Here is a 72,089-nt window from a genome sequence, read left to right as displayed (position 1 = left end):
CACATGCACATGGACGTGAGATTACTTTTTTTTTTTCTCAGAAGTGAAGTATTTTAGGTACTACATTTAATGAATGTAAACGAACATATAATGGGTCTGGTACAACAATAACTGATATTCTAGTGAATGTGTCCACACTTATTCTGATTGATTTATGCATGAATTTCTCATTTGACTTATTTCCACTCACAGAAATTATTCAATGTGGTTAATGTTCAAGCTAAAAATTGCTAAAGGGAAATGCAGAGTGTGATCTCTTTCTCTGTCAATGGATTTGCATTTAAGATTAGAAAATAATAAGCAGAATTTTTATGAAACGTTTAGAAAATGGACAATGCTATTAAAGGGACTGTCAACAGAAGTTCAAAATGCTAAATTAAAGTGCCTGGCTCACACTTGTTACATATTTCTAGTTCTTTGTTTGAAAATCATCTTCAAAGCAATGACTCCTTTATTATTAAATCTACACAATTATTCTCACATAATCAATATTAAATCCCCAAACTGAGAATAGACTACATAGAAATCATTAATTTATATTTTAGCTCTAATTTCTCTGGTATGTCTCCACTGTCTGAAGACTATAGCTAGAATGAACATTTTGCAACTCTTCCGTAATGCTTGGATCCAAAATAACATATGATTATAATAATAATTTAAAAGGTAGGTTGCTTGCCCTTTTCAGGTATTATGCACAACACAAGGCCCAAAATGTACACATTAATCAATAGAGGTAACAAATTTTGCATTTTAATCCATGACATCATGATAAAGACCAATAAACTTCATGATGTTCAAATTTTCCTCTATGCTTTGAAAAAGACTAGTTTACTTAGTCTTTAAACCCAATTAAAATATGTTAAAAAGTAAGTTTAGTTTTATAAAGATTATAATGCAGACTCCAATTCTTTTTGATTTTTGCTAAATCTAGATCTCCATGTATGGGCCAAATCCCATTTTTAAATCATGTTCAACCAAATATCTAAGTATATATAATTTTTCCAGTTAAAGATGATGTTTAAAATTTAAGAAAATGATCCAAAATGCAAATTGAAACATTTTACATTACATTTTATTGAAAACTCTTAAAGGTCTTTCTTCAGAGAGAGCCTACATTTTGGGAAAAAATTTTTGCCACATGCACATCAGACAGAGCACTAATCTCCAGGATTTATAGAACTCAAAAAACTTAACAACAATAGAAACGAAACAACCAAATCAATAAATGGGCTAAGAAGCTTAACTGACACTTCTCAGAAGAATAGATACAATTGATCAACAAATATATGAAAAAATGTTCAACATCACTAATAATTAGAGAAATGCAAATCAAAAAACTACTCAAGATTTCATCTCACTCCAGTCAGAATGGCAGTTATCAAGAATACAAGCAACAATAAGTGTTGGCAAGGATGTGGGGGAAAAGGTACACTTATACATTCTGATGGGACTGCAAATTGGTACAACCAATCTGGAAATCAGTATGGAGATTCCTCAGAAAACTTGGAATGGATCCACTATTTGACCCAGCTATATCACTCCTTAGTCTATACCCAAAGGACTTAAAAACAGCATACTACAGGGATACAGCCACATCGAGGTTTATAGCAGCGCAATTCACAATTGATAAACTATGGAAGCAACCTAGGTGCCCTTCAATAGAGGAATTGATAAAGAAACTGTTGTACATATACACAATGGAATATTACTCAGCATTAAAAGAGAATAAAATTATGGCATTTGCAGGTAAATGAATGGAGTTGGAGAATATCATGCTAAGCGAAGTAAGCCAATCCCAAAAACCCAAAGGCCTAGTGTTCTCTCTGATAAGTGGATGCTGACCCATAATTGGGTAGGAGGGGCATGGGGAAAATGGAGGAACTTTGTGTAAACGGGAGGGAGGAAAGGGGAGGAGGCATGGGAGTATGAAAGATAGTGGAAAGAGATGAACATAGTTACCCTAGGTACATGTATGACTGCACATGTGGTGTGACTCTACATGCTGTACAACCAGAGAAATGAAAAGTTGTGCTCCATTTGTGCACAATGAATCAATCATTCTGCTATCATTTATAACTAACTAGAACAAATTTTTAAAAATTTAGAAAAAGATCTTTCTTCAGAATACAAGATAAACTGGAAGTATTACATGGTCTGTGAGATGTTCAATAATCTCTCCTCTTCCACTTCTCCATATATCAAATCTCCACTCACCCTCCTCTCATTCCTCATACCAAAAACAACAGAATCCCAAGTCTTTGAAAGACTAGGAACTTACCTAAATTTGGCTGCTGTCAGTCCTTACTACCCTAATTCCCAAGCCTGCCTTTGAATTAATCTGCAACCATAGAGAACAGCTTTTGTCATGTTGATAGGGCTCTACTCCTCTCCTTCCAGGCCTGAGAGCTAATTCCAGTCCCATGAGAATTTACCTGCCTATGGCAGGTGCAACTGAAGTTTATGGTAGAGGTTGCTTCAAGGACAAATGTCAACATATTGTGTGAGGGGATGAGAGGAGGTTGCTGTATAAATATCACTGTTCAGCTTTCCATGGAAGAGTTCTACATGGTTTGTCATAAGGTCCCCAATAGGACTGAGTCCCAGTTGTCCAAAATAGAGACCCACTTATTAACACACACACACACACACACACACACACACACCCCATATTTGTTTTTCTTTCTTAATGTTTCCTTTGCAGCACCTTTTCCTTTGTGTTTACTGGGATCAACTCTAAAGCAAAGTACCTGTATCAAAATCTCTGTTTTCTGGTTTGCTTATCTTAAAAGGAGAAGTAAGCACTATATTGAGCTGGAGAGTCTAAAAGCATTTGATTTATCCTAGGCAAGCCAAGGATGGGGGGAGCATGCAGAGGTATCTATACCTGTGATCAACCTTTGTGACATGGAATTACTAGAAGTTCCAAACTGCACACATCATATTATTTCAGGCCTTTGTGTCTTCTTTTATGCTGTTTTGTATCAGAGATGCCCTTTTCCAGCTTCTTCACTTGAATAACTTATCTTTAAGAAACAGCTCAGATCCACTGTTCCAGGATACCTTCCCCTAACTCTAAGCAACAAAGCTTCTCCCACAGCATCCAGCTCAAATTTCACATTATGACCCTTAACACATTATATTGACATAATCTATGTGAGATCCATTCTCCCAGACTACGTTATAAATTCTTTGAGAACAGGAAGCACAAATTCTTTGCCTTTGAGACTCTAGGATAACACAGTGCCTGGTATGCACCAGCCACTTACTATAATAAATGAGTTAATACTCTTTTTTCAAAAAAGCACTTATAAGATGTCAGGCAATGTTTTAAGTGCTTTACCTATATTAACTCATTCAATCCTCATGACAGCCAATTGCGGTAAGTACTATTGTTATCACCATTTAAAAAATGAAGAAACAAGTAGAATGAGGCTAAGTGACCCCAGTCACACAGTATAGTCACACAGTGAGGAACACAGGCAGACTAAAGCTAGAATCTATGCTTTTTATATCTGTTATTGCATTTCTTGAACTAAATATTACATGACAACATCTAACCAATTTAAAACCCATTTTGTTTATTATTTCAATATCTAATCTAGACTCAACTCTGCTTTATGCTTCTACATAGTTTTCAAAGGAAGATGCTAAAATTCTCAAATCACACAATACATTTTAAAGCACTGGTAATATTTTTATTGCAAACTTAAATTTATAAACCAACGGTATAGATTTTCTGGTTTACAAAAAAAGTTACTCCAAAAATATACTTAATACACTATGAAAAAAAAAGATGCCCTGCTTATGCATGAATGGTTTTAAGAAATTAATATCTTTTTGAGAAAATATTTAGCAATAATTTATGAAAGGTGCATGATAAATGTTTAATTCTCAATACATTGCTTAGCTATGTAAATAAACCAGAATGGTAGGCTCCTAATATACATGCTGTTAATGGCAGTAAACTTGGTAAATTTCAGAGAACAAGCCTCCAGTGGCGCTGCAAGCCACGTTTCACACTGTGTGCATCCTGTTTCCTGTCGACAGTGGCTATAATAGGCACATAAACTAAAATTTACGCACTATTTAATCTGTAAATGTTCCATGTCCTTAGCCTTTAGCTATGGAAATATGCCAGTGTCTTTCTATTACATAATTCCCCTTCTCCAGACTTGAGGAAAATTTAACCATTATGGAATTACAAATTGTTAACATTATTTCTGCACTGATAGGACAATAACAATCTTATATCCATAAGGAATTATTTCAAAATGAACTCTTTCCTCAGTTATCTGATCAAAAAAGTGTACAGTACACATCTAAAATATATGCAAGTCAGAAAAAAGCAAATGCATCATCTATGCAAACTTGGAAGACTGATTATAAAATCTAAGGACTTCAGTTCAACCAACTGAGATATAAAGCTTCTAAAGGTACTCATGAATGAGAAAAGGTGGAGAGAATTATTTTATTAAACAAACCCCATAATTTGACCTTTATTTTTACTAAGTTAAATTTTCAATAATCTAATTTAACCCATTATTTTGGTTATAGGAGTACAATTCATATTCCATTATCCTATTCTAAGTAAATCTCAATATGTAAACAAGGATTTTTAAATAATAATTACTTAAAATTCTAACTTTCACTATTTTTTTTCCAACAAAGGTTCTAGTAAATAGTAATTCTTCCCAAAAGTAGAAATCAGAAGATAAAAGGAAAATCATATGAAAGGTTATGATAATCTACCAAATGCAATATTTACCCATTGACAATTGTGAGTTATGAATCTCATCAAATGCACTCTTTTTAAGAGGAGTTTTTCAATTATGTCTCCATAAATCACAGATGTTTCCCCAGCACAGAAAATTCAATGAAACACCATACTTGAGGTTTCGGGTAGAGAGTTTAATATAAATGCTTAACCAACGTTCTTTACCTGTACACAGTTGGGTTTTTTACAAGTGGACATACAGTTTCCAGAAGGCTTAAATCAGAAGCAAAATTTAATGTACATTTGGCCCAAGAGTTTTTAAAAATTTATTCTGAGAACAGTGAGCTTCATTACTTTGTAGTATTAATGAACATGCTTTTATAATTCTGGAAATTAGTTTAAAATTGTATCTTTGATCCTAGACAACTGCTAGAGATGAGGATGAAAACAATAATTTATGTGCATATTTCTTCTTTAGAATCGTCAATACCTTTTACATGTAGATTTTAGGTTCTTGCTTCTTTTATTGAAGTATTAAAATGAGGTAATGTTATATCCTGAACAAAAATCGTTGTCATTATTCGTGGGGATTAAAAAGATAGATTTAAGAGACATTTTAATTATGAAATAGTTTAATATCTGGTTTATTATGGCTTTCTAGAGTTCAGAGTTATTATAAAAATCCTATGAACCTGAACATTTATGTGAACAAAGCCACAAATATCATTATTAATATGTAGTACTGATACTGTTCATTATTAATATATATGATTAGTATGTAGTATTGTACTGTGCATCAATATACTACATTGTCTGAAATATATATGTGTGTATGTGTATATATATATATATATATATATATATATATATATATATATATATATTTGTGTGTGTGTTGTGTGTGTGTGTATGCATATATTGAGCGATACACATATTTATTTAAAAGCCTTAGTAAAATCACTGTAGTTTTTGTCATGGTCTATTTCTCAGCCAACAGATGTTGAAAGAATAACAATTGGCATGATATAAATATATATTGATATCCCCAAAATAAATTGTGTTCTGAACACTTGGAAAAAACCACTGTGGAAGGCTTTCCACTTATGGGAAAACTATTCATATCATCTGTTGCTCATTTGACTGAGACTCAGAGAATAACTTTTAGATATCACTATATTAAAAAAGTGTTTTGTACCAGGAGTGAGGGACAAAGGAAATGAATGGATTTGGAGATCAAACCAAAGCACACTAACAAAGGAACAATAAAACACACATTTTTCTCTTCTTTCCACAATTACATTAGATTTTCATTATCAATTTGATTTCTAAAGTTTAGATATCACTCAGAGAGACCATAGCAGAAATCTGTATGAACACAAAAATACATGTGAACTCAAAAATCACTCTTACCATGGACAAGATATATTGCCATAGAACCAAACTCTCAACTACCAGGATGATTTAATTCTGTTACTCTGTTTTCTAAATTTTTCTTGTTATGAATGTATGTGTGATAGGAAGAATAATGACCCTTCAGAAATTTCCAGGCCCCAATCTCTAGAATTTATGGACATGTTATATTACATAGCAAAGAAGAATTTAGGCAAAAGATGCCATTGAGATTGCTCATCAAATGACCTTAAAATAGAGAGATTAACATGGATTATCCAGGTTGGACCCGTGTAATAACAGCTTTCATAAATATGGAAGAAAGAGGTAGAGAATTATGCCAGGGAAGAAAAACCCAGACATTGAAGGTTTGGGTCAGAGCCTATGAGCCAATGGATGTGAACAGCCTCTAACAACTAAAAAAGGCATAAAAAATAATAAAACCTCTCCTAAAGCCCTCAGAAAGGAACATGGCCATGTTTCTTTGATTTTATGCTGGTAAGACACATCTTGGAGTTCCATCTCCAAAATTATAAAATAATTCATTCATATTGTTTTAAGTAAATTGGTTTGTGATAATTTGTTAGAGTAGTAATAGGAAACTAATTCAATGTGTCAATATATATGCACAGAATAGATATGCACAAGTTCACACAGAATAAATTCAAGTGTAATCACAATGCATTAGATCAGGCCCTCCTTGCATAATTGCTGTGTATAACTTTTTTATCCAGCTAAATATGATGTAATGAAGAGAGAACATTGTAGCAGAAATCTGCATCAGGAGGATGGTGGTGAGTAAAAGCACTTTAACAGGAAGTATCACTTGGGGCATTTCAGGACTACCTGCCTCTGTGTTTCTCATGACAACACTGATTCTTCACAGAAGTACATAGAACAACTGATGAGAGGACATGATACATGGGCAAGTGTGAGAAATCCTGGGGCATTTTAGGACTCCCATATAGGGGTGGGAGAGAGAAATCACGAAGGGGGAAGACTGAAGTTAGAAAGGAAATCATGAATTTTAAAATGGAAAAACTTAGAAGAGAGTGACGATGAACCAGAAATATTATTTATGTGTTTGAAACAAACAGTGTCTCTTCTGTCTTCTTTCAAGAGGATATTATCCTAAGTACCAGGACAACCAAGCAAAAAAGAAAAAGTGTTAAGAGGAAACTGCAAAGTTTCACACTCATATTCCTTAAGTAATACTCAAAAATAGTTTTGGATATTTTCTTTTTTTAAAAAGGCTACAGAATAGGTAATTAAAATAAGATATAAGATAGAATAATATTGCCAAAATTGAGAAGCAAACTAATAATAATCAAAATGCATGTGTGTGTGTGTGTGTGTGTGTGTGTGTGTGTCAATGTGAGAAGATCTTAAGAAATGCTTCAACTGAAAATATTGCTTATAAGTAGATTGCCAATGAAGAGAGGAAATCCTTTTTTTTTTTTTGCGCTGCTATAGCACAATGCCACAATTGGGCAATCTACAAATAATTTAAATTTATTTCTCACAATTCCAGAGGTTGGGCATTCCAAGGTCAAGGCACCTTCACATGCTGTGTCTGAAGGTCCATTCCTCAGAGATGCCATCAATCCAGATGTTGTCACATGGTGGAAGCGTTGGAAAGGCAAAAAGGGGTCTGAACTAGTCCCTGGCCTCTTATAAGGTGTTAATGCATTCATGAGGGTGGGGCCTTCATAACTGATCATCTTCTAAAAGGCCCAACTTTTAATACCACCACAATGAGAATTAAGCTTTAATATTGAATTCTCAGGCAGATTTAGAACTATAGAAGCCTTAAAAATTAATTTCTCCATATCATGAAAAAGCCTGATGAACTCTCCTTACTCAAATCCAAATCTGACTTCTTTCCAGTGAGCTGAATACTAATGTCACTTGAAATATTATTTCTCTCAATTTTTTGAACTGAACTGGAAAGAAAATGTCAAATTTTAGTATTTAAGTCATTTTTATGAACTTTGTATGAAACATTTAAATACAAAGTTATAAAAAAGGTTTAAAATACAAAAATGTCATGTATCTGTTATATATACATATGTATGTATATCTGTGTATGTGTGTATTTGTGTGTGTGTGTGTGCATGCATCTAATTCTTAGTGTCATTTCTATCCTGAAGACAAATTCAAGCACTTGCAATTTTAGGATTTCCTGTCTTCATTGGCAATCCACTTATAAGCAATATTTTCAGTTGAAGCATTTCTTAAGATTCTCTCACATAGACACACACACATGCATTTTGATTATTACTACTTTCCTTCTCAATTTTGGCAATATTATTCTATCTTAGACATATCTTATTTTAGTTACCTATTTTGTAGCCTTTTTAAAAAAGAAAACTTCCAAAACTGTTTTTGAATATTGCTTAAAGAATATGAGTATGGAAGTTTCCAGTTTCAAAGAACAGAGTAAAAACTATAACCAAAGAAGAGTCTCATTTAACTCTTTTCTTAAAGGTCATTTCTTTTACACATTTCCTAAGAACAATCAGATACTCATTACAGAAGGAAACTTAGAGTCGTAGGCAATTGCTGATAAATATTAGCGTGTTCCATCAAAACCACAAAGGAAATGCAAAAACATCACCAAAACAGCAGTTCCCTCTAAGTTAAAAAAAAAAAAAAAAATTGTGTGAGTGATTATGGGCATGTGGATTTTTGGAGGGAGTTTAATTATAAAACTCTCCAGGACTCTGTATAAACTGTTTGTAAAATTAAAAATTACAACAAAATTATGCAAAAATTTCCAGCAGAGATGCCTATAACTTTTAGTCATTACTGGGTTGCTCTGATTTACCCACTCATCTATAATAAATGTGAATCATGTGTATAAGAACAAATATCAATATGTGTATTTTGAACAAAATAATAAATATGCTTTTTTAAAATCAAGATTTAAAGAGTCTGGATATTCTCTCTTTCTGTCTAAATTCTCATAACATGAAAGCATGGATATGTTAATTACGCACATCCAACCTCTCCCGTGATGAGACTATGAGATTTCAAATCCAGGTTCTTCTAGCATCCTGGCTTTTGTCTCTGCACTTGACTTCAGTCCTCCTTAAGTCTTTCTGTTCATAAAGAGTCTGGATCTTCCAGCTACAATCCACTTCTATCACCATATCTTGTGAGTGTGGTGGCAAGGTGTAAGGAACAGTCTAACAGCTTCTGATTAAGTTCCATCCTCTTGTAGGCTGTCCAGGGGCTATGCCCTTCAGAGTTTCTCCAGGTGCATTGCTTTTTATAGGTTTTTACCTTGAACTTTTTACCGATTCCTTTCTCTGGCTGCAAATTTATTTCCATGAAGCTTGATGCCTGTTTCCCTATGTGCTAGATTAGAAGACTGAGGGGAGTTCTTTTCAGAATTTGGCTCTGGCAAAACACTATTCCCTGCAAAGTAGGCATTTTTAGTGGAGAAGTCTCTGGGATGTTCTCTAAGGGTTACTCTTCCCCTCTCCTGGCCAAAGCCAAGACAAAACCTTTTTTGAGTCTTTATTATAAATCTGGGGTAGGGTTCATAGAAGAAAGGCCACAAAGTTGTGGGGCCCCCAGAGACCGCAGCCTCCGGGAACACTGCTTCTCATCTTCACACCGGTCTCCACTTGACCTCCAGCAATTCATCAAAATGATAACTTACATCTTCCTACCAGTTTGTGATTCTTGCCGTTTTTATTCCAGGTAAGCAGATCTCAGTTGCTGCATCTCTTGGGTACACTTATCTCTCTAGATGTTGGGTGATAACTTGCCATGTGACCTTGATTCTCTGGGGTTCAGACATCATGGTTCAGTTTCTTCTTACAAAGATGAGAGTGCTAATGTCCAAGTTCTTTACTTGTTGGGGCAGAAACTAAAAGTCACAATGTATTTAATTCTACATATTAGCACTGTAGTACAATTTGCTAGATGCCCATTTGCAGATGATTTACAAGAAATATCTCCTAGGTTCTATTTTCCCTTCCGTGAAAATGTAACAAAATAACAAAAATATGCAAAATGCATCTGAGAGAAAATTCTAAAATACTCCTGAAATACACACAAAGATGCTGTAATTTTAATTTTAATTTTAAAATTAAAAGAAATTTCATTTTAAAAGTTTAAATGTCATTCCTAACCTAATTTTAATTTTAAAATTAGACATGATGTTAATGAAATCTCTGTAAAGATATAGTGTACCTGGCCCCCAAACACAGCTCCAGACCAATTGATTTACACAATAATATAGAAAAATAATAATGACTATAAAAACCATGTAGCAAATAGTGACCATTTAGTTCATAAAATATTTATCACATTATAATCTCCACAAGTTAAAATTATTCTTTCCTTTTTGATAGACCATTAGAACCAACACAATATTAAGAATTAGGCTTAAATATGTGGAGAAGTTTGATATCTAGAAAAGTTTTAACTCAAATCAGTGAGGACAAGATGGAATTTTAAAATCAATTGTGTTGAGACAAATGAATAAATATTTTAAAAAGTATAAAACTAGGTCCTGACCTGTCATTTGAAAAGATGGTAAGTTCAAAATATTCCAAAGATTTAAGTACTAAAACTGAAATTATAAAAGTGCTAACAGAGTCCGTGGGTATATTTCATCAAAACACTAGAAAATATAAAAGACTTTCTAAATATGCCTCAAAATGCAAAAGCAAAGAACTCAAACATTTAGTAAATTGGCTATATTAAAATAAAAACAGAATTTTAATAAAATTTAAACCAGAAAACCATAAACAAAAAACAAAAGACAAATCATGGCACAAATAAAACATAGAGCACACAAGAAGCGCTAACATCCCTAAAATTTATAAAGTAATAAATTATAAAATTTGATATGTAGTAACATATCAAAAAGAGAAAGACAAGAACCTGAACAGAAAATGAGTGAAAGCTATAAAAAAGAATTTACAGAGAAACAAATGCAGCTAGGATTTAAACTTATGAAACTACTCACCCTTAGTCATAAGGGATGAGAGATGGACAAATTAAATAAACAATTAGGACACAACTTCTAGTTGTGCCAGAAATAAAGCAAACAATGAAAAAATGATGAGTTTGGCTTTTAGTAACACAAGAAAGTCACTTGAAGTTTCTCCATCAGAACAGGTTAAGACAATTTGGAAATCAAGAAAAGAAAGCTGAAACTGATCTCTACTACATTGACTACATAAAAATGTATTAATTACGTATTTAGATATCAACTGAAATAATGTGAAATCTAAATATGTCCTACAGTTCAGTTAATAGTATTATCCAATTTTAATTTTCTTACATTAATAATTATGAATATTTAAAACATTAATTTTAGGGATACCTAGGTGAAGAATTTATATAAACTCACTTTTTATGTTTGTAAATCTTCTGTATGCCTACAATTATTCCATGATTAAAAGATAATTTAAAAATCAAGCTATGAACACCGAAACAAAACAAAATAATGAGACTCTACTTCATACTTATTGCATGGCAAAAACCCAAAAGTTTGACAACACAATTTGTTGGTAATGCTGGGAGACGACAGACACTCTTCTTCATTATTGATAAAAGCACAAAATGGTTTATAATTAGACAGGAAAATTGACAACATACTACTTATCATTAAATTCAGCAAACGTATGTCTACCCCAAAATACATTGGCACAAAAAATGCAATGTCATTAGCACAGGGATTTCATTATAGTCCTCTACACACAAGCAAGTAATTGGAAACAACTAAAATAATCATTATCTATAAAATGTTCACAGAATAGAGTGGAAAAGAAAATGATGTACATCTGTATTTTCTGGTATGCAGAGATATGCTATATATTTGCTAAGTAAAGCTATCATGAAGGACAATGTTTATAGGATATTTTCTACATAGAATATTTTGAATGGTAAGGTGGTATGTTGCATTTTATAATATAAGATGGAAACTTTATATACATATGTGCTTGTACACATAAAAATAAATACTCAGAATATAAACCAAATAGCAATAAAAATACATCTATATGGAAACAAAGGAAATGGTGGCAGGAACAGAAGCAATAATTTCCTGATTTTTTCTATATAATTTTGAATATTATTGAATCATATAAGAACATGTAGGAAAAAAATTAAGAATATTTTATATTTAATATTGTAAGGACAAAATAACAGAAAAAATTAAATGTCATTCCTAACCTTATGCTGGTGGCGATATTTTTGCTGTGACTTTGAAATTATTTTATGTATGTTGTAGGATATATCAAATGATATAATTTTAGGGAATAATTTGGGGGGGGGGGCTACTGGGGATTGAACTCAGGGGCACTTGACCACTGAGCCACATCCCCAGCCCTATTTTGTGTTATTTAGAGACAGGGTCTCACTGAATTGCTTAGCACCTCACTTTTGCTGAGGCTGGTTTTGAACTCACAATCCTCCTACCTCAAACTCCTGAGCCACTGGGATTACAGGCATGCACCACCCCACCCAGCTAGGAAATAATTTTTATTGGAACATTGGAAGGAAAAGTCAGAAAGTTAAAGTTTAGATTTATTTTCTATTTTTCCAAATTACATATTATGTTCTAGAAGCAAAAACAACTATGGCAGAAAATACCCATTGTACTATTATTTTAAATTATTAACCTATTTCCCAGTGATATGAATTAGGACCTCTTAGGAATATGACTGATTCTAGGACTGGCGCAGAAAACATATAGATGAACATGAACTTCTAGTTGTGCCAGAAAGAAAGGAAACAATGAAAAAATGATAAGTTTGGCTCTTAGTAACACAAGAGTCACAATAAGGGAAAGACAGACATTTGAGAAGTGGGCCTTCACCAGACACCAAGTCTGCTCGTGCCTTGATCTTGAATTTCAACAACTCCAGAAATATGAAAAACAAATGCTTATAGTTTATAAGCCATGCCATGAAGCTTGATGTTTTGTTATAGAAGCACAAAGAGCTAAAACAAAATACTATTTAAATTAAATAAAATGTCTGATCACACTTAAAAGTACATATTCTTTGTGTACTAGCAAAATCAGCAGTTAAGTATCTGAAAAGAAGACCCTGGTGAGAAGCTCCATCAGATGTCAGTCATGGAAGGTGGGGGAATTTCCAGAGGATTAGAGGCCAGGAGAGAGAAGCTGTTGGTATCTTCTACCAGGGAGATGTTAAAGCCCCACAGGAAGAGGAAAAGGAACCTTGTAAAGGTCTAATAAAGTCATAAGCACAAGCAAAGAGAGGAATGTAGGACATAGTACATGAGTACAACATTTCTCAGCCAAAATCTTTAACCCCACAGCAGAGTTTAGGAAAGCCAGGGAGCTATGAAAATCTTATTCTAGTTTCAGCTCTGTCAATAATATACTGACAGTGAGCAAGTCATTAATTTTTCTCATTCAGAACTCTTTCAACTGTGAGTTGAAGTTTCTCCACAGCTTTAATTTTATGAATTTTACAAAGGTAAGTTTTTATATCTCCTTATAGATGTTGAATAAAGTTTTGAATGTAACAACTACATAAAAAATTAAAATATATATTGCAATACGTAAAGAAAATGAAAATTATTTGGGCTGTTATATATGTTTTGAATACACTTTTGAACAAGTCATTGGATGTGAAAGAAAATAATTTATTATACAATTAAAATGTTTGTATATATGATCAATTACAATGAGTATAGATAGTATACCTTTAATTCCTGAAATATTTGTAATAGTTGATATACTATTATCTGCAAATATCAATCAAAATTAGTGCACCATGAAAGTGTAACCAGCAAGATCCAGACTATAGACAAAATAATAGCTCAGTTTTCAACAGTTAAATTGTAAGAGAAAGAAGGAAAATGATGGGGGACCTATTTAAAGAGACATAAAAGTTATATAAAGTTAAATAGGGGGAAGGATAAATATAATATCAAAGGCAGTATATCTGGGTTCTAAAACAAATAAAATGAATTGTGGTTATGAAATTCAGGATAATAGTTACCTATGGGGAGATTGAGGATTTCTCATTGTAGTTAGACACATGAGTGGCTGGCAAAATACAATTCCTTTGACATGAATAATAGTTACAAAGGTGTTAACTTTATAGTAATTCTTCACATCTTATGTTTGATCTGTGACTCTCAACATTTCATTTGCATTACAATGTGTAATAAAATCTTCGTGTGTTGCTGCAAAGTGCTGTGTGTTCCAGTTAGTCTGAAGTTAGAATCAAAATAAGAATAAGACAAAGCAAAGCACTACAGGTGATAAAATTACTATAGCAGAATCTAACAATTGTTATGATCAAAAACATACTTGAACAATGGAATAGAATGTGTGAGGCTGTCAGTTTTGCCTACAAATGCCAGTTAATGACTTTGCAAAGATAACTCATTGCTTTTGCTGAATATTAAAGATTAATCACTATTTAAAAATGGACACAATGATGGGATCATCTAGAAGGAAGGGGAAAATTATTTTAAGGGTATTTTTAAAAGGTAAAACCCATAACTCCCTGAAAATGTAAAATGAATATTTATAAAATTTTATTTAATTCATTACTGAAGTACACTGTGATTCGAGAGAACCTAAACACACACATACATACACATACTGGTCATCAGAAATATTGAAATGAGTTTATAAATAGATAAAAAATTGATCAATATGCACAAGACAATAATCAAATACATCCTTATTGGATTCCACATTTGGTTCCTCATTCTCATGAAGAATATACAATATTTATGTGAATTACTGTCAGTGTTTGGCAATTTATAGAGTTGTGATATACCTCAAAGATTATGAAAAGGAAAAATGACTCCAAAAGATTCACCAGGCAGAACAGTCATCTTCTCCCCAATTTCAAAGTCTGGGTACTTTTCTTAGCATTATAAAGAGCTGGTATTTTGAAAACAGCATGACCCACTGTAAGAACAGCAAGAATAATGTGTAATTGGAGTTAAGAGGATAAAAGAGACGGGTTGAGAAATAAGACTGAAAAGATAGGCACAGAAGGTAAATGAAGCCTTTGATTTTACTTAGCTTTAGGTAATGAGCAGAGACAAGTCTGAGGGCCCTCATGGTCATTTCCTCTTCTGCTTTTGGAGCTAAAGAAGCATCTTGTGTAACACTTTGAGTTAGCTCTGTAACAGCAGATAGTCAGCTCCACCCTTTCCAATAAGGGCATTTTTTCAACCAGGATATGCCACTGTTAAGCAGATGCTACCTGTTCTGCTTCTCCTTTCAAATATTTTAAATGGCTCCAGTGAGGTCTCTTGGAGTCTGAGGAATCTGAGTCTTGGAATCTGATGATGTGTCAAGTGCATCTATGCCTGTGACAAGCATGCTTTTGTATTGAATAATGCAAGTGTCAAAAATAAGATGTGCTTTGCTGATTCTCTGCCTAAGAATTTCCCCAACAAAACATATTTAACAATTTCACAGTGTAATGTTAGAAATTTGCTTGATCTTTTCACCTCTTCATTAGTCAATAAAATTGATTTGTGTTTGATTTTATTATTATTTATTATTACCAAATATTTATGCTAAAACTATCATTATTGATATTAGCAATAATTTGATTTTTAAAATCACAATTGTATTTCAGGAAGATATCTCAATTTAATTAAATTATTTGGGTTATTAGAAATTTGGGAAAACCACATGTAATCCAGTATTTGCATTGTGTTGCTGGGTTGAAAAATAGCCAAATTACTATGGCTGAGAACAGTATTGGGATAATTGTACAAAGGGAGATATGATTAGTTTTCCAGCATGTAGCTTTGTTTCAAGTTCCCTTATCTCATGCTGTTTATACAATTAACTCTCAAAATAGCTAATAAAATATAATGTTGATTTGGACTACTAAATATGTAGCAGAAGATGGGCTTACTAAAAAAAATTAAAAGTTCAGACTTTCAGGTAGAACTCAGTAGACATTAGACAAGACAAAAGTGGTTTACAGGCTTTTTTTTTTTTTTTTTTTTTTCATTAAATCTACAGAGTTCGTTCTAGTTCATTCTTATTTCAATTGCTTTCTTTTTCTTAAAATTCATCTGTTGAAGAAATGAACTATAGTTGTCCCCATAGGCTGGATCTTGGAGACTGAACATTCATGGTACAACTCAACATGTTCCTCTGTCCTCTGTTGTCCTGATAATTGGTGGCTGGGTACAGAAAGTGGATTAGAATTTAAATCGTTCTGTTTGGTAAATTATAAGTAAGGTAAACCAAAGTTATAGGAAAAACACAATGTTGTTCTCAGTGATCTTAGTAACTATTGAAGCTTAATCCCTATGTCTAATCATTTATTGGGGGTTACAAAACAGTAATATTCTAATGCTTTAATTTCATTTTTTTAGCTGTAGGTGGACAAAATACATTTATTTAATTTTTATTTATATGTGGTGCTGAGGATCAAACCTAAGGCCTCACACATGCTAAGCGAGGTCTCTACTTTTAAGCCACAACCCCAGCCCTTTATTGATTATTTGATTATTAGAATACTTTTATAAAGAAACATTTCCTCTCATCTACTGTTTTGTTATCCATGGTAAAATGAATAGGAAATGCAGAATACTAGCTCAATTTTCCCCTTTATTAACCAATTTTCATAACAATGAATTAATTTCTATAATCCTCTGGAAATGGACAGTTTTTTAATATCATAATGTACCCATGGATATAAGTTTAATCTGTTTAATCCATCATAATCATTAAAATTATTGATGCTTAAATAGACTCATTTTGGTTAATAAAAGATTCACAAATTTGGCTGTTGAATAATTTTAAATTGACTCCATTAGTCTTTGATAGCTTTCTTGCTAACTAACATGAAAGATTTCCCAGGCTCAATTTGCAAGTATATGAAACCTGGAAGCAATGATGTCTCCACTGAAACTAGGTGGCTTTGAGTGAGAAGTGACATTTCAAGATGACAATCTTGGTCTCATCACTATTGCTCTAGGTCTTTCTACTGGAAGAAGATAGGCAATATTTAAATGTAGGAAAAATTTATATCTGAGCTTCATTCACCATAAAAGACTAGAAGCAACGACCAATCCAGGTGCAACACCTCAAGTTTATCTATACTTGTAATCAAATTTCTAGACTAAAGAACTTCCAATTAAATATAACTTCACTCATCTCTATGTCCTTCCTTCCACTTTAAGAATTTGCTTTCTTACAGTTGCAAGGCGACAGAGGAGGGGAAGGAGGTACTTCTCACTTGCTCTACTGTTTGGGTTTTGAACAACAGGAATATGACTTAATGAAGATGGGGGTATCTGAAGAAAACCATTATACATCATTATCTGTCTGGCAAGAGATTTCATAGAAACTCAGATACTAGTGCAGTGAATGGAGACATAAGGAAATACACTAGAGCCCAGCAGGGATCACAGTGTCACCATGAAGCTAGGGGCAACACAAAGGGAATCAGAAATACAGTGGATAAATTTAGTCCACAACCTGTTTTCCATGTTTCTGAACTTCTGAGTGGAGAGCTGAGGTGGAGATCCAACTCAAGGAGTTTATGCCAAATCTCATTCCTATGGGAACCCAAGATTCCTTAACAAATCCTTTTACCGTGTCCCAGTGAGTGCTTACTGTGTGACCTAAAGTGCACTTGGAAAATCAGGACCCCCAAATAGTTATGAAGAATAGTGGATCCAGGAGGACAAGACAGAGGTACAGAGGAGATTATAATCTGCTCTTCCTTTGAGCCCTGCAGCACTCAAGCAACCAGTGGGAAAGGCTCAGGGAAGTTGTCCTGACAGGTGTGATTACACTGGGGACAGGAGAGTGTTCTTTTGAGCTTTGTGGTGCAAAAAACCAGATGAGAGATACCGGGGAAGATTGATCAGGTGAGCATGTAATATTCTCGGGCAGAATTGGAAATTTATCTTTGAGTGGTGGGTGGGCTATGGAAAACCTGCCATGACCATCCACCCAGAGTGGTCTGCCACCCTGTCCTAGGAATAGAATTCTGGGGGGATGCTAGTAACCCAGACACCCAGCTTAGATGAACATCTATTCAGCCATAAAGGTGTAGAGATTAAGATGCTCCAGAGTAGATACCCAAAACAAAGGCCCAAAGTTCTGTTTCAAACTTTCCCCCAGCAGTTAGAACTTCACAAATAGATCTCTGTACTATTTTCAACCAGGAAGAGCGACAATCTAAGACATTGGAACAAAATTCCAATAGCAGGTACTTCGAGTCCCATCCCCCATGTACTGTTGAGCATAGAAGCTATTCAATCTGCTATACCCTCAATATACTATAGCAAATGTCATGGCAAAAATCACAAAAGAACGTTGGGTTTAATTTCACCCAATCTGCCTGTCTCTAAGAAACTCATAGCTCAACAAGTAAAGGACAGAACAGTCTGCAATACGATGTAAATGCTCGACTTTTCACATCTGGGAAAATTTTATGCAGTTTTAACTAAGAATTTCTCCTTATTGTTATTAATTTCTTTAGTCATTTGGGTTATACTTGCAGATTAATTCATGTATAAACATCTACACATGTTTCTAGGTTGTTTTATTCCCTATTTTAGCACTTTTTCCCTCTTACTGACCTTTTAGTATTTCTGTTTTTCTAAAAGAGACATTTTTTTTTAATTTGGGCTCTCTGCTATTATTTTTTAATTTTTTTTCCAAAAAGACAACATTTTATTTTATTTTTTTCAGGTGGTCTTTTTTTTTTTAATTTTTTTAATTGGTTGTTCAAAACATTGTAAAGCTCTTGACATATCATATTTCATACATTAGATTCAAGTTGGTTATGAACTCCCAATTTTACCCCAAATACAGATTGCAGAATCACATCGGTTACACATCCACATTTTTACATAATGCCCTATTAGTAACTGTTGTATTCTGCTACCTTTCCTATCCTCTACCATCTCCCCTCCCTCCCCTCCCATCTTCTCTCTCTACCCCATCCACTGTAATTCATATCTCTCCTTGTTTATTTTCCCATTCCCCTCACAACCTCTTATATGTAATTTTGTATAACAATGAGGGTCTCCCTCCATTACCATGCAATTTCCCTTTTCTCTCCCTTTCCATCCCACCTCATGTATCTGTTTAATGTTAATCTTTTCTTCCTGCTCTTCCTCCCTGCTCTGTTCTTAGTTGCTCTCATTATATCAATGAAGACATTTGGTATTTGTTTTTTAGGGATTGGCTAGCTTCACTAGGCATAATCTGCTCTAGTGCCATCCATTTCCCTGCAAATTCTATGATTTTGTCATTTTTTAGTGCTGCGTAATACTCCATGGTGTATAAATGCCACATTTTTTTTATCCATTCATCTATTGAAGGGCATCTGGGTTGGTTCCACAGTCTAGCAATTGTGAATTGTGCTGCTATGAACATCGATGTAGCAGTATCCCTGTAGTACGCTCTTTTAAGGTCTTCAGGGAAAAGTCCAAGAAGGGCAATAGCTGGGTCAAATGGTGGTTCCATTCCCAGCTTTCCCAGGAATCTCCATACTGCTTTCCAGATTGGCCGCACCAGTTTGCAGTCCCACCAGCAATGTACAAGAGTACCCTTTTCCCCACATCCTCTCCAGCACTTGTTGTTGTTTGACTTCATAATGGCTGCCAATCTTACTGGAGTGAGATGGTATCTTAGGGTGGTTTTGATTTGCATTTCTCTGACTGCTAGAGATGGTGAGCATTTTTTCATGTACTTGTTGATTGATTGTATGTCCTCCTCTGAGAAGTGTCTAGTTTTATCATTTGCTATGGGCAGGGGTTGGTGTCATTCTACTCAACTTGTTCGCTTGTTTAATTACTCTTACCTTTCTCACCTTTCCCTCTAATAGGAAAAAAAAAAAAAGATTTCTGTCCTACTTCTTCACTTTTTCCCTCTTTTAGGCCTCCATGCATGACCCATGACCTTGTCTCTACATTCTTCTTTCTTTTTTTTTAATATTCCAACCCTCCTTTTGCCTTCATATCCCAACTTCTTTACTCTTAATTAACTATATTTTAAAAATTCTTTTAATCCATGTAGTCTGTCCCTTTGCAGAGTGGAATAAGATGTTCAAAGGAAGCCACACTATCATAGCAGTTCCCCAAGAGTAATCAGAACAACAATTCAGCACCTGAAAATTGAGTCTACAAAACCGAAAAGAACAAAGATTTTACTTAAAACAGGCAATCCAAACTCTGGGATTAGGAGCCAGTCTGACATGGGGGTTAGGGACAGAGAACAGTTAAATTCAAATGAAATCTAGTGATCCAAATCTAGAAGGGGTGGAGGATAGGCTAACACATTCCCATCTTCTCAACCCAGCACATGATCTGACATGCCTAGAAGAGGCAGGTACACCTGAGCTTTCCAGCCACGAGAGAACCCTATAGTAAAATTCTGCATACAGACTCCCCTAACAACTTTGACCACTTTGCTTCAGAGTTGAGAATTTTAAAACTGCACAATAACTGAAAACCCAGAAAAAAGAAACCCTATTTAAAAAATCTGACTAGCAAAAATAGATTAGTGGGCTGCTAAAGAACATTGTTAGTATGGTTTTTAAAAAAAGATTTATTAGTATAAGGCATTTTCTGAAGGGGCTATAATTACTGGAATTTAATATCTCCTCTCAATATGGTGTTAGAGACTGAACAAATTGAGTGAAAATATTGACACCAAGGTAATCACCCAATCCAGGACACATGGTATGGAAAGAGCAGCTCACTATAAAGTCTCTTATGTAAAAGAAAAGGAGAGAATCATCCCCAAAGTTGGGTAAGGATATTAGTGATATGAAAAATCAAGTGAATAAGCCACTCCAAATTGTTCACATCACAACTGACCCCATTGATACCACAGTGGAGAAAATGCCAGAGAAAGAAGTTAGAAAGTTGATAATTAAAATATTAAAGGAAGAGCTAAGAAATGAACTAAGAGAGACTATATATAGGAAGTAAAAGAACATTCCAAGAAAGAAAAAGAGATTCTTGAAAAGAACCAAACAGAAATCTTAGAAATAAAAGATTTAATAAATAAATAAATAAATAATCAGTTGAAAGCATCACCAGTAGACTAGACCACAGATTCTCGGGTCTCAAAGACAACAAAGAAAAGATGTTAAGAGACCATGAGCAGAATTTCAAGACCTAAATACAAACTACAAACTTTCTAACAAAGTAATATCCAAAAATTTTCCAAACCTTAAGAATGATACGGAAATCCAAATACTGGATGCTTTCAGAATCCTAAATAAACAAGATCAAAATTGATCCTCTTCAGACACATTATAATTAAAATACCTAATATATAGAAAAGGATAAAATTGTAAAACCACTAGAGAAAAACAGCAAGCTACATTTTGAGGTAAGCCAATTAGGATTTCAACTGATTTCTTAGCCCAGACACTAAAAGCCAGTTGGCCTTGGAATAATCCCAAGCCATGAAAGATAATGGGTTCCAAGTAACATTGCTGTATTAGACAAAACTATTCTTCAGAATTCAAGTCAAATAAAAATGTTTTATGATAAATTAAAAATAAATTAATTTATGACCACTAAGCTAAAACTACAAAACATACTCTATGAGATTTTCACACAAAGTAAATTAAAAATAAATTTCAGAGGCAGTATATGGGTGAATCTCACTGGAAAAGAGGCAATTAAAGGACAATCAAGTATAAATTACACTTTAGAAATAAATCAAAATGGCAGAAAATAAAAATTGACTCCATAATCACACTGAATGTAGATGGTCTAAACTCTCCAATCAAAAGATATAGATTGGTAGAATGAATCAAAAACAATACCCAAATATATATTGTTATAAAAGAGTCACCTTATAGTCAAAGACATCTATAGGATGAAGGTGAAAGGATAGAAAAAGATATACCTTGTTAATGGAGACCAAAAGAAAGGAGGAGTAGCTACTCTTATATCTGATAAAGTAGATTTCTAGTCAAAATTAACCATAAAATAAAAAGATGGTCATTTCATACTGATTAAGGGAATCATCCAAGAATATAATGATTATCAATAGTTATGATCCTAATGCCAGTGCGCTTACCGACATAAAACAAACTCTACTCAAAATACAGAATCAAATAGCCCCTAAAACAATAATACTGGGTAATTTCAATATACCCTCTCTCATCAATAGATAGGTAGATCATCCACATAAAATAAGTTAAGACTCTTCAGAACTAAAAAAGAATTAATCAAATAGAACTAACAGATATCTATAGATAATATTCCAGCCATCTACATCTCAATTCACTTTCTTCTCAGTTGCACATGGAATCTTTTTTAAAACAGACTATATTTTAGGATACAAAGCAAGTCTTAGCAAATATATAAAAAAAGAAATAATTCCTTGCATCATATCAGATCATAATGGATTGAAATTAGAAATAAATAACAAGCTAAAAAACAGAAATCTTTTTCATACCTGGAGATTAAATATTTTTGGAATGAGCAACGAATCACAGAAGAAATTAGAGCATAAATAAAAGTGCCTAAAAGCAAATGAGAACAGAGATATAACACATCAATATCTCTGGGACAGCATGAGGCACAGTACCTTTGTTGAAACAAAAAGAAAGATCCTAAGTAATCTAATGTTATAACTGAAGGCCCCAGAACAGGAAGAACAAACTAATTTCAAAATCAGTAGAAGACAGGAAGTAATTAAGATTATATCCTTAATACATATGTTAAAGAGCTTGATTTAGTCCCTCCACTTTGCACACCTACACAATTCAGAAAATCCAAAGCTGAGAAAATCTGTTGTCAGTAGAACTTAAGAACAGAAAATGATAAAGAAAGGCTTTTAGGCTGAAGGAAAGTGAAACCATATCAAAACTCGGAGAGCAGAGAGCTATAAAGGAAATATTAAGGCAAATAAAAAAAAGACTATGCTTTATCATTTTAAAAAACTATTCAAGAAATAATAATTCCTAAAAGAATAATTATTAGCTGAAGTCACCATTTGACTCCCTCTGGTGTTTGAGCTCCCTCCTTTCCACATAGAGATTAGAACCACATATCTTTCCCAATTCTGTTTTAGACCTCTACACAGGCCTTTGAATGTTTTACTGGTGCTTATATTTTCTAAATTTCTTTCTTCATAGTTCTATCATTGTGCAGATAGCACATTTTGTACAAAATTTCAACAGATCATTTTGGGTTTGTTTGTGTGGTTCTGGGGATTGAACCTGGGGCCTAAAGCACACTAAGTAAGCTCTCCACCACTGGGCTATCTCCTCAGCATGGTCAATGGATATCACAAAGAATAATTTACTAAGTTTATATATTTCACTCCTGTGGATATAGTAACTCAAAAAAAGTCCTTAGGATTAGATGATGTCCATGTTCCCATGATTTTTCTCTTGCTGTCATTCACATAGGAACCAGGGAATGCTAATCAATACACGAATATGTCAGGGTGGAAATGGAATATGCCTTTTCAACATTCAGTTCTACTAATTTGCCATAAAATGCCATCATATGTAATATTTTTAACAGCCAATTTTAAATCAAGGTGAAGAATTTTAAAATATTTTCAAAGTAAGTCAGTGAACCATGAGGCTGTATGTATGACTCTGTAATAAGTATTTTATATTTTCAAATCAGTAAATGTTTTTGAACACCTAGTTATTATAGCTGATAACAATTGTCTTGATAAATCAATAATTCAAAAAGATTAAAAATAAAATTTTGTATTTTTCATTTATGTAAGTTGATTTTTTAAACTTTTTTTAAAAGAACTTTTTATTATATTGAGCTAACTGCTAAACATTATGCAATATGTGATTTTTTTTTTGATCTAATTAAAGTTTTCACCATTAAAGATCAAAAGCTCTTGGAAAAACTGAAGCACATGCTATTGGTGATCAAAGGCTTGATAATTCCAGATCTTTCACTGACCTTTCTTTGGGACTTTGCAGGAATGAGTCACTTAAAGTCTGTGATCTTTGGTTTCTTTTTTTCTTATCATGAATTAGATCAGTATCTTTCGATCTTTAAATTTCATGCAACAATGAAAGAAGGGGAACTCAACTAATTTGCTGTTGACAACATTTATTTTTGAATAAGGGTTTAAAATATACCAACACACAAACTGTCATTTTCAGTTATGCTTTTTCATTAAAAAGAATATTTTAACTACAATGAATTTTATATTTTTAATATAAAATCCTTTATATTAAAAAGATTAATACGAGTTTTAAGGAAAAAATCCATATGTTTTCCATTCCATCAGTTAGTGGTAAAAATTCAAACACATCTGAAATTATCCTGTGGACCTGTGTTTAAAAATTATTGAAGTAAGTGCTTTCTGTTCTCCCTTTCAACCATAAAATTTGAATCCACAGTCTTATTTGGATGCACTATGTTAAGCAAATAAAATTAACACTACATAGACTATGTGAATTAAATGTAATTTAATTAACTCAATATAATAAAAATAAATAAAATTACATTTTTAAGATGAGGGGAAATATCTTCAAATGTTTCCTACACTTTCCACAATACTTTTAATATATATTAAAGAACCCTTTACAAAGTTCCTGTGGGAAATGACAGTTCCATTTGTGTCTATTAAAGCATCATTCTGGTTGCACAAACTCAAAAGAGAAGTTACTCTGTGGTAATACCGTCTTTATCTTGGAGTCCAGCGTCATTTTGCAAATGTGTGGTATCATTTCCCTCAACAGCTCAAGACAGAATTATACTTCAGTTCCTCAGTTCTACATTTTTACAGAGGTAGAAACACAGCTCTGAACTTTTTTTTTTCTTTTGTCTGTTTTCCTTTTCTTTCTTTTTTGGAAGCCCTGCTGAAAGAGTTGAGACAGTTTTGTATTCTACCATGCATAACTACAGACTAGCACTCACCAGTGAGCTACAGAAGGATGGTAAGATACTAGACATCTCTTCATTTTAGAGGGAACATGGAAACACCATTTGTTTTGTTTTCTCAATTAAATATGTGTGAAACAAAAGAAAAAGCTTTTTTCAAGTTAATACATGGTGGTCTAGGAAAAGAAGAAGCAAGCAAAGAGGCCAAAACCAGGTAAAATTATTTTCAATGCTATACTTTTAAAATCATGATTAATGAATGTGTGTTAGCATTTGTTTTTAAAATATCTGGTTGAAAATGGATTGATTGTACTGTCACAAATAAAGAAAAATATTTTCTTACTTGGATTAAACAACTGTTAAACCTAAAGAGTTTTCAATTTAAAAGATGTAGTAATATTAGCCACACAAGAAGAACTAGAATAATCTGTATTGAAATATAATTTCAAATGTGTGTCTGTCATGCAGGTAAAAGAGGAACATATTTAGTATCTGCTATCCTAATTCTCCAGAAATATAGTAATTAAATAGGATTTCTGAGAGTATGTATGGGGAGGAAGCACTGTGAGTGGGTATTTACAAATTCCAGATTTGTTGGTAGTCAGAAGAAGATTCTTGCCTGTCATCTAAATTGTCCTGAAGCTACTGCCTTTTTTACAGAGCCAAGGAAAAAAGAAATAGGCTAAGTCTTCTTGTACAGAAACTTGACTCACATGAAGAGACCCACTCCAGTAGATTTGGGGCCTTGTCCAAAGAATTGAGGTGAATAACTTTCATTATTGGGTGGAGGGGATTTTGTTTATTCCATAATTAAAGCTTTAAGAAAGGAAATTAGTGATTTCTATTTTATTGGAAATTACATGGTAGTATAAGGAAAAATAGAGAAGTTGTTTCAAGAAATTTGAAATCTCTCTAAAATTAAGCCACTTTTATAAATTAAATTAAATAATTACATTTTATAATTTATATGCCTGTCAGTTTTAAAGAACATATTTTACTTTTTATAAACTGATGACATATCATTAATATGTTTTCACAATGTAATATTATCATAGAAAAGAGCTATTTTCTTTTTCAGCAGTTTAAAAAATGTTCTTCATATAACAGCAAGCAGTATATACATAGGGATGTTTTATAATTTTATGTGTTTAATTTAAACAAAGTAGAATAGCCTTTTAACTAGTTTAATACAAATTCTTCCAAACTTGAATATGACAATCAAGATGCAAAAAAATATTCTACTATCTATATTTTCAACATCTCTAAAATATTTTTTTGTATTAAAGATGGCTTTTATTTCTTGTTCCTCTGAAAGTTCATTAGTCAAACTTCCTGTCTCTGTTAAGAAAAAGGTTTTGTAGCATATTGTGGTTAAAGCTTCAAGGAAACTGCAGTTAAAAAAAAGAGTTTGAAAGATATTCTTAGTTTAAGTTCATCTATTTATGAATTTAAAAATAAAAAAGATAGTTGACCTCATTTCTGTGTGTTGTGCGTGTGTGTGCGCATAAACTTTTCAACTTAATGCAAAATAATTTTTCCATAAAAAAATGAAACAATTCACACATCCATGAGAAAATCTGTAATGTCATTTTACCCCACTGCTCGATTGGCAAATTCCAGAAGAGAATTGACGAATGTTTTTGAAGTGTCTGATGTAAATGGAACTTTCATTATATAAAAATCAAAGGGAAACCCTGTGAAAATATAACTGAAAAGAGCAGTAATATAAGCATATGTTCAAACAGATTCGTAAACAGACTTTGTGCACACTGCATTATAAAACATTTTGTTTCTCTTGAACAGAGTCTCCCCTGAAGAAGCAGTGAAATGGGGTGAATCATTTGACAAACTGCTATCCCATAGAGGTTAGTGATATCTTCACCAAACACTTTATTCCTTAATGGACAATTAAATAGAGGATGCATGTAATTATACAAAACAAGCTGTCATAAAAAATTGATATAATTGGTAATTTACAGTAATCTAATTTTCAGATCAGCAAAAGTAACTAAATAACCGAATAGTCAGCTAATAGAAAGCTTTTTTGAATTTTTCTCATTTTATTAAGAATTGCTTATTAAAATTTTAATTATTTCTTTTTATTGTCAGCAATTTCAAATTTTTTAATTTTCTGATTTTTGGAGGAGATCTTCAGTTTCATTTAATATATGATTAACAAACTCTCTGTTATTTTCATCGTTAAATGAATCAAAAACTTAGAGAAGTTCTTTTGACAGATGTTTAGGGAACTAATGAAAATAGCTTTGAAAAACGATTCTGTATATTCTTTTCTCCGCATGTCATATTAATCATCTATTTTTAAAGCAGAATTTTGTACAAAAGTTGAGAATCAGTTCTGTATTGAAGACAGAGCTCTGTGTATTAGGTGGAGGATGAGGACAAGACTGAGTTTGCTGTCTGACTCTCCAACAACACAGTAAAGCCAGGGCTAGAGGGCAGCCTGCCTGATTGATACTCTACAATCAGTTTACATTAGGTAGCAGACAAACAAACTTGTCATTTATTCAGTCCATGATTTCTTTCAAATAGCAAAACTGAAAATATGTATTGAGTAGGCAATAGGAAGCCACAGGGTTTATTATTCTCAGTACTAAACTGGTCATCTGAACCTGCAACCCTTCATCATTACCAAATATCTACACTTCCTCAAACCCACAGGATTTGTTTGCACCTCACATTTTTCCTGTTCCTTATTTTATTCTGTATCTGAAACATGGTCACTTCCCAGCTCTTTCCCAGCCCATCCCAAGGTGCTGCTAGCCAGCTTCTCTGACTAGTACTTAGAGTAATGCCCTGTGGTTTTCATATTCTGTGTTTGCTGGAAGAATTGATTCCTGTTGCCAGGGAAGCTGGGAGTATTTGTATGTAAGTCAACCAGTTAATGAAACACCTACTTTGTTCTCATTTTCTGTATTTATCTCCTTAACTGTCCAACTCTTCATTAGCTGCTGGTGATCTGTTCATTTTCCCCTGTATTTACTAACATCAGAATTCTATTTCTGCACACTATTCCTGAAAACTTTCCCTCTTCTGATGAATCAGATACCTGCCTCTGACTTGTAATATTTGCTCAGAGAAAGAAAATATACGTGGAGAAATCAAGGCTTGAATTTTGGTGAAGATGTAGCCACTGAGAATAGAGAGCAGTAGTAAGAAAGGAAGTTTGTGCTGATAAAAATATAACATGGTACTCCTTCCTCCTTATTTCACTTTAAACTAGTATCAATTCCTGTTTTGGGGAAGAGTAACTTAAGCAGCTTTCTTCGATTACTTACTTTTACTCATAACTTATAATGGCTTAGCTATTAAAATTCTTGCCAATTATATGGCAAACCTATTCCATTTTCACTGTCTTTTCTTTTTACCATTTTAAATTGATACATAATAAGTCTACATGTTTATGTAGTACAGTGTGTTATTTTGATACATGTATACAATATTATGATCAAATTAGGGTCATTAGCATAAGCAGAATATCAAACATTAATCATTGCTTTGTGTTGGAAACCTACATATTTCTTTCTTCTAGTTATTACTAACATCTCTTTATCTTACTCTTTCCAGTCTCTTGTAACCACTATTTTATTCTCTACATCTATAACATAAATTTATGTAGCTTTTATATTATGTAGTACTTGCCTTTGTACCTGACTTATTTAATATAATGTCATCTAGTTCCATCCATATTGCTGCACATAAAAATGATTCCATTCTATTTCATGGAAGCGTAATATTCCACCTTGTCCATGAGTCAGTTTTTTTATCCATTCATCCCTTGACAGAAACCTACACCGATTCCATATCTTGGCTATTAAGAATGGCACCATCCTCTCTATCTTGCTAACTCTGTTGCTATCAGATCCAATCTATTCCTCATAGCAATCTGTGTCAAACTTTCCTTTATAATTCATGCTTCCAAAAACCTGTTTTGTTTTATTTTCATCTTCTTTTGTAGTCAAACACTGAGAGAAAGGGAAAAAAGATAAAAAAGTGAAATTATTTTTCTTTATCCTTTTTTTTCTAATTTGACTATTTATTAAAAGGCACACTTTTTTTTTTGTATCAGTGGACCCCAAATGCAGTATGTAACAGTGGACCCCAAATGCAGTATGTAACCTGGAAAATATTAAGTGCTCACATAGTAAAACTGAACTTGTTTGTAAGAAAATGCTATTTCAGAGTTCCTTTGAGATTCGAGTTTGTGGTCTCTTCTGCAACATGAATGATTATATAATCTTATTTAAGCTCCCTAATCACTCTTTCAGCTTCCTCAACTATAAATAGAGATAATGTTTTTAGTTTCAATAGAAATGGATTTCTGTCAGGATTAAATGAGATGATGAATAGGAAACCAATAAATGTTAGACACTACATAAATGTCAATGATCCCTGCTATAATGAAAAATAATAATTATCAACACATTTCAAAAGCTTGTTCTATTTCCAGTATATTCTCACCTAGATAGTCACAAGTTAGAGGGTTAAAATTTCAATTGAAAGTAGTATATAAACTGGATTTATTATTTTAACTTCTTATATAACAACTCTAGCATGTTCTAATTATCCAAAGTGAAGAAAGATTCAGCAAGGTTATTAGTCTTATTAAAAAATCCTCACCTGGAATTCTGTAATTATTCTTTATAAGAAGTCAAAATCAAATGGACAAAATTAAACCTGACACTGACATTCTCTTTCTCTTTTCTCTTCTGATAAAAATATTAAAGAGTTGTAACTATCACCAACTTAAACCAAAATGAGAAAATGTGAATAAAAACAGCACTGAAAAATTTAGACATTAATACCATCTGTTATAATCAAAGTGCTAAATAATTATATGGAATTCACAAAATATTGTTATTAGTATTATTTTACTGAATCAATATTTCTCACTGGAATGCTAATTGTCATATTAAATTATAAGTCTTAAAATAATCACCTAAATCTTGATAGCAATGGTTAAATTTAGTTCATTTCTACTGACTTCATAGAAAGAAATATATATGCATATTTTTAAAAAAGAGAGAGGTTCTATATTCATATACATGTACATACACATTTCAATACTTTGGTCTATTAAATTTTATATTCTATCCCTTCAGTTAATATGGGTACATTTCTCAAAATCTATATGTCATATCTACAGGAAAGATAACTTGTATTAAACTTAGTCAAACAGGAAAATAAGTTATACCTCAAACAAAATACAATGGAAATTTGAATATTTAGTTGCACAAAAGCAGTTGAAATTAAAATCTTATAGACTGGTTATCAGCAGCTTTAGGAACAGGACCACAGAATAGATGCCTCTTAGCCTAGGATTTAGGGGATTCACTAGCTGGACAGAGAGAAAGAGACCATCCAAGCAGAGAGCTAATACAGGCAGGAGGCATTAAACAGTGTAATTTATTTGGGGAATTAAAAACAAAGTAGTTCTTTATTGAGAAACATAATTTGAAAAAGGAAGAGTAACTTAGGGTGACAGACAGGACCCATGAGACCAAAACAGAAAAATTACTGATTTTTGTTATATTTCACAGAAATTTAGGTATTATCTATAGAGGTATTTTGATAATTCTACTATTCTCTTCAAATGTCATTCACACAGTTTATCTATTCTTAATTTAAACACACACACACACACACACACACACACAGAAAACCCAAGGAAATCTGAATGCAATATGAACTTCAGCTAATGTTAATATATCAAAATTGATTCATTAATTATAACTCATGCACCATCATTAATTGTAACTCAATGTAAGATGTTAATAATGGGGAAATTGTAGGGTATATGGCAATCCTGTATTATCTTTATAATTTTCTATAAGTCTAAATCTATACTATTTTTTTTTTTTTACTTTAAAAAATGGACTCAAAAGACAGGGTATATAATTCAGAGATAGAGCACTTTCCTGGCATGTGCTGGCCCCTGGGTTCAATTCCAGCACCACAAAAAGAAAAAAACAAACAAATAAAAAAAAAACAAAATAAAATATGAACTGAAATATGTTGTATAATAAGTTTTAACACAATGAAGTCCATGAGTAACTTCTCCTCATTCATTTCCTCATAGCTATTAGGATAAGTTCTTTCCACATCCTTACTTATTGGTAAATTTGTATGAAAATGCAAAATGAATCATAAAAATCTGTAATTTAAAACTATATGTATAAATATATAGTATTTTCTAAATTTTATTTAATGATGAAGTACTAATGTATTAAAAACTAGTGTCAGATCAAATTTTATCTGCCATTCCTAATCATTAATTTCAAAATCAGTCTTCATTGGTTTTCTTATTGATTGACTTCATAAAAGTAAAAATTATCACTGTGAACATATGAAAGAAATTAATGAAAGTAAAATACTATATAAGTATATTGTACACATACATGTGTGTTTATTTGTAGAAGCATATTTCTAGGGATCTATGTAAAACATCTTTGAAAGCACATAATACTGCTGAATAAAATACAACTTTAAGAGTAATTGGCAAAATGATTTTTAAAATTCTGTAGCAGTTTCAATTTATCTTGTAGGCTTTAGAAAACCATTAAGTGGAATTAAATCAATGTATTCAAGAATTCAACAGGCAGAAGGAAAGGTCATTCCTAAGTAGAAAAGGAAGAGTGAGAAGGGTATGAAAAATAAGAGAGTTTTATGTATTCTGGAAAAGCAAGAAGATCTTATACTAAAGCAGAGAATAGTGAACAATAACATTGGAAAATCAAGTTGGAGTCAAACTTCAGGAGACTGTGTTAGAAAATGAAATTTGATAGATAGAAAGATAGACTACTATGAACTTCCTACAAAGTTCTAACAAATATAAAAGCTATCCTCAGGTAAGGACCTTTTTGAAAGAAAAATAGATGAACTTGCTGACTTTTTTTTAACATGCATATATTGTAGGGTGAAAAGATGAAGGTACAAGAGAAAAAGAAACAAGATAAGCCCCACATCTCTGGGTTTTATCTCCATATTAGTAGGAAGATAATGCTTCCTATCGTAAATGACAAACAGAATTGTAGGAGAAGACATACGTGAAAACAACAGGTTATAGTTTGGATTTTAGTTGATTTGAAGCCCTATAAGAAGTTTTGCAGGGTTTGGTAGGTGCATGCCTAGAATATAGAAGTGTAACTGATATATAGATATAGATTTCTAGCCATCTCCCATGGTGGTGATTGAGGAGTAGAAAGAGGGTGTTGTTTCCTAAAAGAGGAATCTCTGTCAGTAAGAAATCTTTGCATTAGTATAGAACTCCTTATGCACCTGTTTTTTCCCAGTCATTGTAAATAATGGTGTTCAACGTTTTTATTAATGACTATTTATTTGGACTTTTGGCACTTTGAATTGTGGACCCACTAAGTACATTCCTGAGGACAATTCATAATATGTAAATATAGTAATAGAATATTTAAGTCTTATACTCCCTTGATTTAAAAATAAAAACTGATTATACTGCAAAAAAAAAAAAACCTTATTATTGCTTTGAGTAAGGCCTGTAAGGAAATGCATGCCTCACTTTTGAGGAAGGAAATGGGTACTTCTCTTCATAGTTTCTACTTTACGTCTTTTCAGGTTACTCTTCCCAATTTTTGGTTCACAATTTTCTTTAAGATAAGGGATTCCAGTGTTCTACAAAGTTAAATTTCTCACTCAAACTGACCCACAGCAAACAGTTTCTTCATCTACCTAAAGAATAAAAATTAATAAAATCCAGTCTAAATGGCAAATGGGTCATACAAATAAAACATCATTACAACATAAGCCACACATTCTATGGCAGATCGGAGCTATGAAGCCAAAGGTTAAAGGAGAAACAACACAACCTCATACTTAGGATATTATACTGCTCTTGGATTTTCAACTTCAGAGTTTCTTGACTTTTTGTTTCAGTTGGTTTCTTGGCATCATAAAAATATTCCAACAGATGCCAGAGTTTCAAATTAGAAGCATGCAATTACAAGCATTTCATATTTGTAGAACACATTGAGCCAGCTTCTTCCAGTGTGAATTCTAATCCCAGGTTCTATCAAGCCCTCTTGGCAGCTGCATTCCCCACTGCTGCATTCTGAAGGACTGTTTAGTAAGTTACTGCCTCTGTGTCAGAAATGGTTCCATTGTGACCTGACTTAACGCAGTAAGAGAAACAGGAAGTAACTAATGTGCTAGAATAGTTGTGTACAAGGTTGCATATTCTCTTTTAAAAAGTAATTTGCTTAACATTTTAAATACATGAACTCCTTTCTCATTCATCATTCACTCATTTCTTGAATGAGGATTTATTCCTCTCTATTATATTCATATTATGCCAACAAAATCCATTCATGTTGGTTAATGCATCAAGAGCTTTCATAGCATGCACAGCACTTTTCTTGATTTGAGCACTTTGACTTCCTTTTGAACTGTATGAAGTCTGTATGAAGCGCAAAACTAACCATGGTAACAAAGGGCTTTTGCATAATATTCCAGAGAGGAACAGCTGGTATAGAGTCAACACTCCAGCTTTGTGAACTAGTGAAGGACTATATTTAAAATAATGCTTATGTTGTTTTCTGGAAGACTTCTATTTGAATTCCACGCAAGGTGATTTTATTCTTCTGTTCCAAATAGAATAAGTCACCCTTGCAAATGCCTGTCTTCAGTCCTTAGTACATACAGATGTGCTCATCTTGCCCGTTTCTTTTCATATTCCTCAACAGTAGAGGCTTTGTTGTCTGTATGGTGCTTTAGAGGTCAAGGCCTTACCATTTTTAGCAAGATAAACTTGAGTTCAATCCTCTCTGCTATCTTTCAGTAGCTGTAATATTTAAAACACTTAAGTCTCTGAACACTTGCAAAAATGAGTATAGTAGTGCTTCTTCAGATGGTTGATGTGAAAAGTTGATAGAATTGTGCCATTAAAAGTCACACAGCAATGTACGAAGAACTCAGCAAATGATGAGTTTCTTGGCATCATAATTTTAATTAATATAATGCTATTCATTATTCACAGTCCTCAGGTTCACGTTAAGTGATTCATAAATAATTTTGTAAAATTATTCATAAATAAAAACATAAAGGAAGTTATTTTTAATAAGTAAGTCACAATTTCAGTTGTTTGGCATAAGGACAATTCCTTTTAGATATCATTACAAACCATTTTATTATAATTTAAATCTTTTAATAGAAAAAATAATGGTTGTATTCTTCTGATATTATGACCATTCTTTATTGACTCACTTTATAAATAATATTTAAAACTGTTCTATCTATGCTTATACATGACATATGGATAAATTAATTGAAATCTTAAAAGTTTATCCTATACTGAGATCAGTGCAACTTTGTTCATAAACCAAAGAAGATATTTAGTTTCCCTTTTTCCAAACTAGAGCCGACCTGAAAGAGATCTAGTTGCAGTTAGATGTTACACTATAACCCCCTAGTGACATGCTTTTTAATATCAGCAGAGGGCACATTTCCATATGAATACTTTGTGGGTTTTTTTAATTAGTGTTATCTGAAAATGTTCTCATAATCTCTTGTGGTATTGTCTCCAAGTGTTTCCTAATATTGAGTCAAGAAATTCTCTATAGGAAACTAGTTTATAGCAACTGCCAAGCAAAGCATGCCAGGATACTGACCCTGTAATAAGAGCTAAGACATTTCAGAATTCTACTGGAAAATAAAAAGAAACAGTTCTGAAATTAGTTATTAGATACAAATTGAGAAAATATGATTTTTTTTAGAATACAATCCAATAAAACATGGATATCAATTTGGGGGAAAAAGAATACTCATTTTAGAAATTTAAAAGAGGAAGGAAATACAGGGCTGAGCAGCTATTTTACATCCCGTTAAATATTCATCAAGGGAAAATTCTTCAGAAGAATTTTTTTTTTTTTTAAGTTGTAGCCAGAGACTGGAGCTAACTACCTGAAATTGGTTCAAGTCAGTTGGTGTACAGAGTGTTGTTTTTGCTTTTACAGACCTAACTGTGCCCCACATTTCAAATTCTACTTCAATTTCAGCTGAGAGGTTGAAAAGCATGTTTGGCCTTAGTTTCCTTTGTTTCCTTCCAGGATCATTATGGAAAAGACAAAGATGAAAAAGTAAAACCAGAGGTTAGACAATCAAACAACCACAACAAAACAAAAACAAAAATAAAAACTTTTTTCTTTTGTTACATAAATAGAAAAGGAAGGAATCATCAAGCTGCTGTTAATCAATAGCTGAATGAGGCTCATTCAGCCTATTGAAGACATCAGCCTAATGTGCCAATTTCACCAGAAGTCTTGAGAGGACATTGGAATTTGGTATTCAAAAATTAAAGGAGCATATTCTTGGACAATAGTAATGATAAGAATTTTTTTTTTTTTTTTTTTTTTTTAAGTTCAGGCACTGAGATGCAGGTGGTGAAAGGAATTATGGGAGGAAAATCAAAGGAGTACACACCAAACAACAACAATCCCTATAGATACTTAAGTGCTAATAAGCCAAGAAACAACCAGCACATCTCACTCCCTGTTGTTCTCTTTGGCAGCTATTTTGGCCTAAAAATGCTAAAACCAGAGACAGATCATTTACTTTACTGTGAAACATGTATTTTTTCAGTATTTGGAGAAAATCTGCTATGTATCACAATGCTTTGTTGTCCGTTGTTATTTCCCTATTTATTGTGAGAAAAGCACACTGCTCAGGGTGAGAAATAAGTCTTGAAAATAATATACCCACTGAGCTCCAAGAAATAAGCAGAGCACTCTTGCTTCTCAGTGGTCAGGGTTTGCCAACTCTCTCCGCAACCCCTTAGCGCCAAGAGCACCATAGAATGGCTGTGCTTGAGTAGAAATTATCTTACCTGCATCTAACCACTATAGATGCAGAAAATGCCTTCTCAAATTCTTGCTGAGCCTGATCTGTCCTTTATAATCTCTTCACTAACATCCAACTACTAACATCTGATAATTAGGGTCAATTTACCGAGTAAAAGAAATAGCAAAACCTCCCTTGTCCCAGTGAAAACTCCAATGGAAGAGATAGTATGGTAGCCGTAGGCCACTCTCTTGCAGTAGTGGGCAGTCATCCCATACTCTAACGCTTAGGGATGTGTGAGGTACCATAGCTCTTTCTGACTGCTGTTGTCTTGCACATTAATTCCCAGAACTTTAATTATTCAAAAAGATCATTTATAGGGTGTGGGGGTATAGCTCAGTGGTAGAGCACTTGCCTAGCATGTGCTAGGCCCTGGGTTCAAACCTTAGCACCATACACACACAAAATTAAATTAAATTAAATATCACTTATAACATTAAAAATGAAAAGAAAACCAATTATTTTATGACAAGGAGGACAAATTCTATGTATAAGAGTAATCAAAAGTAATATTTAAAACATAATTTGACAATTGCCTTCGTTTTCTGTTGCTGCTATAACAACTCACCACAACCTCAGTAATAAAGTCAAAATTTATTATCTTACATTTTCTGTAGCACAGAAGTCCAGTATGGGTAATGTCAGAATAAAATCAGGATGTCAACAGGTTTCCATCCTCTCTGGAGGGCCTAAGGGACAATCTGTTTTGTGCTTGTTTGGGTCACTGGCAGAATCAAGTTCTTTACAGTTTTAGACCAAGATCTCCATTCTCTTGCAACTGTGAATTTAGGGCCAACCCCACCTTCTAGATTTTACCACATGCTTTAGTTCGTGACCATCTTCTTGTATCTCAAAAGTCAGCAATAGCCAGCTAGCTCCTTCTCATGTGGTATCTCTCTGACCCACTCTTCTGACTTCCTCTTCTTTTAAGAACTCGTGATTAGATTGAATCTCCCTGAATAATCTCCTCATTTCAAGGTCTTTAACCACAGTCACATCTGCAAAGTACCTTAAACAGGGTAAGGTAATGTTGTTACAGATGATGGGTTTTAGGGCAATTTTTCTGTCTTCCTTAAGAAATACTCTCTTCCTAAGTAAGACATACTTCTATAATTTTTTGTTGTTTTGTTTTAGAAATGAGATCTAAAGCAACTGAAGCGCAGTCTCCTCCCCTATCTATGTGCATATAGGATATATTGCAGGGACCTGTTGAAATTAAATGAAGTGATACACATAGACAGCACTTAGCTCTGAGAATCTTTACCCCTGTTAAAAATGCAAAACCACTTAGTTACTGCTATCTTGCTACCAACAGAGATTCCTTCTTCTTACTTAATCTGTATGGACCTTTTTATGTTAAATAATCACAGATCATGAAGAACGGTTCTTGAGACCAGCAAGTGTAAAAAACAGAAGTGACAATGAGTAGTGCAGGCACAGAAAGCTAGAACTTCATTTTACAATTTTTTCAGCCATAATTCCAGAATGTTTGTTTCCTCTTTTATAAATTGTTGGATTTATTTTTAAAATATTTTTCAGAAACTTTGCATCTATCATCAGGAGAAATATTGCTATGTAATTTTCTTTCTTTTTCTTTTCTCTTAATTTTTTGTTTGGGGTGAAATAGGTATAATGCATTTGTCAGGTTTAGGTCTAAGAGTTATGCTGCCCCCATAAAATGAGATGAAAGTATCAATCTTTCTGTTTTCCATATGATATGTAAAATTAGAAATTTTTTCAGTAGTTTTATAAAATTCACTTAATCGGGGTCCAAAGTTTTTTTTCAGGGGAAGATATTTGATTATAAAATCTACTTAATAATTTAGTTAAAACTATCAGATTTTCCACGTTTTCAGTGTCATTTTGGGTAGGTTTTATCATTTTTTAGATATTTTCTTCTGTCATATAAATTATATGTATTAGCATAAAGTCATTCATGATACCACTTGCTATCTTTGTAATACCTGTAAGAACCATGATTCCTTCCTAGTATAATATGGACTATCCAAGGTTCTTATTGTTTCCAAAGAAACACTTTGGGCATCGTTCATTTTCTTTCTATGCTATAGACATTAGTTCTTGTTTTTAATATTGTTTTTTTTTTTTTATTTCTGCTCAATGTGGGATCCATTTGCTGTTTTTCAAGCTTCTTAGAGTAGAAACTTGGATCTTGATTTTGATACCCAGTTTCTTTTACTCGTACATGATTTCACTCTAATTACTGATTAAGTTGCATCTGACAAACTTTTATGTTGTACTTCCACTCTAATTCAATTGTAAATATTTTCTAATTTCCCTCAGGACTTCTTAATCTGTGAATTATTTATAAGTATATTGTTTGATTACCAAGTATTGAGGGACTCTTTTTGCTATATTGCTAGTGTCAATTTTTAATTCAAACCTCCTAATAGGAAAAAGTCTTAAAGACATCAAACTTTTGAAATTCAACATATTTAAACTCATTTTACATTCTAGAATACAGAGTATCTTAGATAATCTTCTGTGCACTTGAAAAGATGTGTTTGTTAGAGTGTTTTATAATTGTCATTTGTCAATTAATAGTTTTAAGTTTTATATGTTGTAATTCATATTCTGTAGATGTGTTCTATCAATGAATTAGGGTGCAGAACTAAAATCTACACCTGTAATTGAATTTTTTTCTATTTATTTAATAACTATCAGTTTTCTTTATATATTTTGAAGCTCTGAATTGAGTTCCTATTTAGCATTTTTCTATGCTAGTAGTGATTGACCATTTTATAATTATGAAATGGGAATAGTATCTATTTAACAGTTACCTTCTAAGACCATATAAGATTTTTTATTCAGATTTTGTATTCTTATGCTTAATCTCTGAATTGTGTATTATTTTAATCCCTTTTCTTCATCTTCCTGATTTATATTTAATGTTTCTTGTAGCCAATATATAGTCTGGTTTTAGTTTTCAACTTAGTCTTTTAATCTCTGACTTGTAATTGACATGAGTCCACTTAAATGTAATGTCATCATTGATGTAGATGGGGGTTGCATTAACATCTTACTATTTATTTTGGCCTAGTTTTATAGCTATTTATCATCAAGGGGAAAGCCTTGTTTTTGTTACCCTGTAATGGCCCTCCTATATAGTTTAATAGTAATATTTTCTTCTATTTAAGATAACACTCTATAGATTAAACATCAAAGCATTTATCAGCCTTTAAAACTGCTGTTCTCTAGTACCTAGAACAGTGCTGAAATACAGCATGCAATAATTTGGTTTTCAATAAATGAATGAGTGGTTCAGTGGAGAGATCAAGATGAAAACTTATTTATAAGCTAGTTGACCTAAGTGAAGAACATATTATAGCAGTAGAGACATGCTTGAATGACCCACAGTGATACCCAGGGGGAAGTTGTGTACCTCAACAAAACTTTGCCAGCCTGTCTAAAACCACATGGACTGACATCAAACTTTGCAGGCTCCCAAAATTGATGGTGTCATCTTGATAGTATGATTAAAAGGACCCGACTCTTAGTAGAAAGTTTACACTGGCAAAACTCATGAACTGGATTCCAACTTAGTAATATAGATTCAGAAATAAAGCTGTCACTAATAGCCATTTCTCTATATATACCCAAAGAAGAAGCCAAATCATAAGAAAAATCTTGCTTGTTAAGCATAAAATTAGAATATTAATTAAATGTTTAACAACATCAGATAAAGATAAGGGTTGATTTCTTTAATGAACTGGTATATTGTTTAATTAGATATATGTTTCCATACTTAAAATAGAACAAGATTATTTAGTTTCACATTTATTTTTGCTTTTTTACAATAAATGGATCTCATTGTCAAGTTTTTTAATAAATATTATAGTTCTAAACATTTTTATTTAAAATGTAAAATATCCTGAAACTGTTTTTTTAACTAGTTGTATTTTAAATGATATGTTATCAATTCAATTATATTTTACATCTTTTATGAAACAATTATTTGAGTGATTGATTTCTTCATGTGGGGACTAGAGATTTTGTGGAAAATAAAACTGTGGTCTTCATCTCATGAATTTCACAATGTAGCAGAGGAAACAATAGGCAATACAGTATGATATTTTAAGTGTTATCTAGCATACTAGGAAGTCATAATTAAAGGACACCCAACTTATTCTTGAGGGTTTGGAGAAATTTTTCCAAACAAGATAAACTCTGATTTAAACCTGAAAGGACAGTGTGGACTAGATTGACAAAGATAGAGTGATGAAGTTGGAGTAGGAAGTGACAAAGAGTTCATAGCAGGGGCTAAAGTCAAGAGATGCAGGAACATGGCATCCACATCAAACTGAGTCTTTCTCTGTGACTGGAGCTTTGAGTGTAGGGAAAAAAGTATAAAAAGATGAAGGGCACTACTAAAAAATTTTAACCAGTGATGAATCATCATGGAATTTGTATAATGGAAAGAGATGATTGACTAGACTCTGAATAATAAGCTGGGAGGGTCGGGGGAGTTATCAATCAGGAGGTTCTTATAATAATCAATATGAGAGATAATTCTGGTCAGCATGAAGTAGTTACAGATATCATACAAATAAAAAGACTGATAGAGGACATAAGAAAGGGAAATTAACAAAATTTGATGATGAATGGGTTTGAGATGAGAAAAAAAAAATTGTTAGCCTTGATGATGAGTGCCAGGGTTCTATCTGGTTTAAATTCTTGAGTGGATGGTGTCATTGAATGGGAAAGATATGGAGAAAAAGTTCTGAGTGAAGATGATGAATTCAGCTATTGCATGACTATTTTTGTGTGAAATTTAGTGGAGATGCTTACCACATATTAGTACATATCACTTGTAGTTCAGGAAAGAGATTGGAAGTAAGTTCTGAGAACTGTCAGTATGTTGATTATATTTGAGTGTTAAAGTGATTTCCCAGAAAAATGAATTTAAGGAAACGATGAAGAAGGATAAACTGAGAAGAATTCAGACAAATAACAGACAGAGGTGTAAGACAAAACTCAGGAGTGTAGGAGCCATAGAAGAGAATTTCAGACTAATCTCCACCACAGATGCTGTTGCAGAGAGAAGAAATAACATATGGACTGGAAAAAAATGTTTAATGAATATAATATTGAGGAAATTTGGCAAAAAATAATTTAAGTAGAGTGTTGAAGAAGAACCACATTTCAGTGTGTTGGGAAGTAAATGAGGCCGAGAAGATTAAGAGACCAAGCATAGAAAACTAATAGAAGACTTTATATTTATAAGGAGGAAAGATGTTTCAGTAGCTAGAGGAATTTTGAGATGAAGAGATTTTTCTCTTGATGATTTCTTGTAATGAGAAGTCTTTTAAAGATATCAAAATTTAACTCACAGAAACTATTTTCCAAAGTTGTTTGTGATACCTCATTTAGCCTGCAGGTTTCGGCAACGTGTTTAAAGTATAATAGTGAGTAGAGAAAAAAAATGACCAAAGACAGGAGGATGGCAAAGAGACCGGGAAGATAGAAGAGTAGAGAAAAGGAGATGCCTGCATTCAATGGGATATGTAGCAAAATTAAACATATACAGATAATTGCACAGAGAAGTGAACCATGTGAACTTGGACATATGGAGCTCTAGAATCATGTAAAGAGGAGTATTTCAAGAAGAAGTGGTCAAAGTAGAGGAGTAGAGTGTGGAGATGAGGGGCAGAGATGGAGGGAGGAAAAGGAAAGTACTGGGGAATGAAATCGATCAAATTGTGCTACATGCATTTAGGAACACATAGCAATGAATCCCAGGGTTGTGTATAATTATGATGCACCAACAGAAAATTAATTTTTAAAAAAGGGGGTCAGTACAACAAGAAGTTAGAAGTCCAAGTAGAATTCATGACCTTTTCCTGTGTAAAAACTTACCTGTGGTAGTAGGAACAGAAATAGGCCACAATTAGAGAGTCACACCGCTGAGAATAAGTCTGAAGATTGCTAAAAATGACTTAAACCCAACTCAAATATGATTTCCTCTGAGGAAGTTTAATTGGAAGTCCACAAAAACACATATTTTCCCCCCTTCAACGTTTCTACAATGTTTCCACCATATAATCAACCAACTCCACTTTCTTGGAACTTATCCAAGAGAAATGATGACTTATGTTTACACTTTAAAACCTGTACATAAATTTATGTAGCAGTTTTGTATATTAAAACAACAGCAGCAGGAGCAACAACAAACTCCAAATAACACAGATGTCCTTTATAACTGCTTGAAAATTTTTTGAGAGGATCTGCCTTTATTGAATTGGTTTCCCCATACATTCTATTGGAAAGTTCAAGATTTAGTTGAAACAAAAGTGATTATTAATATAAATAGTCTATACAGATTTTCCTGGGGTTAAAAAGGAGCTGGGGGTGGGAGAGACAGTAATATGACTTAAAAAGAGCAACATGAAATATCCTTGATTTTATCAATTAATGTCATTTTCCTAGTTGTGATTTTTATTATATTTTTGCAAGTTCTTAATGGTGGAAGCTGGACAAAAGGTACATGATTCTCTATTATTCCCTATAAGTACATGTAAATCTATTACTTTCTTAAAATGAAAAAAAAAAAAACTTTTTAAAATGCCTATAGGTCAAAAAAAATCGAATTTTAAAAATAGTTAAACGAACACTGGTTTGAAGTCAAACTCTCTTATGGCTGAATCCAAAGTCTGCCACTTTTTTATTTTAAATCTATGTAACATAATTTTATCTGACTGAGCTTTAAATAATTGATCACCAAGAATGTTATCACCATCCTCACCACCACCATTGAAATCCTTATCAAGTCCTTACTATGTACCAGTCTGTATACTAAGGCCTTGGCATATTTTACCACAATTAACCCTCTCAACAGCCCTATCAGGAAGATATTATTATTGTTTTCTTAATTGTAAATATTGATAAACTAAAGTACAAGAAAAAGTAATTCACTCAGGGCCACATGGTTAATTTCTAAATATGAACTTGAGTTCATAGCAGTCTTCCACAAGACTTGAAACCTCCCCTTAACATTTATGGGACTCAGGTAAAAAGAAAAAAAAACAAACAAACAAAGCCTCATACTAGGTCTAAATGCTTAAGAGTTAGAGATTGAGCCAAAAACTGCTTAAATATACATTTTATCCTTTTACTTAGACAAAGATACTTTGTAAATCATTTGAAGGGTTATATTTGAATTTAAAGTCTTGAGCCCTTTCACAGTTGTAAAGATTAAGCATGGTGAACTCTGTTTCCATCCAGGGTAATTTAGTTCCCCACTGTAAAGAGGCCTCCCTGCACTTTTGAGTAGATGCTTCCACCTGCAATTTTGACTCAACAATGAGTCAGTGTGTTTTTGTGGATGGTCTTGGGAATAGGGGGTCATGCAAATCCTGGAAACCTAGCAAACTGTACAGAGAATTCTAAGGTCCTGAGTACTAGAAACACAGTCTAGAGCCATGTAAGATGGGCTCCAAGTGAAAGGCTTCTTGGTCTCACACTCTGGGAGAGGCACAAATAAAAACAGACATAAATTGACTGCACAGTAGAGGTCCCCCTAACTCTTAGGTCTAAGGACTTAGATCTAAGTATGATACTAGCCTTATTTCAACAGGAATTGAAGCTTTCACTTTTGCAGTTAAATTATAGAAGATCCCTTGTAAATTGCACCAGATGTGTGCTGCTGTGTGGCATTACAGGGAAGGTGTAGTATTTCTATTAGTGTTTGTACTTCTGTTTTAATGTCAAGTAGCACATATTCCCCACATTGACATTTTGTAGTCATAATATATATATTTATATGTATTTTTGGTAGATGGACTGGACGCTTTCACCAGATTTCTTAAGACTGAATTCAGTGAAGAAAATATCGAATTTTGGATAGCCTGTGAAGATTTCAAGAAAAACAAGGAACCTCAACAAATTACACTTAAAGCAAAAGCAATATATGAGAAATTTATACAGAGTGATGCTCCCCAAGAGGTACAGTATAGTAAAAATGACTGGAAAACTTTACAGCTGCTTGAAAATTTTTTGAGAGAATCTGCCTTAATCAAATTGGTTTCCCCATACATTTTATTGGAAAGTTCAAAATTTTTGTTGAAGCAAAAGTAGTTATTAATATAAATAGTCTATAAAGATTCCTGTATGTAAATAGAACACATTGTTAAGATATTATCATGGAATAGAGGGTAAAGTGAAGTCCCTCCTCAGTTATTTTCATGTAGACTAAGAATGAATACAATTAACTGCAACTTGGTGATTTCTTCACGCATTCAGGTTAATCACTTTAACACAAGCAGCCCCTCATAGAAACTAAAGATTTCTAACAGTGACAAAACAAGAAAATCAGAGAAGTGTTTATAACATGTACCATTTTTTTTTTAAATTTTTTATTGTTGGCTGTTCAAAACATTACATAGTTCTTGATATATCATATTTCACAATTTGATTCAAGTGGGTTATGAGCTCCCATTTTTACCCCATATACAGATTGCAGAATCACATCAGTTGCACATCCATTGATTTACATATTGCCATACTAGTGTCTGTTGTATTCTGCTGCCTTTCCTATCCTCTACTATCCCCCCTCCCCTCCCCTCTTCTCTCTCTGCCCCCTCTACTGACATTCGTTTGTCCCCCTTGTATTATTTTTCCCCTTCCCCTCACTTCCTCTTGTATGTACTTTTGTATAACTCTGAGGGTCTCCTTCCATTTCCATGCATTTTCCCTTCTCTCTCCCTTTCCCTCCCACCTCTCATCCCTGCTTAATGTTAATCTTCTTCTCATGCTCTTCGACCCTACTCTGTTCTTAGTTACTCTCCTTATATCAAAGAAGACATTTGGCATTTGTTTTTTAGGGATTGGCTAGCTTCACTTAGCATAATCTGCTCTAATGCCATCCATTTCCCTGTAAATTCTATGATTTTGTCATTTTTTAATGCAGAGTAATACTCCATTGTGTATAAATGCCACATTTTTTTTATCCATTCATCCATTGAAGGGCATCTAGGTTGGTTCCACAGTCTAGCTATTGTGAATTGTGCTGCTATGAACATCGATGTAGCAGTGTCCCTGTAGCATGCTCTTTTTAGGTCTTTAGGGAATAGACCGAGAAGGGGAATAGCTGGGTCAAATGGTGGCTCCATTCCCAGCTTTCCAAGAAATCTCCATACTGCTTTCCAAATTGGCTGCACCAATTTGCAGTCCCAACAGCAATGTACAAGTGTACCCTTTTCCCCACATCCTCGCCAGCACTCGTTGTTGTTTGACTTCATAATGGCTGCCAATCTAACTGGAGTGAGATGGTATCTTCGGGTGGTTTTGATTTGCATTTCTCTGACTGCTAGAGATGGTGAGCATTTTTTCATGTACTTGTTGATTGATTGTATGTCCTCCTCTGAGAAGTGTCTGTTCAGGTCCTTGGCCCATTTGTTGATTGGGTTGTTTGTTGTCTTATTGTCTAATTTTTTGAGTTCTTTGTATACTCTGGCATTTCTTGTAGAAATAGAGAAAGCAATCATGAAATTCATATGGAAAAATAAAAGACCCAGAATAGCAAAAACAATGCTAAGCAGGAAGTGTGAATCAGGCGGTATAGCGATACCAGACTTCAAACTATACTACAGAGCAATAGTAACAAAAACAGCATGGTACTGGTACCAAAACAGGCGGGTGGACCAATGGTACAGAATAGAGGACACAGAAACCAATCCACAAAACTACAACTACCTTATATTTGATAAAGGGGCTAAAAGCATGCAATGGAGGAAGGATAGCATCTTCAACAAATGGTGCTGGGAAAACTGGAAATCCATATGCAACAAAATGAAACTGAATCCCTTTCTCTCGCCATGCACAAAAGTTAATTCAAAATGGATCAAGGAGCTTGATATCAAATCAGAGACACGCCGTCTGATAGAAGAAAAAGTTGGCTACGATCTACATACTGTGGGGTCGGGCTCCAAATTCCTCAATAGGACACCCATAGCACAAAAGTTAATAACTAGAATCAACAAATGGGACTTACTCAAACTAAAAAGTTTTTTCTCAGCAAAAGATACAATAAGAGAGGTAAATAGAGAGCCTACATCCTGGGAACAAATCTTTACTCCTCACACTTCAGATAGAGCCCTAATATCCAGAGTATACAAAGAACTCAAAAAATTAGACAACATGTACCATTTTAATGTTATCTGTCTATATAAAGTTTTGTTTGCCCCAAAGAATTATAACTCTGTTTCAAAATAAGCTAAAAGAAAATATCCCAATAGATGATGTAAAACACATTTGGCAATGGATCAAATGGAAAACAAAACATGGTTTTCTTTGACTGCAAACTCAATAGGTAACTGTGATACAATTGCTAAAATGGCTATGAGATTAGCAAATATTATCATATTAATTAGAGTTTATATTTATAAATTTCTCTACAATTTCTATTGTATTCAATAAATGGTGATTCTTTATTTAGATGGTGGAATTGGTGGTCTGTTGCTGTTAAAAGTTTTGTTTGTAAATTAATACTGTCTTAATTAATCAACTTTCTAAAAGTTGCTGTGACAAACAGCTAAGAGAAATCAACTGAAAGGAAAAAAAAAATCTATTTTGAATTATCACTTCAGAGGTTTCTGCCTGTGGTTGCTTGGCCCTGTTTCGTCTGTGGCAAGGCAAAACATCATGGTGGAGATGCATGGCAGAGGACACTGCTCAACTATGGCAGCCAGGAAGCAAAAAGAGAAAGAAAAGGGGCCAGGGTTCCTATATCTATTTCAAGGGCACACCCACTAATCTAACTTTCTCCAACTAGGCCTCATATTTTAGAGGTTCCAGCACTTCCCAATGACACCATACGCTGTCAACCAAGCCTTTATTATATGGGCTTTTGGGAACCATATAAGATCCAAATCATAACATTACCCATGGAGTAGCATTTTCTATGTGGATGTTACACCATTAGAAATGATGGTTATTTTCCTTGTTTTAGTATTTTTCAATCTTTTTTGTGTTTCAATATATTATTCTGTCTTCCCTGAGGCCAAATTTATACATATCTCAAAGCAGTGAGGAGGGTAGCTAATGGTATCTTGTTACACAGGAGGAAAAAACACTGGTTTCCTACTTGAAAACTCACCACCACCAGACCAGGTATATAAATGGTACTATAATAAAAGGTCTTAAAGGATTTTTGTCTTTAAGAAACGTCTATACTTCAGCATATGTTTGTTTGTAGGAAATGTTATAACGTAACAAAATAAGCAATGGGATCAACAGAAGTCTCATTAAAATCCTAGATATTCCCCAACCTCCCTGTTTTCCATCACTCAATGTTGTCTATGTAGTTTAGTTCCCCACTTTAAAAAGCGAGTTCAACCAACACTGTGTATGCTACATCCATTGCAATATTGCATTTTTCTAAATTAGAAAGTGAGAAGGGTGAGGAGCATAGACAGAAGAGCCAAATGGAATTCCAGGCCAGAATAAATCACCCTATGCCCCCTGAGAAAAACCACGCATGCGTCCAATCTTGCTAGGCCTGCTCTAACTTTGCATCAATCTAGGTGTTTGCTTAAGTAAAGTGACTGTAATTGCACTTTTTTCCCTGCTTGTCCAGGTTAACCTTGATTTTCACACCAAAGAAGTCATTACTAAGAGCATCACCCAACCTACCCTCCACAGTTTTGATGCTGCACAAAGCAGAGTATATCAACTCATGGAACAAGACAGCTACACACGTTTTCTGAAATCTGACATCTATTTAGAATTGATAGAAGGAAGACCTCGGAGACCAACAAATCTTAGGAGACGATCACGCTCATTTACCTATAATGAATTCCAGGATGTGAAATCAGATGTTGCCATTTGGCTATAAGGAAAATTGATTGATCTCATTTTGATGGTAAACTTGTATCTTAGCTTCTAAGATATAATATGTTTACATTAAGAAATTATTATATCTTTTAAAATGTACCACATGAAAGAATTTTAAAAATATAAATCAAAGCTTTTATATTTAAAAATGTATGATGTATCTTTCAATATATTCTGTAAAACTTTCCATTTTATATCACTCCATTCATAACCAGAAAATTTTTCTTTTTAGTTAAAAGGGAACAAAGACATAGGAGCAATATTTTACAAGACTGTGAAGTTAAGTAAAGGCTAAGGTTTAGCAAAATTATTAAGAGTTTCACCAAATATCTAGTTTAGATTTTTTTTTCAAGATGCTTACAATATAGTACTTACATATCCATATATTTGGAGAGCATTTTTCCATAATAATGAATATTCTATTTCTCTTAGTAATAGAGTGAAGTAATCTAGTTCTTGTATTGTGAGAGGACGGGAAGCTCAAGAAAAACCATAGATTACTTCTAGTATTAAGCCCACAATAGGGACTTCTGCGAAGACATGTTGATATGTAGAGAACTTCTAGGTTAAATATAAGCTAGGTTGGTAAGTGAGAATGAGATCCAGAGTTGGGTTAATTCCTAAGTGGGCCTAGACTCTCCCAGTTAGACGGTGTATTTTTTTTTTTCTGGTCACAGAAAGATATTCAGATTATGGAGAAAAAATGGATAAAGAAATTAAAAATTAATCATATGATGCATATGTCCAGATTAGGACTGAGAAGACTATATCCTTGCCTGATAAATGAACTTACTATTGAAACAGGAGGCAATCAATGGTTTGAATGATGAGCAGAGGACAATTTTCTCAGGAGTAAATAGATTTCAGGTTCAGACTTTTGGAATTGGGTTGAAATAAGAAATTAGAAGAGGCGAAGAAGCAATGAGTTTAAGACTCAGGCATCTGTCACCCTCTCTCATCTTCAAAGCATGTTCTCCCTTTAATAACATTCTTATTATAATTTTCATTTAACACTATATTATTCAAATAATATTATCTAATAAGTATACATATATTACAGAAATATTTAATTTTAAATGTGTATTACATGGTCCATAAATGTCTGTATTTAAAGATATACATTTGGCTTTGGCAAATGTTATCATTTTAATTGAAGTGTAAAATATAAAAACTTTTGGCTATCCAAAATAATAAACATTTTCAATTTCTTCATACAGTTTATTTTTTATTTAGCCAGTAAAAGTTCTAGCTAATTGTTGATTATCTTTCCTGTTATCAAATAAGAAATAACCACATCTTTTTTTTTTAAGATGATATTAATATGGAAAATATTGAGATATTGTGTCACTAATGTTAACTCTAATGTTAACTCAATTCTTTATATTGTTGTCAATATAAAAACAAAAATCATACATTGCAAGCATCATCTAGGAAAATAATTTAAAATTTTCTTTGGCTGATTTGTATTTTCATTTTTGTGGCAGTCTCTTTTCATGAAATTTGATTGTTTCATGTGCTGAATTAAGATTTCATACAAGCTTTCTGATTTTATCATGAAAATCATGGGCTGATTTTAATAGCTTTGTCCTGGAATCATGAACATTTGTTATTAGCTTTTCCATTTGTAATCTATTTCAAAATTGTCCAATTTCTTGATTGAATTATGAAATATTCAATGAGATGCTTTAAAAATGTACCAAGATTTCTTGATACAGTTAATGCCTGACTTCAAAGAGCTTTGATCTCTGAAGGGAATAACATGAACAAATACAGAAAAAAAAAAGAGTCAATAATGGAACTAGTAAAAAAAAAGCCAAGTAAAAACAGACAGATAGCACTGAGCTCTGGCTGAAAGAACAGTGAAGATGTGTAAACTGAGACTCTAGAAGCTCAAGGCTAAACTTCTTAACTGGATATCTGATCCTCAGAAATTCATATAACTGCACAGACCCTTGCTCTCTACAATCTTTTATAGAAGAACTCAAATTTTCTTATTTCTTGTGCTCTGTATGGTCCCCACATTCACTGATTTTAAGTATTGTAATGAATATTCTCCAAAGAACCTTCCGATTGGTGCACAAGCAGAAAAAAGAGTCAAAAACTATGACCGATGAAGGAAAACTGCAGAATAAAAATTGAAATGGGTGCTACTCTAAGAATAAGGAACACTTTTATAGAAAACTTACAAATACATAAAAGGAAAAATAACTTGATTTTTTTCTTTTTCTTTTTTTCTTTTTGCAGTCAAATCAATATAACACAGTGTCTTTAAAGACATTAGAAGACAGAGGTGGATTGAATTAGATCATTCTACTACCTTGCTTGTGGATTTCAAGTTTTGCCTACCAGATTACCAAGTGTTGTACATAATAGAAGCTCAATAAGTGACTTTCACATTAAATACTACAAAACTACAAAATGAAGCATTATGAGGGTGGTAGTGCATTGCACGGCCAGAGTAAAGGCTTTAACATGAGGCAAAAGACATACACAAGAGACTCACTAAATTTAATTCTAGCTCTGCTTACTTATCAAATATATGTTTGGAAAGTAACTTAAATATTCTACACTTCAAAATTTATTTTTAATATTAGAATAAAACTTTTACAATGTTCTTATGATGATTAAATTTTGAAATATTTGTAAAGTGCCAAATATAGATTAATTGACTTCAGTGTGTGGATGAGATTATGGAAATCATTTCCTGTATTTAAGTATCACATTTTAATTATAATTTTTGCCTTGGTTACACATCAAACAAATGTTCTTTGAGAATAATAAGATTTCCTTGAACAAAGTATGAGGATAACTATTACTTTTATAAAAACTTTTATAATTTTGCAGTACATAGAAAAGTAAATCATGATATTTTAACTAAATGAAAAACTACAAAAACATTTTAAAAGTTTAAATATTTTTCTAAATTCACAAAGAAAAATCTGAACTATTTAATTTTTACAAAGCAGTCCTTCCTTAGGAGAAAAAAGAACAAATCATATTGAAGATCTATATCTCCAAAATGCTCACACTTAGCTATGCTGCTAACTAAGTTTAAACACATCAATTTTATTTTCATTGTGCCATATTAACTGGTCTTATATTTAGTGTCCTGACTTTGTAATTATTATCTATCTTAAGAAAAATATATAACCACACAAATTTATTCCACAATATATGTATTCAACTATGTTAACTGAACCATAAAAATAAAAGGTAATATGTTAAAATAAATTTTCTGCAACGTATTTAATGAATGGACAAATATTTAATGAACAAATTTTATTTGGTACTGATCATCACTGGATGCTCAGAAGTGAATCTAACAGGAGTTATAGAGAAAAAAGAAAAGAGAAAGAAACTTTTCTTTTTCCAGAAAGACTAGAGTTTTTGATAGTTTGAACTCCAGAATACACAGCTATATGAAAGCCATGCTTTGAACCAATCATCCTTCATCTTTACCTCAGAGAGCAAATCCACCTATGACTGATCACGTGGACCATCACTCACCTTTCCTTGCATATGCACATGTATTAATCAATGCATTTTACCTAAATTTTGTTTTTTGTTTGGTTTGATTTGGTTTGGTTCATTTCATTTTATTGGTTGTGCCTTATAAAACTCATAATTTTTTAGAAAAAAACTTAAAATGTTTATTAAAAGCAGCATTAGTAGTAAAATATTGCATGTGAAAAATATAAAACTCTTTACAAGCTCTGATTTTAAAGGATAAAATCATTTCACAGTAAACACACATGCTTATATGGTGTTTTACTTACTAATTAAATTTTCTGCAGCAGAAATGAAACTTTTAAAAGGAAATATTTTAAATATCAGAAACTTACAATAAAAACCTACTAATTTTTTGATAGTCCACTTATAGCTTCATCTCTGATTTCTTAAATGTAACAAATAAGCAATAATTGTGGGGGAAAATAAAGACTGAATCACTGTTAAATTCTGACCTATCAAAAAATGTCACAATTCTGCTTTTAGACTCTTTATATTTAACTAGAGCAAGGAAGTAGATGGAAAATTTGTCATCAACCTGTGAAATCCAACAATTATTTTCTCAACACCAAACTGTTGTTGCATGTGAAGACACTGTAATATTTATACATGAACTCAAATGAGATCAAAGCGATATAAATGAAATCAGGAACACACTTGCTTAGCCACCTGTAGCTTAGCATACCTTATACCTCATTTATTCTTATTGAATCATACAGATTCCCCATAGTTCAAAAGCATTTGTCATGCTTCACCTCTGTTTTATTCAACAGTATATCAGAAACTCAAAGATGAACAAAACAGTGTAATTTATCATTGAGGATACTATACCCAATGGAATACCTATATGAGTAAATTCACGAAACAATAATTTCAGTATCACAAGCTAAACATCCAGGTGCATCTTGCCTTACCTGGGTCTAAAGAATTGCAAGGCAGTTTTGACACAATTAGTCAAGCACCAGTGTCTGCTGTCCCATTATCAGAGTATGTCTCAGTGTAGTCTACATGATGGGGTCAAGTATGGATTCATTGTGTTTCCGCTGAAACCTGATTCAAAAGGTCAATCCTTGGAAATTTGCACTGATTTCATAGAATAAATAAATAGGCATCACCCTCATTGAAAGCTCCCTTAAAGTAGGAACTCCCAGAAATGTATTTAGGTTTTATTTAGAGAAAATGAATTAACATGGAGGCTTTGGAAGTAAATTTTTTAATGTAATATTGAAAAACAGAACATTAAAGAGATGGTGACAAATGAACATCAACTATAAAATCAAATATATGATAATTGAAACTATGGAATAAATTAATTGGCAAATCACTATCCAACCCATTAAATTGTATTCATTTGTATTATTTGAATATCTGTATACTGTGATATATACAGTAATAAACACATTCTCCAATAAGCCACATGATCATGAAGGAAATGGTGGTCTTTCAGTTTAGTCCCATGAAATGAATTTATTTTTAGTAATTACTTCAGTTTAGTTTCTTCTATTCTGCTTTTTGTCCATTTCTTCTTTTCTCCAGATGGCTATTTTGCAAAAATTTTTTAAATTCAAGAAATTTTCAGGGTACTATACACCCAAGCACATACACAAACCCACCAAACACAAATAATTTGACTTTTAAAGATAATAACTTATAATTGTTATAATTATTCTATCTAGTGGGTAGAGTGCATTTTTTCCCCATCACATAGTATCACTATTCTCATAAAAAATTCATTAGGTAAATGTTTGGGGTGACACAATAAGACAAAATTTATACTTTCCATGAAATCAAACACACCAGAAATAAACATTTTTATTTTTATTTTTTGTTTTACTTGTACATGGACACATATCTTTGATTTATTTATTTATTTTTATGTGGTGTTGAGGATCAAACCCAAAACCATGTTTATACATGCCAACATATATATGCATAGTTTTATTTAGAAAATAATACACCATTATTTAATTGAATGGCAATCTTTGTAGAACAATGAGAAATCAGAAAATTTTATTTTCTGAAAAATAGGAAGTTAATTACATAGGTATGTGACTAAAATTAATTATCTAAATTCTTCCAAAAATCTGGAAGTCCTGATTCTGTGAACATAATTCTAGACTTCCAGATTTTGGGAAGATTAAGATACTCCACTGGTTTATATTAAAATCATATATTTAATTTAATAAATATTCAATTTAAAAATTTTAAGGTGATCTTTCTTTGGTTTATATGCCAAAGATATGTTCAATATATTAAAATAAATGATTCTCTTAAATTCATTTTTAAATATAAGCTACCTTAATTTGTATATATTTTGTTAAATCGTTTTTATAAAACTTAAACTGCTTATTCTTTTCTGTTATAAAATGTCTCATTGCTTCTTGTTAATGTTTCATATATGGTACATATATCCACATATTAAAAAGTACCTAATATTTTCTCATTTGTAATATTCTAATTCATCCATAAGATAAACACTGGAATGACTAACACTAATGAAAATGTTAATTATGTTTAATCAAAGAAGTTAACTTTTTTCTTCCATGTTATATGGCTGAGTCTTTGGCAAGATGCAAAATGGATTGTTTGGTGAAATCTCTTCAAATGATAAGTGATGGTTTAGGTGATTTTGACCAGATGATATCAACAACAAAAATGTTCAGATAAGAGAGAAAATCATGATCATACATTCCCAAGCTATTATTGAAAGTCCTCCTTATTAAAATTCTAATTATACTACATAAAATAAAGGATTACCAAAAAAATCATAATAGTGATTCATACAAAAGGAAATTTAGACTGTGTCAAAAAAATACTAGAGGATTCTGGAGAAGTAGAAAATTTATTCCAATAAAAAGTTCTCTGAATGAAAATAAATTTCTGCATTATCTTAATATGTTGTATGGGTCTTTTTGTTTTACAGTCCCTTGATTCAACAAGCTTAGTACTTCATGTGTTATTATTCTTTCTTTTACCTTTTTTTTCTTTTAGTATAGGTGATTAAACTCGGGGGCACTCAAACACTGAGCCACATCCTCAGCCCTATTTTGTATTTTATTTAGAGACAGGGTCTCATTGAGTTGCTTAACACCTCACTTTTGCTGAGGCTGGTTTTAAACTCAGGAACCTCCTGCCTCAGCCCTTGAGCTGCAGGGATTATAGGTGTGCACCACTGTGCCTGGCTCTTTTATTTATCTTAAAACTAAAATTTCTGAAAGAATCATTTGGGTATTTTTTATCTTGGAATCAATGAAGAAGTCTATGTTCATATCTATGTGATCCCATGGACTTGGCTTATTTATTTCAGATTTGGTTTGTTTGTCTTCATCTTCCTAAACTAAGTATAGTTTATTGACATTAATCTATAAACTCTCTTTTGATAGATGAGTTTTCATAGATGAGTTTCCTTTTGAACCTATCTTACAAACAAAATTATTTCTGGGTGTAAAATTAAACATCAAACTTCTATTTTTGGTTGCATACATGATGCTACATTCAAAGACATTTTAATATGAAAATTGAATCAGGATGTTTAGATAAAAGAAGTACAGTCCATGAAATATGATTTCAGAGTTTTGAACATAAGATGCAATGTGAATTTAAAATAAAGGAGGCATGGGAAACCAAAGTTATTTTTCTTATTCTTCAGTATATGAGACTGGTGCTACCAATCATCATAAAGCCATATTTTTGAATTTTATCAAAATTATGATCAGAAAATATACAACCTGCAGTCTTAATTCCCTCAGAAATCATCAAAGACATGAAAAATAAAATCATCCTCAGATAAAATGGAAAATAGTTTATTTTTTTGTAACTATATGCAGAAAAATACATTTATTTCATTTCTAGATATGCAAGGTATTTTTTATTTCTGAATATATGAATATATTATCAGAAGTAAAAATTTAGGATTTTAAGATATTTACTGAATCAAACTATCTGTGTCATAATATTTGTTTCACCAATTTTAAGCAGCCTGAGAAAAATGTCAAATATACCAGGAAATAACCCTTATATCCTTAAGATATTAAGATTTAATTGTAGTAGACATTTAAATTTCTGCCATATTGTAATATTTTAAACACTGGCATTTCATTTTCATCCTTAGTAAACAAAATATTTAGTATTTTAATATTTTACCAATTATCTATATTTTTATTTCATTATATAGTAAAATTGATAACTTAGGATACTAAAGCCTTCTTTTAAGCTTCTCCATTATAGAGGGGAAAATACATTCTGAAAGAGCCTAAGCAGATTCAATGTACAATTTAATTTCCTTCAATAAAGTAAAGGTCAGTATGAGGCTATAAGAAAGTTAATTTGCATAAGGTATGCACATGGAATATTAAAATAATGTAATATAAAATATTCATACTTTAAGCTTTTATGTTCAACCTCAATGCTAAGATTATTATAGGAAATGTCTCAACAATTACAACGAACTTTTTCTTTGAGGATATCAACTAATATACTCTCCTAAGAGACATAAAGAGGGATTTCTGTAGGATATTAATTAACTCTAATAATTAGCAATATTTTGTACTGCCTTGTTAATATAGTCATTGGTTTTAGAATATCTTTAGCAGTGCCAAGTTTATCCACCACTAACAGTCCTGTATACAGTTTTACTAATCAAGTCAAATATATGTATATAGGCTGATTATCTCTGTATCTCACCAAAATTATACTAGTGTTTTTTTTTAACTCTGTTAGCCAACAGATTTTTTGTTGACTCTATACCAATGTCAAACTTACCTATTTGAACCATATTGAACTTGCCTTCTTATTCAGAATATTCTAGATTGCATCCATTGATGTAATGCTTCTTTAACTTAAAACCAACTTATTTTAATCAAAGTGTCACAGAAGTAGAGTCTTTGTAGGGATTGCTCAACTGATATCCATCCTGTCCCTTTCAAATCAAAATAACCAAGAATTTTCTTTTTTCTTGATAAAGAAATCATATTTTCTCAAATCTTCTTGAAATTTCTTAAAATTTAATGATGGGTTCTACAGGATACGAATTCCGGGATGTGATCCTGTTTTTCCACTTGTCTGAATTTTTATCACAGGTAAAAAAATCACATCAACATCCCTGCTCTGCTCCACTCCCACATCTCTTCTGACAGCATTTGCATCTTACATGTTAAACTTTCTGCAACATCTTTGCCTGCTGCAGGTCTTTGCATACCCACCTCCACTCTCTACAGTAACCCCGACTTAGAGTCTGATTCCTAGCTCTTCATGAGACTTTGTCATTTCTGCCCAGGTGATAAAAGAGTATTTAGATGACAATCAATTCTTGGAGGTAGAGAACAGGGTGATGGGAATAAGAAAAAAAGTAACTCTATCTACCTCACAATGGGTCCTTAAAGTATGGAGACGACATGATCCACATTCCTGTTGAAAAGTCAAAGTCAGGTTTTGAGACAGAGAATCTACTTGTATGATTTTGGTGCCATTTCTATTTGGTCAAAGTCTAGTTATGCCACTACATGAAACCCAAGTTGAATGCTTTTCATCTGCTAGCTTTTTGAAATATAATGGAGATTCCAGGAATGGTGATTGGCTATTCTGATTTGGTTTTCATGATCATTATAATATTTTGTCTATTTTTTCTTCTCTGTTTCCCTACTCAGTACACTGAGAAGTTGGGCAGCATGAGACTGCATTGCTAAACAGAAGGTACTTTGAATTAGTTCTTTCTCAATTTAATTTTATGTTCCCTCAAGATAGATACAAATCTAGTTCAGTTCTAACCTAAAACAAGCAACAGTCCTAGCTGAGTGTATGTATGTATTCATGTCCTCTAGGGTTTCCTGTAAAATTACCTGTTCTAATAATCCTAAGCAATAATCAAATTAATAACATTTATTGAGTATGTAATATGTTGAGTCTATGATCCTACTGTCAACACTCACCAGCATTTTGACCTTGATAAGCAACTTAATATTTTTGTGCCTCACTTTTTTCAATTATAAAGAGGATCTACGTTGTAAGAGAGGTAATGTGTTTAATGACAGTCTATAAAAATATTACCTGTCTTACAATTTCTGTAGAATTGCAAGACCTAAAAATAAATTAAGGATAACATGCAATATTCACTCAATACATGTTATACTATTCTTTGAAAAAAAAAGGTCTATTTCCAGATAGCTGAACTACATTCAGGTCAAAAGGAATTTTGAATCCTTTTCCTCATCCCTCTTCCTAATAGGAGATAAAAGAAAGAAACAGTAGCAATATTCAAATGAGTTGTTCAATTCCTCCTTACTGTGTGTGTTCCTCTTTCTTGTGCTATACAGAATTCTAAAATGTCCTCCAAGTGTCTCAAGATTCTTCCTCCCTGGTACCCTTTACCTATGAATGTGGGTATAACCTATGCACATCATGAGTAATTTCTCCCTTGATTATGTTTTTATGTAGCAAACTGTGATGGGGTTGTCCACTTTCAGGTTTACATAACCTCAGCCATACCTTCATTCAAGCCTGGTGAGATTGTGAGCAGAGAACCTATTTGAACCTTGCCCAGAATCGAAACCCACTACTAAGTTTGTGGTAACTTATTATACAACAGCAACAACCAAAAAGAATTTCTTTAAAATTCCAAAAATCTATGTGTACCTCTTTTAAGATATTTGTATAGTTATCTGATAGTAATTCAAGTATTTAAGACTATTCAACAAGTATTACATGATCATACATACATACATAAGAAGGACTGAGAATACATGAACCAATAAATTAGAAATGATAGACAGCTTTTTTTTTTCAGGGTCTTTCATTTACAAGCAATTTCTCTGGGAGGAAGTTCTTTTATCTTAAGACAGGATATTGCTAAATTTCCCAGGTGAGGCCTCAGACTTGCGATCTTCCTGTCTCAGCCTTACTGACTAGCTGGGATTGCAGGCGCGTGCCACCATGCCCAGTCATTGACAACTCTCTTTGAAAATGTTATACCCACAATTGATCCAATATATCAAATTATTTCAGACTAGTGCAAAGTTCAATGAGACCATTGATCTGACTATATACTTTGAGACAGAGAAAGTAGCAATAGATTTTTTTCCTTTGGTTATTTATTCATTGTTAGGTCATTTATTCCCATAGAGAAAATTCTTTTTGCTCTGACATTTTTAGAGAAGGGATTTGTTTCATTTTTCATAGAGTTACTATGAAACTGTACAAAGATATTAAGCTTCTTGAAGGAGGCTCACTTTGCAAATGTAAAAAAGGATTGGTATTAACAAAGCCATTTTGATGATCTTACTTATAGAATCTCCTTCCTCTTAATATATTGTCATAGTGTTCTATTTATTTAAAATCATTTTAGTTACTTCATCAAAACAAATTCTTCCTTTTTTCAAACATACTAGAAAAGCAGTGCTTAAAAATGAATAAGATGGCATATTTTATAAGTATTATTTTGACCTCAATGCGGACAGGTATTAGGCTCACAGATGATTATGGTCTCATAAAGTGGTATTATAAATTAAAATACAACTTTATATTTGATCCCAGCTTTAATATTCAGATTTAGAGTTACCAGAGACAGATGTCAGACTAGAATATTGTCTAACTAAATCACTTTATGATTGCTCTACCACCAATTCCTACAGACCTTCAAAAGGGACAATTGTTATATTAGCATTCTTATTTCTAATTGCTTTTCGCTATACTTTAAGAAATAAGATACTTGAGTTGAGTTGCAATTGTTGGAGGAAAAAGAAAACACTACAACTAAAGAACAGACACACACCTTTTCAGAAGTCCAGTACAACCTTATTATGATTTGATTTCAAAAAGGACATTGGCAAAACATTTGGTCTTTATATCATACATATATATACGGCCATCTGCCTTCAGCTTGAAGCAAAATAGTAAAATGTCAATTAGAAGCAGCTATTGGTGTTACAGAGCGATTCTAAACCAGAAAGCATTTGACATTTCTAGAAACATCTACTGCCACTGTGATTTGTAGATTGATGCATACTAAAAGCTATTATATAAGTAGCATGCATGACATTAAGTATTTGAACTTCTAAACAACTATTTTATATATATTAAAATTATGTTAAATAATTCTTTGACTTCTGAGAACAAATATAAACAGATTCAAATTTAGGAAGTGAACATCTTTCATGTAAAAGCCTGTTCTCTCCAAAATGTTGAAAGTTTTCTTCTTCATCCTGTGACCTAAATTTTCTCCCACCTACTAGGCCACACATTGTTAAAGGATGAGTGAAGAAAGACTGAAAGTCAATAGAAGGGCAAGTGAATTCTGCCAAGTTGGCACTCTGAAACCCAGAAACTTGTGAAAAGAATCACACAGAAAAGAAACATGTTTGGGGCTGGAGTTGTGGCTCAATGGTAGAGTGCTATGCCTCACATGTGTGAGGCTCTAGGTTCGATCCTTAGCACTACATAAAAATAAATAAATAAAGTTATTGTGTCCATCTACAACTAAAACAAATTTAAGAAAGCATGTATATGAAATCATATCAATAATAATTAAAGCAATACTATTAGCATTATTACTCTAGCTGCTTTCTCTTTGTCTTTCCGTAAAATTTTTGTGTTCCTTAAGAACACGAACATGGTTTGGCAAAATAGGAAACATCCTAGCTCTGTAGTCACCCCTGCCTGGCACTTTCTGTGTGACAAATCCATCAGTCAAAAACTAACAGTGGCTTAAGAAAATACCAGCTTCATTTTTTCTTATATAATAAGCAGGCCTGGGCAGGACTGGTAGCTCAATCTGATATCTGTGGTCTGGGTTCCTTTTATCCTTTTGTTTTATTTTCCTCTCATCTGTCATTTGTCCTCAAGATCACAATATGCTGCAACTATAGGCACTATGTCTGCTTGTTCAACAGAGAGAAGAAAAGTACAAATGCAGAAGTTAGACTTTCTCCTAATGAAGCACCACCCTCCTTTTGGACAGACATCTTTTCCCCAGAAAACTGTTACATGGACTCTGGTAGCTTAGTCTGGTAATAGAATTTAAATTTTACAATTTTAAAATAAATGACAATTAAATGACTTAACATACAGCTATGCATCTCGTAACTACAGGAATATGTTCTAATAACTGCGTTGTTAGGTGATTTCTTTGTCATGAGATCATAGAGTTCACTTTAACTAAGATGGTTACCATGTCACTGGGCCATATAATCTTTTGAGGTCATCATCTTACTTGCAGTTCATTTGTAAGCAAAGCACTGTTTAAGGCTCTTAATTGTGTTATGAAAAGTCTATCATAGTGCCTGACTCATACTGGAAAAATCTGAATATTGGTTGTATGAATGAACACAAAAACTATACTTACTTAAAAACATTTGCTGAAATACTATTTTGTTTTTTTGTTTTCAAGGTGGTAAAGTGGGGATTCAGGAGGTGCTATGCTGGTTAATATTTCATCTATCCATTTGGGCTATGTAGGAATAAAAAGATTTTCTTGATCATATAATTCATTGAGTAGCCTATCTAAAACAAAATACACATTTCTAATGAGCGTATAATGTGTTTGGGCCAGTCAGTAAAGTTCTATACATGCTGTACAACATTACTGGTAACTGAGATAAAATTATGCACATCTGGATTGTGAGGTGATGTCTTAAGATGTACATATTGAGATACTTGCATATATGTGTATGGGAATATCTCATTTGTATAATAATTACATATTACTATACATATGTGTTTTTATAGATATGTATTGGTGCAAGAGTATCTAGTTTTTTTAAATCAAAATGTGGATTCTGTTCATCTCGATTTTTGCTAGTATTGTCTTTTGAAAGTCACAAGTCACAATAAATGTATTTACATGTACACTAGATGGATTCTAAACCATAGATTAAGGGTAGATTGAATAGGCTGGAGAAGAAGAACCCATTAGGAAACAGGAAGAGTGACTTAAGCTCTTACATGTACATCAACTCTTTTAATGGATACAGTGTGGAATATTTTTTAGAGATGATGCTTGTCCTGATTGCCTGTCTAGCTTATTGTCCCCTTGCCAGAGTTCAGCTGTAACTAACTGATGGAATGGCAACCTCAGATGGGTGACAAGTCATTCTTGTGACAGTTCTGACACTGCCTTTGGTGCATCATTTCTCTCAATTGGTTTCTTTTCTCTGGACTTCAGTTGTTTAATGACAAGTATAGCTTCTATCCTGTATATAGTAAGGTATTTTGACTTATCTTCTTGGAGCATGTAACAATGCACAGTAGTTACCAGCATAGAAACTCAAATGAAGCTGATTTTAAATCTCACTTCCAAAACTTGGAAGTTATATTAGTTATATAAATTTGCCAAAGTGGTTGATTGTCTTTTTTTTTTCTTCTCCTCCTCTTCTCCATCCTCCCCCTGTTCTCTTCCTTCTACTCTACTGATCTTTCTGCTATTTACTTACAGGGTTTTTGTGTCGTTGTTGTTGCTTGTTCATTATTTTTTTTATATATCAGGAATTGATCTCATAGGCACTCAACCACTGAGCCACATCCTTAGCCCTTTTTATTTTATTTTTTTTATTTTAAAACAGGGTCTTGCGAAATTGCTGAGGCTGGCTTAGAATTTGGGATCCTCCTGCCTCAGGCTCCCAGCCTGCTGGGATTAGAGGCATGTGCCACCAAACTCAACTAGGTTTCTTAAATTAGTGCCTTGTGGATATACATAAAGGTAAGAGTCACTGTCGTATATTCATATATGCACATAGGAAAGTTAGGTCCAGATTTATCCCACTGTTCTTCTCTTTAACAGTTTTCTCATCTATAAAATAAAAATAATTATTCCTACTGCATCTAATTGAGGAATAAAAAACATATTTATCAAATTAATGTTTATTCAATATTCAATATGATCAAAAGCTTTAAAAGTACTTATAGACAGAAGTTTTATGTTTATATTTTTAAATTTTGGATTTGATCTTTGTTATGTACAGGTGGAACTCTCATATTCTTTCCACATCCTATGTCAATGCTATTCTCTCTTGAAACTCCTTGATTCTGAAATGAATATTGTTCCCTGTTTACAGATACTCAGTACTTCTCATTGCTCCAAAATTGGAGGATATCATGCTTTGAGAATTTTTCTTTTGTTAAAATATTAGCCATTCCTCAAGCTACATCATAGGAATCTTTCCCTTTCTACACTTTAACAACTGACACTTGAGAGTACTCTAAATTCTAAGACTGCATTGATAACATTATGAGGCAATTGTCCTCTGCACGTGTTCACAGCTATTTACATTGCATCCTATTGCTTTTCCAAGGTAAAAGACTCATTGCATACTTTAACATGGTTTCTTTTATCTTGGCATTCATCAGAGTATCTAAGACACAAGAAAAACTGAAAAGATGCTCAATGAGAGAATGAATGAATTTTTGAGCTGAAAAGCAGATATCTATTTTTCAAGAATTTCTGTTAAATTTTTTTAAGATATTAAACTCTGTATTAACTACTTAAGAGTTGTTGAAATGAGCTCAGAAGTCAGATCCAAACTTTAGATTTAGAGGTTTTCAAGTACAATGCCTGTTCCCTGTTACTTTCATTCATAAGGACAAGTAAAAATTACCAAGTTTGGTGTTTTAAAATTTTTCTATTAAGTTAATTTTTGCAGTGACTTCATTTTCACTTTGATTAAAACCTAATAATTGTACATGTTTATAGAGCACAGTATGATGTTCAATGCAGGTATACACTGTATAATGATCAAGTTAGAGCAATTAGCATATTCATCACCTTAAACATCCTTTCTTTGTGGTGAGAAGATTCAAAATCCTCTCTTCTGTCTTAAAAACCATATTGAATTAAAATTTTTAATGCTATAATTATATCATTGATGGAAAGACTTATATTTAGGGTTTTAAATTCAAACTATTAAATATTTAAATAATTTTAGTTTTATATTAAATTAAAATGACAAAAAAATAACTTGAAGTTTAAAAAAAATAAAGAAAATGAAGTCATTGATAAGTTCATATGTATTGGTATAGATCAGACCCAACATATTTTGTTTTTGAAACTTTTATAATGTGGAGGTGTCTGATATTCTCATTCATATTCTACCCAACAGCTGTCATTCACCACCTGCTATGCAAAGCCCACTCATACTTTTAAAAGCCTTGAGAATTATGTAAAAAAAAAAATTCCTTCCAAATCAGTTAACCATATTTCAAATGTCACCCACACCTTTGCTTGGCAGTTAAAAAAAGTGTCAAAGTGAGAAGGTAAATAGCACTAAGCGCTGTTTCTTACTCCCACCCAAACCCACAAGATCTCTTATGAACATGCATAATATAATTTGCAATATGCTGAAGAGTTCAAGACCATAATAGGCACAGGTAAATACCTATATTTTTATAGGCATGTCCTCCTGGAAGCCAAGTTGTTAATCCACAGATGACAATACTAAGATCATGATTTTAGGTCATAACAGCTCAGAGGAAGAGACCCAGATACCATCAGCTTTTCAATGCTTTTACTACTGAAGGCAGATTATACTTAATTCATATAAACATCTGGATGCTTCTGCAACATCAGTTGCTCAGGGACAACTCAAGCAGCGTCCACTGATAGGCATGGATTGTGCTGGCTCTGGGTTCAGCATGGCTACCCCATTCCCACAAAAATAATACATATTTTTAGAATCATAAAGGGATTAAAAACTTTATTTTTTCTTTCACAGTTGTGAAAGGACTTTGAATACAAAAACCAGTCAGGTCAAGAAGGCTTGGTATAGAAGCTATAGTGATGGCAGTTTATTCTAACAAATTTTTAGATGTCTACATTAATTTGAAGTTTTAAAAAGCATACACTTACAGCCTCAGTGTCCTGGGGGTGGGGGCAAGAAAAGGCAAAGGAAGAACAAGATGGCTGAGGACACAGTAACTATTCTAATTCAACTTTTCTACAGACATGATCAACATTATTCTGGTAATGCCCGCATTCACATGACATCCTACTCTTAGTTTAGAAAAGTAACAGGAGAAGTACAGCACAATATAAATAGTGATGTTAATTTAAAATGAGGGTTTTCCCTAGAATTTCAATTCCAGAAATTCACATATCTGTTCTTAAAATTTCTAAAATTCTACTTATGCAAACATTGACTCATCCACCATGGCATTTTTACCCAGTTGCCAAAGGTACTGGAAGCACATTAAATCAGTTAAGTCCTGCCGAAGGGAAAAATAACCACAAAGAGAGTTAATTCTGAAAAGTAATTTCTTAGCAAATAATCTAATTACCTTATACAATATCAAAGGAAGCAACACACAGTTCTCTTTCATTTCAAATATGCTAATAGGCACAAATTGCTGAAAAAAATAAAGACTTAATTCTCTTTCAATCAAAGAAGAAAGATTTATTTTTAATCTAAGAGCAAGATGTTTAAGCCATAAAAATATGATAAGAATGACTAAACAAAGAATGAATAAAACATAGGCACTGTGCACTTGAGTTTGTTGTCATTGCTAAAATTTAGTAAGCTCTCACAGTGTGCTGAGTCTCCTGTGTAATAGAGGTTGGAGCAGTAGCTGCCTTCAGAATTCAGGAGATCATGTTTTCCTTCTGCCTTCTCTTTTATCTGTGGACCATTTTGTGTAATTATTTGTTCTCAGTGCTTACTATATACTTCCATAACCAATTAAATTATATTTCTGATGTAAAAGTTACAAGATTTCAAACCTAAGGTGAAGACAAGATCCTATTATTCGTTAAATCTACCAAGAGGATAATAAAGTTGCATAAAGGAGAAGCACCAGGGCAAACTGATGCAAACAAGATAGTGCCTTCATTATGGATATAAGGCTTGGAAATGACAATAAAAAAGAAAATGCTAGCTATCATGGACAGATGTAGATTGTTGTTAAGCTGTCTGTCTTCTTTATTCTAGATCACAATATCTGCCCTTTGAATCTGTTTTCACTGAGGTAATCACAACTAAACCACTTTCACAAATACATGACAAAATCCTCTATCAGATGCTTATTCAAAGAAATATTTGACACTTGTCTTAAACATCCCCTGGATATTATAATGCAGACATCAGTGTCCTCATTGCTTGAATCCTAGAGATACATGGCACTTACTTTTAAGACTTTTTCAAAAACAAGGCAACATTGAGATGGATCTTTTAGAAGGAGCAGAATTATATTGAGAGGAAGAGATGGCAAATGAGCATTTCAGGCATAGGAAAAAAAGACAAAATCAGCATATGAAAGGGCTTGTCATGTTCTGAGAATGGCTAATATTTTGTATCATAAAGGCACATAAAGTAAAAGGTAGAGACGGGAATTTGTAAGTGAAATACTGTGGGACATAAGGCTAGAAAGAGACTTGGGGACAGATTGTAAAGAGAATTTAATCACTGATGAATTTTAGAAAGAGAAAGGAATTTTTTGATTCAGATTTTCTTTCATTGAGTCACTTAACAAGTATTCTGGGCACCTATTAGGTACTTGGTATTAATCCAGAAACAGGTTAAGCAGTAAAGACAAGAGAGCTGCAGTGTTTCAGAGAGGCTGTAGGGTGACTGGAATGACCAATGTTTAGAGTATGATTTACAATAAATTATGATAAATATATGGAACCATGACAACCAGTAATATAAAGATCTTTGATGATGTCAGGGACAAATTCCCAAGGAAATAACATTGAAACAGAGATTTGAAGGATGAGTCATAGTCCTCCAGAAAAAGAAAGAGTAGGCTACCATAAAAAAAAAAAGATTGTATTCCAGGAAGAAAAGAAACTATCTCAAAGGGAGGGGGGGGGGGGAAATAAGTATTGGCGAGGATGTGGAGAGATTGGAACTCTCATACACAGCAGATGGAAATGTAGAATGGTGCAGCCACTTTGAAGAAAATAGTCTGGCAGATCCTCAGAAGGTAAAAATATAGAGTTACCATATGACCTACCAGTCCCACTGTAAATTATGCATCCAAAAATATTAAAAACATATGTCTACACAAAAACATGTGCACAAACGCTCATAGCACTATTGATTATAGTTAAAAGGTGGAATCAACCACAAAATCCATCAATTTATAAATGGATAAATAAAAGGTGATAATATGCATACATAGAAATATTATGGGACAATACAAAGGAATGGAGTATTAGTGCATGCTACAAAAAACATGAATGTTTCTTGATAATTATAGATGAAATAAGGCCACATATTGTGTGAATTCATTATATGACATGTTCAAAATAGGCAAATCATTTACGCAGAAAGTAGATTAGTAGTTGACTAGGGTTGTGAGGGCAGGAAAGACAAAAGAGAGATGAGAAATGATTGCTAATGGGTAGAGGATTTCTTGAGAGGATAAATAAAGTGTTCTTATATTGATTGTGTTGATGATTATGCAACTCTATGAATAAAATAAAAGCCATTTGAGTATATACTTTGAGCAAATTATATGATATGTGAATTATATCTCACTAAAGCTATTGAAACTATTGAAAGTCCACAATACTGAGAAAAAACATAAAACATGAGTCCTTCAAGAAACAGAAAAATTCAGGGCAGTTACAAAAAAGAGTATATGGAGAAGAATGGTTGCTAGATGTGCAAGCAAGGGTCACACATTTCTAGAATAATGAACCATGTGAAAAAGTTTGAGTTTTATTCTAATGTTCAAAGGAAACAATTGTTTGGTGAACCAGGAGAATGAGTTCATTGGATTTCTTTTTCTCCCACAAAGGTCAATAGGTAATGTTTTAAAGGGCATAGCTTGGACAAAAATGAGATAAGAAGAAAAACAAATCATTAGAATGCTGATGGTGACCTAGGAAAAAATGATAGTGAATTGGAAAAAACAAATGAATTGGAGGAGAGCTTAAAATCAGAAACAGACACAAGACTTAGCAGTCCTTAGAATGCACTGTGGGAAGCACAAAAAAAAAAAATTACAGAAAATTTAGTTGTTGGCTTGAATATTAGGGTAGATACTGATATAATTCCATCAAATTGGGGAGATTAGATGCTGTAAGGCTGGGATAAAAGAAAGCCATATGTTAACTGTTATAAGCCAAATAAATAAGCAGTGTATAGTTAAAATGGAAAATTGGCTGTCTGTCTCCAGAGCATATTCCTTAGAAGTGCATGAAACCTATAAAACAGTTATAAAATCACATTTACAAATTTTACTCTTCATAAAATACATGTACTTATCATCATCTATTCAAGTTTAACATACTTCTTAATATTTTATATTATTCTTTATAAATACCATTATAAATAAATCTATAAATCAGTAAAATTTTATTTGTAGTTAGAAAGCATTTTGCAAATTTAAGTTTCTTTCTATTGTGTATAAGTACTCATCTCACAAGTTAACATCAACATGTACTATCTAGGCAATAGTGAATATTTAGTGTTCATATGCATCTTAAAACTAATTGTTTCTCTGTAAATCTAATATATATATCAAACATTTTGGTTATGTGAAATGATATAAAAACTTTTGTTACTACTACTTATTTAAGTGAAATATTGAGCATGGGAATTATTTGATAAGATAGAATTCTATCTCATTTAGATCTCTACCATTTTCATAAATAAAAATTGATGAAAAAATGGTGAAAAGATGTTTTCCAATTGAGACAATGCTTTTGGTATTAAAAACATTGTATACTCTTCACCAGTAAACGTGGGTAATCACCATGTAACAGGGTATCTTAGAAAAGAAAGAAAAATATTTAAAAAGTTTCATTCATTAAATGAATTAAATTCAAATAAAACTATAAAAGTAATTGTATTTTCAAAAAAAAGATTAATTGTAAGTATTGAATAGGAGTGGTTTCCTAAAATTTAGGAAAATAAATTAATTGCCATATAAGAACTACAAATTATAGTGACAATTAAATAGTAATAAAAATCATTTGAGCACTGTTAGCTTTCCATAGGTAAATGGCTGAGATAATCAGCTTATAAAGAGAAAAGCTTCATCCTGCTCAGAGGTTTCAGACCACAGACAGTGGTCCCATTATCCTTGGGACTCTGGTGAGGCAGCACATCATGTCAAAAACATGTGGCAGAGCAAAAGCCACTCACCTTGTGGCTGGGGCATGAAAGGGAAAAGAAGAAGACAAGAATGTGGTCCCACTCTCTGCTTCAAGGCCATGACTCCAATTACCAAAAGATCTCCCACTAGGCCCCACCTGTTATAGTTTCCATCACTCCCCAATAGACCCACCTGGAGACTAAGCCTTTAACATGGGTCTTGTTCCAGCTCTAAACTATAACTAGCATCTATTATGTACCAAGAATTAAGCCAGATAATTTAGGTATATATTCCTGATCCTCTCAAGAACCCGGAAAGAAGTATATATTTTATAGTCAAAGAAACTAATGCTTGAGGAGAACAGTAGAAGAATCAGGAATCTAGGAAAATAATTATGTTATAATCGCAATATTTACCCACCTCTCCTCCTTCCTGAATTTCAGAAGATATGTTGCCCTCAGTGCATGAAAATGTTTCTAGGGTTATAGTTCTAGGAAATCATAGAGTGGATTCTTTTCACTTAATGTAAAGTAGTCAGCAAAGTAACATGCCTAAAACTGAATATACTAACTATTAAGTTAAAATTATATACACTAACTATCAAGTTAAAATTATATACTGTCAACCTTCAAAAATGTTTGAGTTTTAAATATTTATAATTTTAATGTGCTCATTGTTATCATATAGAATTATAAATTAGTATATCTAAAGTATATTTTATCTCTCTTTGTTAAAATTCCTTTTTATTTTGTTTTGAGGATGTTTTATATAAGCACAAGTGCAAACATGTTTTTCTATTCAAATCAATCTTGAGAATTTTTGCCTTATACTAGTGAATCATATTCATTATGTGTGTAAATATTGCTTTTAATCTTGACTAATGTTTGTATTAGTTACATTTTCAAATCTTTTTATTGTTTTTGCATGTTTTGTTTATCTGTAACATAGTCCTTTCATAAAATTAAAATAATCTAGTTTTCTATGAAAAAATAATCCATATATTAGAAATCATTTAGTATCTTACTATAATTTTAATTATTGTTTTAGTTTTTTTCTAGTTTTATCTCCTAAAATTATATAATCACACCTATAATTATTTAATATTAAATTTAGTTCTGTGGTAATATTGCTTGTTCATCTGCCAGATTTTAATGTTGCAAAAGAGAAATCTGTCACTAATCTTATGTTAACATTTTTGAACAGCTTTCTTGTTTGCTTCCTCTAAGAATTTAAAAATCATTCTTAGAAAGTAAAATACGGCCATTAAACAGTAATGGTGGGCTGCAAAACCCAGAAAGCTTTCTCTGAAAATATTTAGAGAAGAGTATAAAATATATCTGCCTATAGACATGGAAAAACAAGAATGTGAAAAAAAATTATACACACACACACACACACACATGATTAAGATCCATGAAATGAAGTACTTCTAGAGCAATAAATTTGACAATGTTAGTCTTTTCTTGTATGAACTTCAAGCCTGGTGTGATGACAAAATATTGACTGGTATTTTTTCATGTTCTTTAAGGGACAGAAACAAAATCCAGGATCCTAAAGGAGAAGTGGTGTAGTAAACCAATCACACAGAATTTGCACCCTGAATGTTTACACCTGCCACAGAAGCAAAACTGACTTAACAACAAAGAGAGTGTTAATTTATAGATGCTTCAATCCCAGAAACTGAATTAGGAACATCCGATATTACTCATCATCTAGCCTTAGATCCGAATCAAAAATAAATCCTCTTTAGAAGCAGTATCTCAACTGTTAATTCATCTTGGTAAGTTTTGGGATAAACTTTTCAATACTCAGTAAAAAAATAACCAGACACTCAAGAAGTTAACAGAATCAAACACCATCAGAGAAAAGACAATAGAAGCATACCAACAAGTGACCAGAAAATGGAGATATTGTACATAAACATTGATGATTATTTTTAACATATTAATATATTCTAAGCATCTTTATCTGAAGGATAAAAAGCTAAAGGAGTAAGAAATTTAAGTTGCAGAAATATCAATGAGTAGATTTAGAACTGAGCATCATGAAATTGATAATTGGTACCATCAATATGTTAGTAGAAATTAAAAGAAAATGATAAATATGTAGGCAAACAAAAATCATATCAACTGTGCAAACTATAATGAGCACTTATTTTCAGTTTCCAATTATCAACAAAATGGAAAATTATATAACTACATTAACATATGATATTGTACATGAAAATAATTACAATCTAATCATTGCAAACTATAAAAAATACAAAACTATAGTAATGGGAGTAGAAGATCAAATTGTAAAAATTGTATATATTTCACTCAATCAGAAATATAAAAAGAAAAATACCAAGGGAAAGGGGGCAAATAGAAAGAATAATAGGATAAATTTATATCCATATATATCAGTAATTAAATGATGTACAAAAATTAAATATTGCAAATAAGAAGACTAGATTTAATTTTTTAAAATTTATTTTTATTTTATTTGATAAAAATGTTATTTGTAAGAGTCCTACCAAATATGTACTCAAGAAAAAGTATAATGAGGAAAATATTACAGTATTAACACAAGTAGAGACAAGTGATAATGTTATAGAGTAAAAAGACCTCAAATCCATTCTTTATTTTCCCCCTGGGAATTTTTTTAAATTTTTTATTCTAATTTGTTATATATGAGAGTAGAGTACATAACAATTCATATTACACATATACAGCACAATTTTTCATATCTCTGGTTGTATATAAAGTATATTCACACCATTCATATCTTCAGACATGTACTCAATGAATCTCTTTTTAAAGAAAAAATGTTCAGTTCAAGGTGCAATATTAAAAAAATAATAATAACTCCAGGTTCTTTGTAGATCAACTGTGGCAAGTAAAAATAAAACTCCTAGATAATAATAAAGAAGAATATCATCTTGATCTTAGTATAGAGAAATATATAAAGATATACTTTAAACAGGAACAAAAAGTATTAACTATAACAAAGATTTATATATTGGGCAACATTAAAGTTAATTCATCTTGGTAAGTTAAGATTCTGTTCATCAAAAGAATCATCAAAAGAGTGAAAAGGCAAGTCAAAGTATAAGGAAAAAACTTCTGGCACATAAGAGTTAAAGAACTAACAATTAGAATATATTTTTTTAAGGAAGAAAAGAAAAAAATTCATAGTTCAGTAAGACTGAGAACTCAATACCCAATGGCAAGCATGGTGAACATACAGACATAGTAGACGGTACTCATAAGGGCAATAAACACAAAATGTGTTGAAGGTTATATGTGGTAAGTAAAATGCAGATCAAAAGTACATTACTATAAATGTATAACCTGAGAATTATAGCTAAAAGTAGAATCTCAACAAAATATGCAGGTAATGAAAAGCACACAGTCCTGGTAAAAGTATAAATATGTATGCGTAGTCCTTTATCAAATGCTAAAAGAGAGGTGCCAGTGGACAGAGCCACGTTATTTTAGAAAGATGTACACATGGAGAAATTGATCTGCCATATGGAATGTTGGTTAATGTAGCACTCATCTCAACCAGACCAGGTCATGAGATCTAGGAATAGGCCTTCCAATTGCAGACCTCTTATTGGATTGCTTTATTTTAGATTGACAGAACATAATCACTACCACTTATGTTCCCTACTACAATGTCAAAGGTTGCTCTTAGCATCTATTTCATAGATCATTGTTATTCTTTGTTTCTAATATATTTAGAATCCTTACCTTCCTTTATTCATCTTTCTTTCCACTTATTTTTCTTTCATTTTATGTCTTTTTTAACATAAAATGAAAGAAAAATAAAATTCTATAACTTATTAATACCTTAAGATACATATTAACTATTGTCTTAGTATAGGCTGTTCTAACAAGAAAACCATAGACTTGGT

The 72,089-nt window shown here is 32.6% G+C and overlaps 1 protein-coding gene across 2 annotated transcripts; it reads left to right on the top strand.

Annotated features, from left to right (window-relative positions):
- The first annotated feature begins 24,759 nt into the window (after positions 1-24,759).
- Rgs18 (regulator of G protein signaling 18) lies at positions 24,760-51,412 on the top strand. 2 transcript variants are annotated; one of them, XM_027948817.3, is made up of 6 exons: positions 24,762-25,151; positions 25,598-25,699; positions 26,741-26,802; positions 43,611-43,777; positions 47,409-47,693; positions 49,910-51,412. In XM_027948817.3, exons 1-5 carry the CDS (start codon positions 25,030-25,032, stop codon positions 47,664-47,666), a joined length of 711 nt encoding a protein of 236 aa, XP_027804618.2. In that variant the 5' UTR covers positions 24,762-25,029; the 3' UTR covers positions 47,667-47,693; positions 49,910-51,412. The 2 variants fall into 2 exon arrangements, with proteins under 2 accessions (XP_027804619.2, XP_027804618.2); XM_027948818.3 differs by lacking the exon at positions 25,598-25,699 and having other exon boundaries at positions 24,760-25,151.
- The last annotated feature ends 20,677 nt before the right edge of the window (positions 51,413-72,089 follow it).

This window comes from Marmota flaviventris, chromosome 12 (assembly GCF_047511675.1).
Source record: "Marmota flaviventris isolate mMarFla1 chromosome 12, mMarFla1.hap1, whole genome shotgun sequence".
Classification (NCBI taxonomy): domain Eukaryota; kingdom Metazoa; phylum Chordata; class Mammalia; order Rodentia; family Sciuridae; genus Marmota; species Marmota flaviventris.
The sequence above is the reverse complement of the archived record's forward strand: the minus strand, read 5'-3'. Positions and strand labels throughout refer to the sequence as shown.

Bases quoted from the DNA above. Each gene is read 5' to 3' on its own strand.
- Rgs18 (XM_027948817.3), top strand. From the start codon at position 25,030: ATGGAAACACCATTTGTTTTGTTTTCTCAATTAAATATGTGTGAAACA. The intron at 25,700-26,740 runs GTGAATAACTTT...TCTCTTGAACAG, and splicing joins GCCTTGTCCAAAGAATTGAG to AGTCTCCCCTGAAGAAGCAG. The intron at 26,803-43,610 runs GTTAGTGATATC...TATTTTTGGTAG, and splicing joins CAAACTGCTATCCCATAGAG to ATGGACTGGACGCTTTCACC.